This window comes from Tamandua tetradactyla, chromosome 20 (assembly GCF_023851605.1).
Source record: "Tamandua tetradactyla isolate mTamTet1 chromosome 20, mTamTet1.pri, whole genome shotgun sequence".
NCBI lineage: Eukaryota > Metazoa > Chordata > Mammalia > Pilosa > Myrmecophagidae > Tamandua > Tamandua tetradactyla.
In genome coordinates this window covers 40,522,678-40,594,766 of record NC_135346.1, presented here as the reverse complement: position 1 = coordinate 40,594,766, position 72,089 = coordinate 40,522,678, and the positions used below count along the sequence as shown (strand labels likewise).

Sequence of the window (72,089 nt, the reverse complement as noted above, 5' to 3'; positions counted from 1 at the left end):
CATTTGATTACTTTGGATATTTGCAAGGGAGAGTTTTTCTCTCTTAAAGATATTCTCCAGCTCAATCCTTTCTTCCCCTCCCCCCCGAATTGCACCCACTATAAAATGTATCAAATGTCCAAGCAGCGGAGCTCAGGACTGGGGACCATGAGACTGGGCCTTGGGCTGGAAAGAACCGATAGGTCACCATGTGGCCTTGGGCATGACAGGGACACACCCTGCTGGTGATGGCCATGATACTCATTCCCAACTTCCTTCCCCCAATCCCCTCCTCAGCAACAAGGTTAGAAAGCTAAGGAATCACTCTCCCAGCCACCCTTGCTGCCACGCAAGACCATGAGACACAGTTCTGGCCAAGGAGATATGAGAAAATTCTGTTGGGGGGGTTCCAAGAAAGTTTGGCTTTCTTGGCAAAAAAAAAAGAGAGAGCAATAGCTGGCATCGCCCTTTCCCTCCTTCTTCCTCTCCTGACCAGACAAAATTTGGGAAGCTTCAGAGGGTGAAAATAACCAGGATGAAAGCCATATTCTGAGACTGTAAAGACAGAAAGAGTCGGAATGCTGGTGACATCTCTGAGCAGCTGAACCGAACCCTGTTAACTACCTAACCCCAGATTTTTTGTTAGGTGAGAAAGATAATCCATGTTTGCTTTTAAACTAGAAAATATAAACCAAAATTTAAATAAAGACATTATTTTATCCTAACCAGACCCCCATTGAGGCAAGGCTGTTGGCCGTGTCAGCCAGGGTATAAGCCAGCAAAAGAAAGAGTCAGGGGGGTTGGCATCAGGAAGCCTAGCCCTGTCCCTGACACCTAGAGAGAACTGGGGAAGCCACAGAACACCCAGTTTCCAAAGAGGCTGGTGTAGCCCTGACTGTATCCCACTCCTGACCTCTGTGTTGTGGGGAAACAATTGAGAAAATAAACTTGAAGACCCTCTGCAATCTTCAAGAGCTGTACTGTGTAAGAATCTGTCTCTCACTCCCACATTAAAGAAGAAAGTGAAGAAACCAATGGTTTTGGTATGTTAATGCCCCCAGAATGCAATATACCAGAAATGGACTGGCTTCTATAAAGAGGATTTATTAAGTTATAAGTTACAATTCTAAGGCCATGAAAATGCCTAAATTAAGGCACCAAAAAAAGGATGCCTTCTCTCAAAGAAAAGCTAATCACGTCCAGGGTTTCTCTATCGCATGGGAAGTTACATGGCACTGTCTGCTGTCCTTCTCTCCCAGCCCCTGTGTCCTGGTATCACCTCTCTGCACTCCGTGCTGGCCCTGAATTCTCTCTCATAAAGGGCTCCATGAAAGGATTAAGACCACCTTGAATGGGCAGAGTCACGTCTCCATCTAATCGAAAGGTCTCACCCATAACTGGATGGGTCGCATCTGCATGGAAGCAATCTCATCAAACGTTCCACCCAACAAGAAGTCTGTCCCCATAGGATTGGATTAAAAGAACATGGCTTTTCTGGGGTATATAACAGCTTCAAACAAGCACACCAACAGTCTTGTGAGGCCCCAACCACCCCATGCAGAAGGGATTCTTACCGCCATTATTACAGAAGAGGAAATGGAGGCCTGGATGCCTCTCCCAGCAGCAGAGGGGGCAGGCAGTTTCCACAGGAAAGGCACCTCTGCTGCTCTATCGTTCACCCAACAGTTTCCTACTCTGTTCCTGGTACCCTTTTCAGCTCTCAGGATTCAGGGATAAACAACGTCCTGCCCTCCCATGGTGTCTAGTCTCCAAATGCTTGAAATTCTAAGCACTAGAGGCCATTTCTTAAAGGTTAGGAGCCCTATTCAATATGATCATCAGTTCGTTGTGATTCACACGGTATCTGGCACATAGGAAACACCCAGTAAATGAAAGCCATTTTCACTGACGAGCTTTATGATACTGAGCAAGGTACTTAAAGACTTTGAGCCTCAATTTTCTCATCTGGAAAATGGGAGACTAATTGTAACTACATGTAGGGTGGTTGTGAGGATTAAATGGAAAAATGATCAGAAAGTGCTGAGAAAAGTAGCTAATCCACAATAAGTACTCAATAAAAGATGATGATGATGATAGTCTTATAATCTGAAAGAAATTTAATTCTGGACCCTGTGCTTTGGGGGATGGAGGATGGAGAGGTGGTTATCAGGAGGTTCTGGTGTCTTTGAGAATGGGTTTAGGGTGGAGGGACCAGTAATTAGCCAGTGGGGCACCAAGAGATGGCTCAGTGGGTTAAGGTTAAAAAGCCTCTTCAGGGTGGTGCGAAGTGACTCACTGGCAGAATTCTCACCTGCTGTGCCAGAGACCTAGGTTCAACTCCCAGTGCCTGCCCCCCATGCAAAAAACAAACAAACAAAACCTCTTCAGTGTTGAACCCCTTTCTTATAAATAAAATTGCAGAAGCAACCTTATGTGAAGAAGACCAAGATGCAATGGACCCAGTTTCTGCGTTCAGGGATTGTACAATCTGGTGAGAGGGAAAGGAAGGGACAAACATCTGGAAAATACTAAAATAAAGCCTGGTACTCTGAATATTTCTTTTATGAAGGTTTCACGCTCCCAGAAAGAGCCCTTCCATTTCCTTTTCACCTTCCTGGATGTAATTTGACGTAAACTATCAATTCTCCTTACCTATAAATCAGACTGTAATCATCTCTTTCAATTTCATTTCAGTTGAGTCCCTCTTCCAAGGACAGCACTTGTGAGCAAAATGTTTTTGGACAAGGCTTTCTCCAGACAGTCATATTATATCAAGGAAATGAATTCCCTTTCTCCTGTTCATAAAATGCAAAAATAAAATCAGCATTCCGGCTGCCAAGAGGCGGCGACCAGGCATGCATACTGAAAACCTGCCTTCTGCAGTAAGCCCTCCTCTGCAGAGCTGATTTGCATTTACCTTCTCCAGGCCTGGGTTCCCGGAGGCGCTCGGGGCAACCTGGCTCCTCCGTGGTCTTGTGCAACTGCTCCACCCGGTGGATGCCAGTGGGGGGGGCTGCAGGGCTCTACAGCTGCTCGCTCCCCTCCCCTGTCCTTTCTCATAAGGAACACAAACCTTCGTCCCAGCCCACCTGGCACCTTCCCTGGCTGCTCGCAAAGGGGCCATCACTAACCTGGGCATCAGATTGTTCATGGAACTGAACCTTCAGCCAACAGCCCTGGGGTTTGGAGGAAAGGGAAAGTGGGGGCACAAATCATGAGCAAATCACAGTGTCCACTCAACACCTTCCTTCCCACACCCAACACACTTTTATACAGGTGAAATGGAGCTAAAATGAAGAGCACGCAATGCCTAGACGGGGTCCAGAGCCCAGAGGTTTGCATCTGGCCCTGGAGAAAGGAGACCCAGGCTCGAACCCCTGCTCCCACACTTGCAAGCTGTGTGACCTTAGGTAATTCCTTAACCTTTGGTACTTCATTTTCCTTACTTCTAAAACAAGTATGCTAATAATGCCGCTATGTCCCAAGGGTGCTGTGAAAGTTTAATGAAGTAGCCCCTCGATACCTAGAAAGGGCACAAAAAATATTAGCTGTAATTGCTTTTTCTAAAGTCAGCCCATAAAGACAGGCAATGCTATCCCCTAGCTCTTTTTCCCTTTCCATGGAGGGAAGGTCTGGTTTGGGGATGTCCACAAGCCCTCCAGTCCTAACTCAGAACACTGTGTCCTCCAGCCCTCCAGGATACACTGTTCAGCACAAAGAACTGGCATCTGTCCCAAACCATAGCACCCAAAACAGTGCCCCATTTCAGCAAACCATTTTATGATGGCTAAAATCCTTCATTTTTGCACTATGGAGGCTTTGAGACTATTCAGACCAATGTTTCCTCCACTTTTTGAGCCAGGATCCCTTTGTTCAGATGGAAATCTTAATCAGTGTATACAGGGATTGGGGAAGATAGCAGCCAAAGGAGTTTTAGATGTATCTGCAATGTTCTAATTTTTACAAGGAGATTGTATTCATGTATTTCTTGTGTGATTAAAATTAATTTTTTGTAAAGCAGATGAAAGCAGAGCTGCTGTGGCTAAAGCCTCCACCCACTGAATGCCACTTCCCTTTCTCTTCTGGGAGACACAGGGGGCCACATCTTAGTCTGCCAGGGCTGCTATGACAGATATCACACAACGGGTTGGCTTAAACAACCCATGATTTGGGGGGCTGGAAGTGCAAAATCAAGTCTCAGAGGCCATGCTTTCTCCGAGGTCTGTAGCATGCTGGTGCTGGCTTGCCGCAGTCCTTGGGGTTCCTTGGTTTGCATCTCTGCCTCTGTCAAGTGGCTTCTCTTCTGGCATCCACTTCTCCTGCTCAGTCATCTGTGTCTCTGTCAAGGTTTCTTCTCCTTATAAGGGCTTCAGCCATATGGATTAAGGCCCACCCTGATTCAATTTGGCCTCATCTAAATAGGATCTTTGAAGATCATTAAAAACTGAATCCACACTGTGACCAATAATGACATAGTCAAAGATCCTACTTACAAATAGGTTCACACCCACAGGGTTGGGGACTCAGACTTGAGCGTGTCTTTATGGGGACCTGACTGAATCCCTGGCAGTCTCCGCCACGACACACCCAACTCTGCAGAGCACAGTCTGAGAACCTCTAGTTTTACAGATGAGGAAACAGAAAGGCAGACAGACTCAGTGACTGCTGCAGGCACCCAGACCTTGATAATGCCAGAGCTCAGACTTGAACCCAGGTCACCTGACCTCTATTTTGGCCATTCCTGTTGTATTAAGTCATAATTCCCAGAAGACCGGCATTAAAATGACCAATCTTTCACCAGAGAGGGGCAGCACATTAAAGCTGAAGAGCTCCCACAAGCACTTTAGAACTAATTAGCTTCTCAGAATAGTTGCATGTTTCCTTGGAACATGGTGTCTGGAATCTGAAGCGAACCCTCTGCTCCCTATGTAGGAAAGTAGAGAGGAAAGAGCAAACAAATGCACATATCAGACTAGAAAAGTCAGAGTTGGGGCTTTCACAGTGCTGCAGCAACTTTGTGCTGATTAAAAACAAAGATGTCCCTTCATCTGGGCAAACATAGCCCCATGCCAAAGTGCATGGCTTGGTGAGTAGAGAGCAGCCTAACCGTCAGCTCCCACTGCCCTCTCAGTCAGGCACTTTTGTGCAGGACACAGTCTGCTCAACTGTCCATGGCAGCTCTGATCATAGTAGAAGTAACAGGTGTTCAGAGCAAAGAAAACTGATGGAGAGGAGGGGCTTTCATTCATTCATTCATTCATTCAGAAAACAACCACTAAGTTCTTACTGTGTCAGACACTATGAAAGAGAGAGTAGAGTAAGCAAGATGGGCAGGGCAATTGCCCTCCAAGAGTTTACAGCTTAGAAAGAGCTGAAGACAAACCCATGGTTAATAAAATGCAGGTGGAAAGTGTTAGCATAAGTGAAGCAATGGGCTCTGCAGAGTTGCCAGTTTGGATGCTTTGGACTACATGTAACAGAAACCCTACTCATAGTGCTTGAACAATAAGGAACAATAAGGGCAATGTTATAAGAAAGCTGGAAGAAAGGTGTGGCAAGATTGGTTACTTCAGTAGCTCAGTGATGTCCTCAAGAACCCATACTCTTTTCAACCTTCTTCTCCATCAACCTCAGTGCTTTTGTCCTCATCTATGCCCCTTGAGATGGCTGCTGTAGTTCCCAAAATCATGCCTCTTATAATCATGCCTGAAGGCTGGAAGGGCAACTCTCCTCTAACATTTTTTTTTAACATGGGCAGGCACCAGGAATCGAACCTGGGTTCTCTGGCATGGCAGGCAAGAATGCTTGCCTGCTGAACCACTGTGGCCTGCCCTCTAACATTTTTTAATCAGGAAATAATGTTTCTCAGAAGTCTCCTTGCAGACTTTGCCTCAGTTCCAGCACCCAGTACTGGGTCACGTGCCCATGCCCTAACTGCACATGAAGTTGGGAAAGTAAGAACGTGGTATTTTCACCCTCTAGAGTGAAAGCCAGCTCTGACAGGAGAAAAGGAGCTAGGAGTGGGAAATAGCCATTAGTTTGGCAGGAGCACAAAGGAGAGACATGTAACTCAAATTTCATGGTGGGCCTTTATGACAAGCAGAGTAGTAGCCTCCAAAGTCATCCATGCTCTAATTTTCAGAACCTGTGAATATGATGAGATTGTCCTGGATTATTCAGGTAGAAATAGTGTAATCACCTGGGCCTTTAAAAGTCAGGCAGGGGGCAGGCCACTGTGGCTCAGCAGGTAGAGTTCTTGCCTGCCATGCCGGAGACCCGGGTTCGATTTCCAGTACCTGCCCAAGCTAAAAAAAAAAAACAAAAAAATCAAGCAGATATGGCAAAAAGGAAGTCAGAGAGATTCAAAGCACGAGGAGGATTTAATACACTGTTGCTTGCTTGAAGGTGGAGCGGCCACTCATCAAAGAAACAGGGACCTAAGTCCTACAACCTCAAGGAACTGGATTCTGCCCACAACTTGAATGAATTTGGAAATGGATTCTCCACAGAGTCCCTAGAAAAGTACACAGCCCTACCAACACCTTGATTTTGACCCTGAAACCAGGAACAGAAAACCCAGCCAAGACCACCCAGACTTCTGAACTAAAAGAACTGTGAACTAATAAAGGGATGTTGTCTTAAGCTTCTAAATTTGTAGTAATTTTTTGCGGTAGCAATAGAAAAGTAAAACAGAATCCCAAATGAGAATGCATTCACACCATGTCTTTAAGAATTAAGAGGAATTACAGGGGCTGGCCAAAGTGGCTCAGCAGGCAGGAATGCTTACCTGCAATGCCAGAGGACTCAGGTTCGATTCCCGGTGTCTGCCCATGTAAAAATAAATAAATAAATAAAAAATACGCTCAGTGGTTTTGAAAAAAAGAGGAATTACAGGCAAAAGGACAACATGAGCTCAAATCTGGAAGAGAGGAAGGCATATGTTTGGAAAACTGCAAGAAGTTCCACTTGACTACAGCGTGGTAAGAGAGAAGGAAAGAGAAAGGAGAAAGATGAGAAATAAGGATAGAGAGTTAAGTAAGAATTAAATTGGGCAGGCTCTTAAACGCCAAGCTTAGGCTCTATCATGAGGGTAATGGGAGCCATTGAAGGGTTTTAAGCAGAAACGTGATGGGATCAAATTTCTTTTTTACAATAGCAAATCACTTTAGTTGTTGCAAGGAGAATAAATTGAAAGAAGGCCAAGAAAAAAAAAAAGGCAAGAACAGGATTCAGTAGGGGTCCACGTGAGAGATGATGACAGTTAGGAGTGGGAAAATGCTGATGGGAATGGAGAGAAGAGGACTAGCTTGAAGGAAATGAAGGAGCCAGAACTGACAGGACTTGGAGACTGATTAGACATGGGCAGTGAAAGTGAAGAATTACGGATGACTCCCATTCCTTCATGTATTCACTCAACACATGGTTATTGGCTCTTTCTACTGTCCATGTTCCAGGGACTGAGCTAGAACTGGGATGTTGCCTCAGCAAAAAAAAGATGCAGTCCCTAATTACGTAGCGGTTTCTGTTTTGTACAACCATTGAGCAAGTCGACCATTTACTGAGAGTAAAGGGGCAGGCTTGAGTGGGGAAAAAACAAAGATGAGGGGATAAAGATGATAGCTTTGTACATGTTGAACCTGAGGTCTCTACGGGACGACCAATGGGAGTGTCCAGTAAGCCTCTGGATATATGGGGCGAGAGTCCATGAATGAGATTCGGTCTGGAAATAGCACATCCCAGCTATAGGAAATATTGACCTTCATTTACTCAAAAGACAACGCTGATGAAGAGAAGGGTTAAGAATTGGAGCATGGGATTTTGCCTCCAAAAATGTTCACCTCCACCTTTTTGCCTCAGGACTGCCCTGAATCATAGGCAAACTGAAAACTAGGTCTGTCTCCTTCAAGTTATGCTTCATGAGCCTAGTGCCAAGAAGCCCAGGGGTGCTCAATAAATGGTAACTGAATGAAAGAATGACTCAAAAAGGCAAACAGGATGAAACCCAGCAGGCAATTCTCTCTCAGACTACTTGCTACAAAATAAAGGAAGGGTTTGCGCTCTGCTTTTCTTAAGTAGCCCCACTGCCCCAGAATACAGTTGCCTATGATTTGGAAGTCTGAACTTAATTCTAAATGTTCATTTATAGTTAGTTGCTCACTTGCAAAGTGGAATTTCTCCTTGCATGACTAACACTCCTTTCCTGGGAGGGCTAAGAGGTTCACACATTCAGAATTTCCAAATAAGCAGATATGTGATTGCACCAAGTTGGGGGTGGTTGTGGAGGAAAGGACAGTAAGGAAAGCAGGACATGGAATACACATGTGCACTTGATTATTTTTCATCACTGGAATTTAAATAACAGGTATAGGGAGAAATTCGTCAAAGGCAGCCATTTCACATTCCGTAAGGCATGTTTGCGACTGGAAACCAGGAGAAGTAATCAGTATGTGTAGTGGTTAGAAAAGTGCTAGTGTCAGACTGTAGAGGTTTTAATTCACTCTGCCATTTGATCACTGTGTGACCTGGGGCAAGTTACTTACCCTTTCTATGCACCAACTTTGCTAAAATGTGGAAGCACTAATAGCACCTATTGCATAGAGCTGGGGTTAAGATTAAATAAAATAATGCATGGGGTGGGGGGTGCAAGGGTAGTTTAGTTGTAGAATTCTCACCTTCCATGCAGGAGATCGGGTTTGATTCCTGGCCCATGAACTTCCCAAAACAAATAAACAAGCAAACAAACAAACAAAACAAAAATTCAACAAATGGTGATGCAATAACAGGATATTCACATGGAAAAAGAATGAAATGTGATCCCACCATACAAAAATAATAATAATGATAATAATGCATGGGAAGAACTCAACAGAGTCTCACACACTGTGCATGCACCATAAATATTAGTATTATTACTGTTAATGTGATTATTATGCTCGCATCAGATTTCCAAGTCAATATACCCATCATTTAAATTTTTCATTTGGAACTCAATTCAAACTGACAAAAAAAATGCAAAATTCCTACAGTTTCCATATAATCCTCACCCAGCTTCCCCTAATGTCAACATCTTCCATAACCATAGTACAGTAATCTAAGCCAGGATCTTAACATTGAGACAATACCATTAACTAGCACAGGGACCTTATTTGAATTTTACTAATTAATCCCACTCATGTCCTTGTCTGGTCCAGGATCCAAATCAGGATTTGGCACTGCATGTAGCTGCCATTCCCCATAGTTGCCTCAAATCTTACAGAGTTCCTCAGTCTTCCTTAATCATTCATGACCTTTCAAAGGGCAGTGGTCAATTATTTTGTAAAACATCCCTCCTGTGGGTTTGCTGCTGTTTCCTCGTGGTTAAATTCAGGTTATGCACTCTTGTTGAGAACCCCGCACGAGTCATCCAGTGTCCCTCTCCACGCACCGTCTCAGGAGGTGCCTGAAGGCCGTGTCGCTCAGTGGACTTTGATCAGTTGGTTACGGTGGTGTCTGCCAGGTTTCTCCACTGCGGAGTTACTATTTTTTCCCTTTGGAGTTAATATGTCTTGTGTGGAGATACTTTGAGACTACGTTAATATCTGTTTCTCACCATAATTTTACCCACTAATTTTAGCATCACTGATGATACTTGCCTGAATAATTATTTTGCCTAATGGTGATTTTCTATTTCCATTATTCCTTCTACATTTATTCATTTGAATTCCACTGTAAAGACTGTCTCTTCTCTCCCTCCCCCATTCCTCTCGCTCTTTCTCTCTCTCTCTCTCTCTCTAGGTAAATATATATATATATGTTTTTTTAAATAAAATATCCCTAACTTTTAAGGTTTTCAGAGACCATCATGTTAACTCCCCAGGATCCTTAGTTTCTGATTCTTGGGCATGCCGAATTCGGAGGTATTCACTTACATGCCTGCATAAAGAAAAGAAAAACAAAACTCCTTTATTTTGCATTCAAACTTCATGATTTCAGTTTCCATTCATAGAATTGTTGAGGGAAGAGTGTGCTAAATGCTTTTCAGGGTGAAGAAGGATGTTTAAATTAGTCAAGAATACCATTTTTATACAATTTGGATGTACCCATTTATACATAAAATTAATGCTAATTACATAAAATTTCCATCTGTTTGTCAAAACAAATCCCAAAGCATTCCAGAAATCCTTTCTTAGCCTAATGTTATTCTAGGCACTTGAAAACAAAACTGCATTTCTTAAAAAATAAAAAAAAACCACACACCTACTTGCAGTAACGGTGCACCTCTTTTCCAACTACCCTCCTTGTTGCCTACGTCCCACCAATCAGTCATTCACTCAACAGCCATTAACTGAGAGTCTACTATGTGCCCAGATGTGCTTTCAGGGCTGAGGGCAAGGCAGCAACTACAACAGACCCAAACTCCTGCTCTGGTCTAGTTTTCATTTTAATGGGAGCAGACAGACAACAAAGAAAGTGGGAGATGCTTTGAAGAAACATCAAAAAAGATAAGGAGATAGAAAACAGAAGCAGGGGAAACCCCTAATATAGACAGAGTGAAGAGCAAAGACCCTCAGAGGAGGTAGATAAGGTAAGATGTGAACAGAGAGCTGGAAAACGTAAAGGAAAAGTCATGTGGATTTCCGAGGTGAAGCATTACAGGAAAAGGAGTAGCAAGTGTTAAGTCCTATTTTAGGACCACCACATTTGCTAGTGGGAGGTGTAATTTTGTCTTTTCCAAAATGGGTCCACTCTTGCTGTGGACCTCTTTGGCCAACTCTCCTTTTGCTAAGTGTTAGGCTTTTAGTGCCTTCCAATCTACCGCCACATCTCCACTTAAATTTTTTTAACAGGTAGCTTTGAATATTTCTCCTCCTTTGGAAGGATACAAGCACATACACATATAAAGAATCTGGCTCTTTTTTTTTTTTTTTAACATTTGACTGCTGACAGCCTTTAAAGTTCACCCATCCCTTGTACTCTTCTGCCCCACACCCACTTTGGTCAACTGATAAGAAAGCCTGGGTGCTCCATCTGAGCTAAACATTGGGTGGAGGTGCACTCTATATATCTCAGCACCATCCAGTTTGGTAGATAGTACCCACATGTGGTTGAATGCTTGACATGTGGCTTGTCCAAACTGAGAAGTGCTGCACAAGTAAAATACATACTGGGTTTCAAAGACCGTATAAAAAAATGTAAAATGTCTCAGTAATAAATGTTAAATTGATTATATGTTGAGATACTATTTTGGATATATTATGCTAAATTAAAATATATTTAAATTTATTTCAACTGTTTCTTTTGACCATTTTTAATGTAGCCACTAGAACAGTTTAAATCATATATGTGACTTATATTCATGGCACTCCTATTTCTCTCGGACAGCTTTGATGTATATACCAATGGCTGTACTTAGAGTTCTTCATTTTCTTCTCTGGGCTTCTCTGTATTTTTCAAGCATGTGTTTAAAAGTAAAAAGATACTTGACCGTGGGGTTGTTGAAGGTGGGGGAACTTGGAGAAGAGAGAGCTGCCTGTTCAAAAAGTCCAAAAAGTGAAAATATGTTCCAGTCAATCATTCCAATACTGGTGTCTACTCCAAATCTGCACACACCCTGTGAGGGACTGACAGCCTTTCTGCAAACTTTGGGGGAAACGACCTTGTGATGGTGACTCTGGAGGTTACAAATGCACTGATGTGCCCTGACCTGCAAGGCCTGGTTCCACAGGTGTAGAACCTGCTAGATCTGATGTGTGGCTGGTGAAAGAACCATGAGGCTGGCCGGCTCCCACTCTCCTGTGTGCATCTCTGGGGTGGCCATTTGTGTTGGCCCCAATACAGGGTGCATTGAAGATGCAAGCCTGCAGTATTTCAGATCCTTGTTCACAAACCCTGAGGACCAAATTTGGATGGCTGTCCAGATACAGATCAGCCTGCTTTGCAGGGTAATGTTTTGGAACAAATTGTGCAGGCTTAATCACACAATAATTTTATTATATTGAAGAGGTCAGAATTCAGAATATACTTGGGTGATCCAGCAACTGAGTTTTTTTAGTACTGACTCTGATAAGCAGAGAACAATCCAGCCAGTTGCATTTATGCAACCAGCTCTCTACCAAATAAAATGAGAGGTGGGGTAGGGAGAAGCAGATAGATCTAACTGGGTTATCATACAAAAATTGCAAAGATTCTATCACTTTCAGAAAAATTCACTGTCTGGTTTCCAATTATTTTACTATATATCGTTTCTTTACATAAATAAATTAAAAATTAAATTGGAGTAATTTCAATTCTATAAATTTCAAAGTATCATTCCCTAACCTACTGATCTTCCAAAGGCAAATATATACAAATATGCCACTAGTGATTTACGTTAGGCCCCATATCCACAAAAAGGGGAAAGTTGCACTTAAAAAATGAAAAAAAAAATCTCAAAATATACAAATAAACTCTCATATTTGGCTTTATTTTTCTAACTCTACACAAGTAAGCCATCATTACCTACTAACATTTGAATACGTAAGTGTAACTTTTAAATAGTTTTTAATATTATACAAATCACCCATTTAAAGTATACAATTGAATCGCTTTTAGTATATTCACAGAGTAGTGTATCTATCACTACAATCAATTTTGGAACATTTTCATTACTCCAAAAAAAAAAGAAACCCTGCACCCCTTAGTCATCACCCCCATCCCCCTCTCTCCCCAGTCCTGGGCAACCACTAATCTACTTTCTATACAGAGAGATTTGTCTATTCTGGACATTTAACATAAAGAGGATCATAAAATATGTGGTCCTTTGTGACTGGCTTCTTTCACTTAGCGCAATGTTTTCAAGGTTCATTCGTGTTTTCCCATATATCAGTATTTCATTCCTTCTTATTTCTTCCCAGTGAAATTGCACAGGGACATGCTTAATGCTTCCACAACCTACACGTGACAAAATATACAAATAAATTGCCAACAGGCAATTTCAGGTGGGGAAGCTCACCTGAACCTTGGTGTCTAGAGTTTTTACTGGGGACATGCACATAAGCATCCAGTGACCATGTGACCAACCTTTGCCACTCGAGTCTCTTGACTCACAGAGGGTAGACAAGGGCCTCAGACATACAAAAAGAGCCATTTGATGTAAGTCACACTGTTAGCATAAACTATCTAGCCAAACTGGCCAAGGCCTCAAGGTGTATGAAAACACTCTTATTAAGCAGGATCTTCCATGAGTTCATATGTTATCTCCCAGGAGATGGTCAAGGGTGAATCCTCCTGCAGATAAGCCTTTCTTTGGAACATACTGGGCTTACCATGCAGGCCTGTTGAGCTAAAACTTTACTGTACAGGATTGTTTGTATATGGGGCTATTATGAATAATGCTTCTATGAACCTTTGTGTTCTTAGATAACTTAAGTGCAATTATTCTTTAGAGGTGGCCTAATTCTTCTCATTTGACTCCCAGAACTTTGCTTATCTTCCTGTCCTTGTGTCTGACCTCACCTCCCCATCTGCCCTACTATGTTAGCCCTTTTATACCGTACATCCATACTTGGAGTTATTTGCTTAATACCTACAAACTTTAATGGATTGAAAGCTCCATCAGAGAAGGGACCATATCTGCATTGTTCACCCAGCACTTAATACAATATGCGATATGTAATAAGCCTCCAATAAATAGCTGAATAACTTTTTCCTAAAGAAAAACACAAGTACACAAGATATATGTAGAAGGATTTAATTGCAGCATTATTAGTAATTGTTAAAACTAGGTTTAAGCTAAATGCCCATCAATGGGGAAGGAGTCAGATAAATTAGAATATCCCTGTAATATGGAAAAATATGCCTGAACAAAACAATTGAGGAAGGAAAAAACCTTACAGTTTATTTCAAAGTCAAGGTAGGTATTATTGCTGGATTATGTCCTGCCTTGGATAATCTAGTCTTATCTGTTAATAGCTATCCTTGGAGAGGCTTAAATTCAAAACATGAAGTTCACTACACTCTGGAGAATTCTTTCAAGGGATCTGATGTGGATTGAATTGTGCACCCCAGTTTGAACATGGCGTTGGTCTTGGTCCTCATTCTGGTGGGTATGGACCTATTGTATATAAGATCTCTTCAAGATGTTACTCAGTTAAGGTGTGGCCCAACTAAATCAGATGGTCTTTAATCTGGATTATCAGTGTCCTTTAAAAGCAGAATGAAAGTCAGATGGAGAAAGAAGTCATGGGAAGTAACCAGAAGCTAGAAGACAATGGAACCAGGAAGAGAAGGGAGAAGATGCCTCCATGTGCATTGCCATGTGATGAAAGAGCCAAGGAACCCCAAAGATTGCCAGCCAACTAGAAGATACCGACCATGGGAACAACCAAACCCTTTAGCCTCTGAAACCACGAGCCAAAAAATTCTTATTGTTAAGGCATCCCATTGTATGACATTTGCTTTAGCAGCTTAAATCAACAGAACCCATGATTTAAGAAGATGGTAGGAATTAACCACATATCCATTGGCCATCATCGCTTATGGCCATCATCATCATCATCCCCACTGATATTTATTGAATGCTTACTAAGTGTCACACACCATTCAAACACTTGCCATAAGTTATTTTACTTTGAATCCATACAACTACCCTATAAGGTAGGGTTTTTTTAAATAATTTTTTAATTTTATTTTTTTAATACCAAAAAAACACCAAATAAATGCAAACATTCCTATTTTGATCATTCCATTCTACATATATAATCAGTAATTCACAATATCATCACATAGTTGCATATTCATCATCATTATCATTTCTTGGAACATTTTGCATCTATTCAGAAAAAAGAAATAAAACAAAAACAGAAAAAAAAATTATACCTACCATATCCCTTACCCGTCCCTTTCATTGATCACTAGCATTTCAAACTAAATCTATTTTAACATTTGTTCCCCCTATTATTTATTTGTATTCCATATGTTTTACTTGTCTGCTGATAAGGTAGATGAAAGGAGCATCAGACACAAGATTTTCACAATCACACAGTCATATTGTGAAATCTATATCATTATACAATCATATTCAAGAAACATGGCTACTAGAACACAGCTGTACATTTTCAGGCAGTTCCCTCCAGCTTCTCCATTACATCTTGAATAACAAGATGATATCTATTTAATGTGTAAGAATAACCTCCAGGATAACCTCTTGACTCTGTTTGAAATCTCTCAGCCATTGACACTTTGTCTCATTTCACTCTTCCCCCTTTTGGTCGAGAAGGTTTTCTCGATCCCTTGATGCTGAGTCTCAGCTCATTCTAGGATTTCTGTCCCATGTTGCCAGGAAGGTCCACACCCCTGGGAGTCATGTCCCACCCAGATAGTTGGAGGGTGGTGAGTTTGCTTGTTGTGTTGGCTGGAGAGAGAGGTTCTCTTGGGTGTGACTCTTAGGCCTAATTTTAAGTACGTTTGACCTATCCTTTGTGGGATTAAGTTTCATATGAACAAGCCCCAAGACTGGGGGCTTAGCCTATAGCTTTGGTTGTCCACACTGCTTGTGAGAATATCAAGAATTCAACTTGGAGAAGTTGAATTTTCCCCCGTTCTCACCATTCCCCGAAGGGGACCTTGCAAATACTTTTTTATTCACTGATAAATCACTCTGGGATTTATCGGGGCATCACTCTGGACAAACCAACAAAATCTCATGTCCTATTCAAGGTTCCATGTTTTTATGGTGTTCAATTAAGCTGTCTACATAAGTTATATTAGGAAATGCACTAGTCAAAATATAAATTTTGTATAAGGTAGGTATTTTTGTACCAATTCTACAGACTAAGCTTAGGGGATGTGGCAGACAGACCCTAAGACAACCCTCAGTGATTCCCAATTCCTAATGTTTATGTGTTTGTGTAATCTACCTTCCCTGAGTGATTGGGACCTATAACTTGCTTCTAACATAATTGAATATTGTAAAACTGATAGGATGCACTCCCACAATTGCATTATATAAGGTAATTTCATCTTAACAGAGATGAAACTCTAATCTCTGCTAGAGACTCTCCATGAGGATTTAATGAAGTAAGTAGCTATGTTGGAGAAGCTCACATGATAGGGGATTGCAAGAAGCCTCTAACCTGAGAACAGCCAGCAGCCCACAAAAAGTGGGGGGCATCTGTTATACAATCTCAAGGAAATGAATTCTGCCAACAACATGAAGGAACTTGGAAGCAGAGTCTTCTCCAATCAATATTCCAGAAGAAAACCAGCCTAATTGACACCTAGATTGCAACCTTATGAGACCCTGAAGAGGACCTAGGTAAACAGTGCCTAGACACCTGAAACTGTAAGTTCCTTAGGGAGGAGTGGAGCAAGATGGTGGCATAGTGAGGTGTGCATTTTAGCTAGTCCTCTAGGGCAAATAGTAAATAGCCAGGAACTGTCAGGAACAACTGTTAGGGGGTCTTCAGAGACCAAACATACATCATATACCAGTCTGGAATGGGTGGAACAACTGCTATCTTACATAGAACTGTAAATTTCCCCAAGCCATGGAGGCTGGCACCCCTCCCTCACTGGCTGTCTTGGACTTGGTTCCCCAAGGGAAAAAGAAGCTCTCTCTACTAGGAACAAGGAAGGTAGTTCAACCAACTTCCAATTATGGAGTTATTTAACACATTGGGACTTCTGAATACAAGTTCCAAGCATCAATAAACCTGGAACAAGCACAAAAGGAGCCTTGAGGTTTTGCCCTGACAGAGAAGGGGAGGGACTGACAAAACAAAAAACAGAGCCTTTTTTAGTTGGATGAGCTCAAAATCCTGGAAAAGAGTCACATAAAGCCTACCTTTCACCTCAGCATCTGTCTCAATCACATCCCTGGCAAGGAGAGTCTACCAACAATTAAAACCCCCACATCACTTTATGCCAGCAGGGAACTGTGCCACCTACTGGGCAGGAAAGGAAAAGCACAGAATCAAAAGGGTTCCTAGGAAAGTCTGACAACCTGCTGGTCTCACCCTCAGGGAAACTTGATACTGATTACACTCTCTTCCTGATACCTGGGCCTGTCTTGTCTGGGAAAATGTGATTGTTATCTACGATATCTGGGGAGAAACTCCTCTTTTAAAAAAAAGGTTCCATATAGGGAGGAAAAGAACCAAAAAACAAGAGCTGAAAAATTCTGATCAAACAGAAGCTATGCTAGAGGTTTGGAATAAGTTGAACTGAACACCAAAGAACAGATAGAGAACAATCAACAAGAAAACCCTAAATAAATGAGTGAAAATGACCTCGAGAATAAACTATCAAAGAAATTAGATGCCTAGGCCCTGGCAAAAAAAATATGAGAAAAAATTAAGATATTGGCCAGTCAAAGGAACAAATTAACATTTCAAACAAGATACAGGAGTGGAAACAACCAATTAAGGATGTTTGAATAGACCTGCAAAATCACATCAAAAATCAAATCAATGAGTTGAGGAAAGATATGGCCAGAGACATGAAGGATAAAAAGAAGATATTGGGAGAGGCTCCAGGAAGATGGCCGGATATGGTAGATGGATTTCAGCCCTGCTCCAAGGAAAAGTTAAAGAAGGAACAGCGATTGAGATGGCAATTCAAGAGTGCAACTGACCTAGGAGAGCCTTGTGCACCATATAGGGTGGCCCTGGTTCCAAAAGCTGAAGAACTGAGAAGTAGAAAACTGGAGTCTGGTGGGGAAGCTCAGAGCCCACAGGATGCATGGATGGGAGCCAGTGACTAGGAACTAAGCCATGTCACCTTCCTTGACTGCACTACCCTCACCAGCACAGCCCCATAACAGGCGACTCACCCTCCACCCCACGCACCTGAACCCCATCATCTGCCCCCACTCCCTGCGCTCCAAGTGCCCTCACCCCACCAACACTGACGCACGTACCCGCCCCATACCCTCACCCCAAATGCAGCCCAACCTACCTCTCCTACATCCATCCCCAGCACTACCTCCCCCTCCCTGTTCCCTGCAGGCTGTCACCAGCTCATAAAGACTGCAGGCACTAACCTCCATACCCAGGATACACACGCTTGCCCCCACCTCACCTATAGTGTCTCACAGCCTCACCCTACCTGCTCTGAGCGCTGGGCATCAGTTTACAGCACTCCTAGACCTGTGCATGCGCACGGCCCTCAGGCACACCTCCCAGCTCTGAGAAAGTACAGACCTGAGCAGCCGGGTCACATCCACCCCCAGCCCGTGAAGGCATAACACCAACCCACTGCCATAGCTCTCCGCATATGCACATAGGGCTCCGCGCCCTAGACCAGCGCACACCAGGGTTATGCCTCCCAGACCAATGCACCCACACAGCTACATCCTCCCTGGCCACTGGGCACCCAAGCTCACAAGCACCAGCATAACATCCCCAACCTGTGTCAGCACCTGTGCTGCAATGCATCACCGCTCTGTTGTGCCCGGCCCCATACCCTGCATCCTGCTGAAGGAAATCAACTCCCAAAGTAAATCAATCAAGATGTTTACAAAAACAACAGAAGATCACTAAGCATATCACAATGCAGACAGATATAGCCCTGCCTAACAACCAAATTAAAATACCAGAGGAGACACAGATGTTGAACAACTAATCAAAGATGTTCATATAACTCTACTTAATAAAATAAGTGGGATGGCTAATGGCATAAAGGAGATCAAGAAGACAGCAGAAGAGCTTAAAGAGGAATTTGAAACAATAAATAGAAAAATAGCAGGTATCACAGAGATTGAAGACTCTGTTGACCAAATAAAAAACATACTAGAGGCACACCACCAGATCTGAAGAGACAGAAGAAAGAATAAGTGATATAGACTACAGGAAAACTGATGTTCACAGCTGCAGTATTCGCAATCACCAAAAGATGTAAATAAACCAAATACCTATCAACAGACAAGTGGATTAACAAATGTGGTACATACATATGATGGAATTTTATGCAGCAGTAAGACAAAATGAAGTCCTGAAGCACATGACAAGATGGATGAGCCTGGAGGACATAATGCTGAGTGAAATAAGCCAGACACAAAAGGCTCCAATATCTTAGAAGCATTAGAAATAAAAACCTAAAATTGTGGAATTGCAACCCAGGTCAAATTCTGAATTATGTTTTACAACTAATTGTGCCACTGTGCTTTGAAATGTATTGCTTTTTTGTATATATGCTATTTTTCACACAAAAAAAGAAAGAAAGAAAATGTCCATCATGATGGCAAAAAAAATACTTACGCCTTCTAGCCTATATTCTGTAGCAGCTAGAAGGAAAAATCTGAGAATCGTATGGTAGTCCATGACAAACTCTGCTGCACTCTAAGAAGTGCAGCGTACCCCAAACAGAATAAATTCACATACACCAAATCCAAGACACTAATCAGAATTGTCAAATGTCAAAAACAAAAAGAGAATTCTGAAAGCAGCAAGAGAAAAACAATCCCTCACACGCAAGGGAAGCTTGATATTACTATGTGCGGATTTCTCAGCTGAAACCCTGGAAGCAAGAAAGCAGTGGTATGATATAGTCAAGATTCTAAAAGAGAAAAAACGCCAACCACGAATTCTATATCTGGCAAAATTATCCTTCATTAATGAAGGAGAGTTTAAGATATTTTCAGAAAAACAGACACTGAAGGAGTTTGATCTACAAGAAATACTAAAGGAGCACTATAGGCAGATAGGGGAAGACAGAGAAAGAGGTCTGCAGAAAAGTATAAAAATTAAGACTGTTAGTAAGGGTAAAAAGAGAAAAAATAAAAAATATGATATATCAGAATAAAGTTATGACACATGCAACAACATGGATGAATCTTGAGGACATTATATCGAGTGAAATTAGCCAGCAATGAAAGGACAAATACTATATGGTCTCACTAATTATGAACTACATTAATGAGTGAAGTTTGAGAGTTAAAATTGAGAATGCAGGTTATAAGGAGATAGAAAGAAGGTAGAGATTGGGCATTTGATGCTGAAGGAGTACAGAACGTTCAACAGGACTGAATGTAAAGATCCAGAAATGGATAGCACAATATTACCTGATGGTAGCGCAATATTGTAAGTACACTGAACAAAGCTGACTGCGAGTATGATTGAAAGAGGAAGGCTAGGGGCATGTGCGACACCAGAAGGAAAGGTGGAAGATAAAGACTGGAACTGTATAACTTAGCGAAACCTAGAGTGAACAGTGACAGCGATTAAATGTGCAAATATAAGAATGTTTTTTATATGAAGGAGAAAAAATGAATGTCAACAGTGCAAGGTGATGAAAGTAGGATGGTATATAGGAAAAAAAAACAATCGATGCAAACTAGTCTATAGTAATATTTCAATATGCTTCCATTACATGTAGTGAAGGCAATATATCAAAGCTAAATGTCAATAGCAGGAGGGATATAAGGGTGGGGTATGGGATTCTTGGTATTTTTGCTGTTTCTTCTTTTTATTTTATTTCATTTTTTTTATTCTTCTATTTTTTTCCTCTTCTCTCTTTGTGGAAGAAATAAAAATGACCTCATATAGATTGTAGTAGTGAATGCATAACTGTATGATTATACTGGGAACCATTGTTTGTTTACTTAGGATGGATTATATGGTATGTGAATAAAACTGTTTAAAAATAAATAGAAAGTTACAAGTGCTAGAGAAAATGTGGAGAGAGTGATGCACCTATTCACTGTTGGTAGGGCAGCAGAGAGGGGCAGCCCCTCCAGAGGGCAGTGTGGTGGTTCCACAGGGAGCTCAGCATAGGGCCACCGTATAATCCTGCAACCCTGTTATTAGGTGTATACTTGGAAGGACTGAAAGCAGGCACATGGATGGACATTTGCACACTGGTGTTTATGGTGGTATTAGTCACGATTTGTAATGAAACGGTAACTGGGACGTATACATACAATGCAATATTGAGCCACCGCAAGAAGGAAGGAAGTTGTAAGGCATGTAAATAGCTGAACGAATCTTGGGGACAGTATATTGAGTGAAATAAGCCAGAAACAAAAAGACAGATATTATAATGCCTCACTAATATGGACTAACTATAATGTGCAATCTCTGAGAATTGAATTTGAGAACATAGGTCATTGGGAGAGGCTTATTGTAAAGGTCCCTAGATTGTAAGCTCTTACAGGAGTCACATCTATTCCAGAGTTGTAAGTGTTATTTCTAATTCTGAGATGTTGAGCTACTTGTGTATAACCTGGTTGTTTACCTGGAACTTCAGGCAGTGTGTGACACCTGAGACACAGAGCTAGAGTTTTGCAGCTATGAAAGTCAGCATCACCCCTTATAGCAACTGTTTAAAAAGCTGAAAAAGACATCACAATTAGATATGAATGCGGCTGATGTGGTTAGGACTAATGTAAATCAGACCAAAGGGTAAAGGATGATATTGACTTTATTTTAAAACTTCAACTTCTGGGTGAGACCAAAGAAAGAAATGGTTATTTGGTGCAAAATTTATATTCTCTGTAACACACTATCTAATTTAACTTGTATGGTCAGTTTATTCGAACACCATAATTTCATGGAACTTTAAATAGGGAATGAGATCTTGTTGGTTTGTATGGATTAGTGTGATACCCTGATACATCCCTGAGTAATGTGAGCAGAAGATAAAAAGCATTTGCAAAGTCCTCTTGAGGGACTGGGGAAAAGGTGGAAATATTAAACCTCCCTATCTGTTGAAGACCTGATATTCTCACAGGCATTGGGGACAACCAATTTAATAGGCCAAGCCCTTGTTCGTGTGGCTTGCCCTCATGAAAGTTATGCCTGCAAAGAAGAAACTAAGCCAACTGATAATTATGCCTAAGAGTCACCTTTAAAGAAGCTCTTTTGTTGCTCAGATGTGGCCTCTCTCTCTAAGCCAACTCTGCAGACAAGCTCACTGCCCTCCCACCTACATGGGACATGATACCTATGAGAATAAATCTCCCCGGCAATGTGGGACCTGATTTCCAGGGATGAGCTGGCTCTGGCTTGTGGGATTGAGAAAGACTTCTTGACCAAAAAGGGGAAGAGAAATGAAACAAAATAAAGTTTCAGTGGCTGAGAGATTTCAAATAGAGTTGAGAGGTCATTCTGGACATTATTCTTACATAGATATCCCTTTTCAGTTATATAGCTGTCTTTTTTCAGCTTTTGGTGTATTGGAGTAGCTAGAGGGAGATGCCTGAAACCATTGAACTGTAATCCAGTAATCTTCATGCTTGAAGATAATCGTATAGCTATACAACTTTTCGGTGTGACCACGTGATGGTGAAAACCTTGTGACTGACATTCCCTTTATCCAGTGTATGGGCAGATGAGTAAGAAAATAAAGACAATAAATAAATAAATAATAGGGGGTATGGGAGAATGGGATGTTTTGGTATTTTTTTTACTTTTATTTTTAATCTTATTTTTATTGTTTTTGGAGTAATGAAAATGTTCAAAAATCGATGGTGATGAATACACAGCTATACGATGATACTGTACATCGTTGATTGTGCACTTTGGATGATTATATGGTATGTGAATCTATCTCAATAAAATTGCATTAAAAAATAAATTGTTAGTTCCTAAATACGTGTTATTTTAAGCTGCTAAATTTAAAGTAATTTGTTATGCGGCAATAGAAAACTAATACAGGAAGGCTAAGTTTCTAACCCGAGGTCCCACAGAAGTCAATTGTAGGACTGACTCTCCAAGTTTGCTGACTCCAAAGTCCATATTCATTGAGGCCATGCCCTGTCTGACTGCTCCCAAATAGTACTTGCAGGATTGTTTTAGGTCCAAGCCTGCACTCCAAAACATGACTCAGCTGAGTCTCTCTAATCACTCTCAAAGCCTCTTTACTGAACGGGGTCACCAGATTTCACCCAATTTCACTACCTTTTCATCCTGAGGCTGCGTGATAAACTAACTATAATATGAGCCCATCTTGGGTCCTACTTAAGAAGTTTCCGTCACCAGTAGCCTTGGAAAGACCTCGTTAAAGAGGAGTGATTCACACACACCTTCACGATGCCCCCTTAGTAGGTTTGATGTGTGGATTCTTAGTTACTCAGTGAACTGGATGGCAACAGAAAATTAAGGCACTTTCCTTTAGATGATTTGCAGCTTGGTGGTATCAGTATAACATCTACTGGCATTCTATTAATCAGAATGAACAATCATGTAGTCTCAGGCTCCCAGAATTTCCTGAGAATATCACTTTATGAGAAATAATTATGGCATTTAGATACAGTGCTGTGCCCATCTATGGCTCTCTTGTGAAGGCATTTATAAACTACACAGATCAACTCATTATTACACCGAAGGCAGAATGTATTTAAGAGACAGATGAATACCTCTGTTATACATCATGAAGGCATAAAACTATGGTGGTTCACTATCCAACAGCACATCAGAAAGCAGGATTGACACATTTCTTCTTTTACGATAAGAATCATGAAAATATTTTCCTTACTTCTTTATGCCGTTCCATAAACATGAATTGAAAATTCAATAAGCCAGGATGCAAATAGAAAAAGGAAATAAATACATGTGTTATATTCTGTTCTTCGTCTCATTAAATTGAGAACATTTAAAGAAGCAAAAGTTAAAAAACAACAACATTAAATCAGCATCTACTTTATGGCTTATTTGTAAATACTTTCTTTCATTTGCCAATTCAACTTACATTTTTCTTATGTCTACCAAGTCCAGAAGTTTTCTAGGTACCTGGGAAGAGTATAAAAGAAATAAAATATGGTTTCTGGTTCCACAGGCTTTCAGCAAAACTGATCTAACAATGACCATGTGGGCTGAGGTATAGAGAACTAATGAGCAGTGTTTATGTATTCTTGCACATATATTTCATCAACTGTATTAGTTAGGGTTCTCTAGAGAAACAGAATCAACAGGGAACACTTGCAAATATAAAATTTATGAAAGTGTCTCACGTGACCGCAGGAACACTGAGTCCAAATTCACAGGGCAGGCTGTGAAGCCAACGACTCAGATGGAGGGTCTGGATGAACTCTGCAGGAGAGGCTCACCAGCTGAAGCAGGAATGGAACCTGTCTCCTCTGAGTTCTCCTTAAAAGGCTTCCTGTGATTAGATTTAGCATCACTAATTGTAGAAGACACTCCCCTTTGGCTGATTACAAATGGAATCAGCTGTGGATGCAGCTGACGCGATCATGACCTAATCCTATGAAATGTCCTCATTGCAACAGGCAGGCCAGTACTTGCCCAATCAGATAAACAGCTACCACAACTTGGCCGAGTTGGCACATGTCCCTAACCATGACATCAACACACATGTGGCATTGAAAAACCCTGGAAGGATGTGCATCACAATGTAAACTGTGGCTACATCTGGGTGTGTGCGTGTGTAATTATATGTAATTTTAAACATTATTTGGATTGCTAAATAGAAATAGCCCTTAACAATGAAAACAGTAATGTATATCAGTTAAAGATATTTTAAGCCATTGGATCCAACGTTAACTAAGCAGACCAAGAGAACAGTAAGTCCATCAAAACAATGTTCCACGTAGTTCTTTGAGCAAAGACCCAATTAAGGGAAAATAAAGGACATCTATAGCCCACCTTCTTTCAAAAGAATTATGTCTTCTTAAAACTGAACAATATCTACAATGGTTCTTAAGTATTCCTGCATTATTTTCCTCTCAGTGGAAGTTTTAGTTTGTTTTTCTTTTGTCTTTGTTTTTGTTTCGATCACAATTTCAAAACTTTATAGCAATGTGTATTCTGAAAGATCTGATTGTAAGGCAGCACCTCTGAATCAATTTACCAGAGATGAGCCCCAGGAATGCCGGAGGAAGGGTTCAGGAAACTGGGAGCTGAGGGGACATTTAACTCCAGAAATCAGCCACACGCTTAAGGCACACATTGTAGTCCCTTAGATACTGTCAGAAGAAGTGGAAGTATAATGTGGGTGGGAGCAGGAATGCAAAATGCTCTGTAAATGAATGACTTCCTTTTTCGGCTGTCTATGGATAAAACAGCTAGAAGGGGAATTCTCGCTGCAACTGTCTCCAGAGAAGAAACGGAAGCGGGCTTTGGTCTATCTTCTTGACTGTGCAGATGTCTAGCTCTCCCACTCACTATTACAGGCCATGAGCACTCAGTCTGGATGCTTCCGCCTTGGTCGAGCCTTTTGGCCAGGAGAGTTGGCTGGAATAAGCTCATCCACAGGTTTTACATTGTGGGCTTACCTGAGTGAGAAAGGCTATTTATATGTTGGCTTTGATGTAATAAGCTCTCTATCCTCTAAATTAAATCTCTTTAATTGGTGAAGCAGGGAGGGCTCATATGTCAAACACAGTCACCAAACTGCATGCTACATAGAATAGGAACCGTGTCTGTCTTAGTCACCGCTGAAGACTTTCATAGTCTTTGTATGAAAGACTTTGTATATCATAGGGGCTCAATAGGCAGTTGGAAAAAAGATGCAAAAGGAAAGGAATGCAAATTCTTCTTTGGTCACTTTGCAAATCTCTCTCTTGGATAAAATCAATAGTGTCCTAACTGGTCTTTGCCCCTTGTGATGATTTGAAGCTGTATGTACTGCAGAAAAACATGTTCTTGAAGCTAACCCATTCGTGTGGACGTGGACACACTGTAAATAGGGAATAAGAGCTAAAGCTGAGATGTGACCCACCTCATTCAGGGTGGGTCTTAATCCTCTTATTAGAGTCACTTGCAAGAGGACAAAAGGCTGAGAAGACACGGTAAGAAGCCCCAGAGAAGTTCAGAGATGAAACTGAGAGAAACAAACAGAGAAGTTGAAAGAGAAGAGCCAGAGTACCTGAGAGATAAGGACATACACATAAGCTCAGAAAGGAAACCACTGAAGCTAGAAGCTGGAAGCAACAAAACTCATGGGGGAATGGAGAGGAAGGCATACATCACCATGTGCCTGGCCATGTGATGGAGGAGTTGAGGATCACCAGTAGTCAGTCCTCTGGAAGAAAGTACCTTCCTATTGATACCTTAATGTGGACATTTTCATGACCTCAGAACTGTAAATTTGTAAGCTAATAAATCCCCATTGTAAAAGCCAACCCATTTCAAGTATATTGCATTTCATCAGTGTTAGCAAACTAAAACATTCTTGTACAATCCATTCTCCAAACAAAAGCCCAATTGATCTTTCTAAAAACAAACCAACTTCTAGAGCACGGTGATGTTTGCATAAGTCCAAAATATGCTAAAAATCATTCAACTGCACACTTCAAATTATTGTGGTATGCAATTATGTCTCAGTAAAGCTGTTAAAAAAAGCACAACAAATAGATTGTCACTCCCCTGTCCACTGGTTCCCCCATTTCACTTAGAATTTGCCAGACTTATTGTAACCTGCAAAAGCCCTCCTGCTGCATTCAGATTTCAGTTCAGATGTCATCTTCTCACTTTAGCAATGTTATTGTGAATCACCACTCTACAACTCCACCACCCCACAACCCTACCACCCCAATTGCTTTCTATCACATTATTATAATTTTATAGTACTCCTCACTATTGGAAACTACCTTATTGGTTTAATTATTTACTGGATCCCTCACTCAAATTGAACTCCAGGGGGACAGGAATCTTGCTGTTTATCTATAAATCCTTAGACCTGGAATGCTACCTCAGGCATAGCAGGTACTAACAAATATATGTTAAATGCCAACTGCCTGGTGCCTGCATAAAGAGCTTATTCTGCCAAGCTTGTCAAGAAAAAAATAACATTTGTCTCAATGTTAATCTTTACAAAAAAATAAGTCTAAGAAAACCTCTTATTCCTTTTAAATGATTTTTCAATTTTCACATAGCATTCAAATATAGTAAGCTCCTAGCCCTGAGAACCTGGTTTCCACAGCTGGGAAATTAAAATAACGCTAATATTCTACTGTATGAGACCTACTGTAATGCTGCTAATGTTTCAATCGTGCCCACTTTTGGTGGGGAAACTGGGGGGCTGATCTTCTAGTGCAGACCGTTACTAAATGGTACTTACAAAATTATAAGCATTTGAATACTTGTAAAAGCATCTGGGCCAGAAAAGATGTTTCCCCATTCTACTTTCCTTGATTGTTCAGAACTCTTAGAAGACCATGGTAATATTTCTAAAATGTGTATTTAATCAAGATGTTTACCATTTATTGCCACACCTTAGGTAATTATAATTGCAACAATGATATATCTCAATTGTAGCCACCTGCTCTGAACCATTTTTCATAGCATCTAATATTGACATAAGCCTTTGCTACTTCAAAGTCCTTCCCTAAGAACTGTCTCATGTGACCTGCACAATAGCATATGGGAAAGGGGTGTTACTATTAGTACTATTTCAGGGAGGAGGAAGCAGAAGTTCAGAGTTGAAGTGACTTGCCTAAGGTCCCACCACTATTAAGGAAGGACTACCAGGTATTTCTGACAAATTACTTGCTCTTTCTTCTTAATGCCTTATTTGGGAAACCATTGATGCCAGTTTGAAAGGACATATGTACCCTAGAAAAGCCATGTTTTAATCCTAATCCCATTTTGTAAAGGCAGCTGTTTCTTCTAATCCCTATTCAGTACTGTATATTTGAAACTGTAATTAGATCATCTCCCTGGAGATGCAATTCAATTAACAGTGGTTGTTAAACTAGATTGGGGGAAGTGGGTCTTGACTGGTTTACTGGAGTCCTATAAAAGAGGAAACATTTCGGAGAATGAAGGAGATTCTGAGAAAGTAGAGAATGACATAGCCATGAGAAGCAGAATCTACCAGCCAGCGACCTTTGGAGATGAAGAAGGAAAATGCCTCCCAGGAATCTTCATGAAACAGGAAGCCAGGGGAGAAAGCTAGCAGATGATGCCATGTTCGCCATGTGCTCTCCCAGCTGAGAGAGATACCCTGACTGTGTTTGCCATATGCCTTCTCACTTGAGAGACAGACCCTGAACTTCATCAGCCTTCTTGAACCAAGGTGCCTTTCTCTGGATGCCTTAGATTGGACATTTCTACAGACTTGTTTTAATTGGGACATTATCTCATCCTTAGAACTGTAAACTAGCAACTTATTAAATTCCCTTTTTTAAAAGCCATTCTGTTTCTGGTATATTGCATTCCGGCAGCTAGCAAACTAGAACACCATCCCTTTTCTTACTGATCACGCAATAAGAAGTGATAGCAATCAAAAGTGCTGCAGGGAATTAAGAACCAGAAATAGGATCGAGAGCTTTGTGTTTATTTAAATATAGTTGATCTCATTTTAATAAGCTATATATTCCTGAGATCATCAGTGTGGCCTTTAGTATAATATGTATAGTAATACATATACCCAATCTGACGTATTTCTTGTTGACTTATGGAAACATCACTAATGCTTAGCAGAAATTGATTTGTTGCTGATATTTCTAAGATTTATATTCTTATAAATAGTCTTACAAGTCATCAGTTCAACTTTTAAAGCTTTTCAGAAGGAAATCAGTGTTTTAATATGCAACATTTTACATCAGGAAAAATATCTTTACACTAGCATTTAAACAGTGCTTGCCTACTTCCAAAGACTGAATAAAATATATTAATATGTTTTTTTTAATTTAACAATTTAGATGGATCCTCTTTGACATTAAATAGTCGCAGCTTATTCTAGGCCCACAGGAGGCTTGATGGCAACTTCTGTTCTAGTTCTTGTAATACACTTTAATTTCTCAGAAGTCTTTGATAAATCTATGAAACTAATCTCCATGAATTTCTTTCCCTTTTTTAAAATATGTTAAGTTAGGTTTATTGAAGTATAATTTGCGTGTAGTAAGATTCACTTTTTAGGTGTATATTTATATGAATTTTAACAAATATATAACTACCATCAAAATCAAAATATGGAATATTTTCATCACCCCCCAAAATTTCCTTCTACCCTTTTTTTAACATTTATTTACTGTGAAACATATATACAAAAAAGCAATAAATTTCCAAGTACATTTTAACAAGTAGTTATAGAACAGATTTTAAAGTTTGTCCTTCTACACTTTTTTAAACATTTTTAATTGTAAAATCTAACATATGCAGAAAAGTGATAAATTTCAAGGTGTAGTTTAATAAGTAGTCACAGAGAAAATTTCAAAGTACCATATGGGTTACAGTTCCACAGTTTCAGATATTTCCTTCTAGCTGTTTTAATACAATAGAGACTAATAAGAAATATCAAAATAGTGTTTCAGTAGTCACAATCATTTGTTAAATCCTATCTTCTGTCTTACAACTCCTCCCTCTCATTTGATCCTTCTCTTCATTTTTGGGGAGAGTTGGGCAATAACTACTCTAACTTCTTCATGTTGAAAAGGGGTGTTGACATTAAGGGATACGGGAATTCAACTAGTTGTTGTTCTTAAAGAGATTGAGTTTCAGAGCTTATCTGGCATAGGAACAATCGGGAAGTTTTAAGTTTCTGAAAAATTTGGTCTCAGATAGAGCCCTAGCTATTTTTTAGGATTTTCAGGAATACTGTTGGATGGGGCTTGGCATACTGTGACAATTAGTAGTATCTAGTAGAAACTTGCAGGAGAATAACCTTCAGAATAGCCTCTCAATTCTATTTGAAATTTTTCGCCACTGATGCCTTATTTTGTTACATTTCTTTCCCCCCTTTTGGTCAGGAAGACATTGTCAACCCCACAGTGCCAGGGCCAGGTTCATCCCTGAGAGTGATGTTCCACTTTGCTGGAGAAACTCACAGCCCTAGAAGTCATGACCCACCTACTGGGGGCAGGATGGGGGGAGGGCAGTGAGTTCACCTGCCGATTTGGGCTTAGGGAGAAATGCCACATCTGAGCAACAAAAGAGGTTCTCTGGAAGTGACCTCTTCCAGAGAAATAAATTTCATAAGAGCAAACCTCAAGATCGAGGGCTTGGCCTATTAACTTAGGAGTCCCTAATGCTTGAGAGAGTGTCAAGAATTTCCCAGGTGGGGAAGTTTAATAATTCACATTTTTCCTCCAGTCCCTCAAGGGATTTTGCCAATACTTTTTTTATTATCTGCCCAATATGCTCTGGAATATATTAGAGTATTCCATGAAGCCATACAGAATGACAAGGTCTCATTCCCCATTCCAGGCTCCATGTGTTTAGACTTTAAATGAACTGGCCAGCCAGTTAAGTTAGATTGTGTGCTACAGAAAATTTAAGTTCTGGATGTAATAAGCATCTCTTCCTTTTAAAAGGTGAAGTTTTAAAATACAGACAATATCATCCTTTACACTGTATTCTGTTTACCTTAGACCCAACCAGATCAGCTTCATTCTTATTTCTAACGGAAGTCTAATCTATTTTTTTTTTTTTTACTTCTTTAACAGTTGCTGTATGGAGTGATGCTGACTTTCAGAGCTGCAGAACTCTAAGCCTTAGGTATCACACAGGTACCCAAAGCTCCAGGGAAATGCCAGGTTATACACAAAGAACACAGCATCTCAGAATTTAGAAATAACACTTAAAGCTCAGGAATAAATGTGACTGCTGTAAATGATTACAATCTAGGCACTGATTTTCTTATAAGTATCTTCTAAATGAAACATGCAGTATTTGTCCTTTTGTTTCTGGCTTATTTTGCTCAATATAATGTCCTCATGCTTGATTCACCTCTTTGCATGCCTCATGACTTCATTTCTTTCTGTAACCATGTAATATTCCATCATATGTATACACCACAGTTTGCCCTTCTGCTTCGCAGTCAATGTATCCTTCGGCCACCTCCATCCATTGTCTATCTGAATAATGCTGCCAAAAACATCAGTGTGAAAATTATTCAAGTCTATTTGAATCCCTGCATTCAGTTCTTCTGAATATATTCATAGTAAGATTGGTTAATCATATGGCGACCCTGTATTTAGCCTCCTGTGGATTCACTACGTTATTCTCCAGAGGGGTTGTGCCATTCTCCTACCCTACCAACACTGAACAGGTGCATCTCTCTCTCCACATTTTCTCTAGCACTTAAATTTTTATGTTTATGTTTTTTATTTATGTTGAATCTGCAGATTTTGTTGAGATATACTCACATAGCATATATTCTATCCAAAACAAACACAGTATCCTCATTTAAGTTGTGCAATCATCATCACTCTCAATCTTAGATAATTTACATTGCTCTAGAGAGAAAAGTGACAAATAAAAATACTCACACCAAAGACAAAACCCCAAATTCCCCTTTACTCTTATCACTCTCCCCAATTATTTTACCCCTATTTTGTTGTGGTATTAGTGAGGTATTTCTGCTAACTATAGTCCACCGCGTGTAATAGGTAGCTTTTCCCATATACAACTCTATTATTAACTTTTTGTACTAGTGTCATACTTTGAAGTAGTTCATGCAAGAAGTTATTTACATTTGCAGTACTCACTAATCGGTGAGTACATGACTTTAAACAAACCTTTTCAGTCATATTCACTTTCAATCTGGCACTGATTATGTATCATCCCACTAAAGCACTACCATCACATCTATCCATTCCCATACATTTGAGTTTAACTTCGTTAGATCAGTCTGTACATATTAGGTAATCATTCCCCCTTCACTAGCTTGGTTCCCCTATTATATTCTACATTCTGAGAATTTGAGTTTACATTTTCTAGGGGGTCCATATTAGTGAAATCATACCATATCTATCCTTTTGTGTCCAGCTTAGTTCACTCAGCATAATGTCCTCAAGGTTCATATATGTTGTCATGTGCTTCAGGACCTCATTTCTTCTTACTGCAGCATAATAGTCCATCATATGTATATATATACTACATTTTGTTTATCCACTTGTCTGTTGATGGACTGTTGGATTGTTTCCATCTATCGGCAATTGTGAGTAATGCTGTTATGAACATCAGTGTGCATATGTCTTTTTGTGTCACTGCTTTCAGATCTTCTGGGTATATACCAAGTAGTGGTATTGCTAGGTGGTAGGGTAATTCAATATTTAGTTTTCTGAGGAACATCCAAATCGTCTTTCACAGTGGCTATACCATTACACATGCCCACCAACAGTACATAGTGTTCCCGTTTCTCCACATCCTCTCCAACATTTGTAGTTTCCTGTTTATTCAATGGCAGCCATTATGTAGGTGTTGATATCTCATTGTCGTTTTGATTTGCATTTCCCTTAAAGCTAATGAAGATGAACATCTCTTCATGTGCTTTTCAGCCATTTATTTTTCCTCTTCAGAAAAATGTCTATTCATATCATTTGCCTATTTTATAATTGGATTGTTTGTTATGTTTTTGAATTGTATGATTTATTTATATATACTAATATCAAACTCTTATCAGATATGTAGTTTCAAAATATTTTCTCTGATAGAGTTGGCTGCCTCTTCATCTTTTTTACAAAGTTCTCTGAGATGCAAAAGCATTTGATTTTGAGGAGTTCCTATTTATTTATTTTTTCTTTGATTCCTCATGCTTTGTGTGTAAGGTCCAACAAGCTACCTACTAATACTAGGTCTTGAAGATGTTTCCCGTTATTTTCTTCTAGGAGTTTTATGGTATTGGCTCTTATATTTAGGTCTTTGACCCACTTTGTGTTCATTTTTGTATAAGGAGTGAGGTAGGGGTCATCTTTCATTCCTTTGGCTGCAGATATCAAGTTCTCCTAGTCCCATTTATTGAAGAAATTATTCTGTTCCAATTCACTGGATTTGGGGTCCTTGTTGAAGATCAATTGACCATAGATCTGGGGGTCTATTTCTGCACTCTCAGTTCAATTCCATTGATCAATAGTCTATCACTGTGCTAAAACCATGCTGTTTTGACCACTGTGGCTTTATAATAGGCTTTAAACAGGAAGTGTAAGTCTTCCCACTTTGTTCTTCTTTTTTAGGATAATTTTGACAAAACAAAGCCCTTTTCCTTGCAAAATATCTTTTGCAGGTCTGCAAATAAGGTTGATGGAATTTTGATTGGTATCGCATTGAATCTGTAGATTAACTTGGGTAGAATTAACATCTTAGTGACATTTAGCTTTCCTATCCATGTACATCTATTTAGATTTCCTCTTATTTCTTTTAGCAAAGTTTTGTAGTTCTCTGTGTAGAGGACCTTTATATCCTTGGTTAAGTTTATTCCTAGACACTTGATTCTTTTAGTTATCATAGTGAATGCAATTTTTTTCTTAATCACCTCCTCAGTTTGGAGACATATACTCATGTATAGAAACATTACTGATAGTTATGCATTGGTCTGGCATCCCATCACTTTACTCAATTTTTTAATTAGTTCAAGTAGCTTTATCATGAATTTCTTAGGATTTTCCAAATATAGGATCATGTCATCTGCAAATAATGAAAATTTTATTACTTCCTTTTCAATTTGGATGCCTTTCATTTCTTTTACTTGCCTAATTGCTCTCACTAGAACTTTTAGCACAATGTCGACTAATAGTGGTGGCAAAGGGCATCCTTGTCTCATCCTTGATCTTAGGGGAAAAGATTTCAGTCTCTCACCATTGAGTATGATGCTGGCTGTTGGTTTTTCGTATATGTGGTTTATCATATTGATGAAGTTTCCTTTGATTTCTACCTTTTGAAGTTTTTTCTTTAGTCAGAAAGGGATGCTGAATTTTGTTGAATAATTTTCTCAGCTTCAATTGAGATGATCATGTGATCTTTTTCCCTTTCAATTTGTTAATGTGTTGCATTACATTGATTGATTGATTTTCTTATGTTGAACCATCCTTGCATGCCTGGAATGTACCCCACTTGGTTATGGTGTATATTTCTTTTATTATAACTTTGGATTGAATTTGCAAGTTGTTTTTTTTTTTTTTTTTTAAGAATTTTTGCCTTATATACATTGGGAAGATTTCCTGTAGCTTTCCTTTCTTGTAGTATCTTTATCTGGTTTTGGTATTAGATGATGTTTGCTTCATAAAATGAGTTAGGTAGTGTTCCTTTTTCCTCTTTTTTTTTTTTTGGAAGAGTTTGAATGGGAATGGTGTTAGTTCTTTTTTGGAATATTTGGTAAAATTCCCCTGTGACTTTTCTTTTTAGGAAGGTTTTTGATAACTGATTGAATCTCTTTACTTGTGATTGGTTTGTTGAGGTCCTCTATGTCTTCTCAAGTTAGTAAAGGTTGTTCAAGTGTTTCTAGGAAATTGTCCATTTCCTCTAAGTTGTCTAGCTTATTGGCATGCAGTTATTCACAGTATCCTCTTAAGATTTTTTAATTTCTTCAGGATCCGTAGTAATGATCCCCATCTCATTTCTAATTTTGTTTATTTGCCTCATCTCTCTTTTTCACTTTGTCAGTTTAACTAACAGTTTGTCAATCTTGTTGATCTTTTCAAAGAACCAACCAACCTTTGGTTTTATTAATTCTATTTTATTTGTTTTGTTTTGTCCTCCAGTTCATTTATCTTTGCTTTAGTCTTTGTTATGTCTTTTCTTCTACTTGCTTTAGGATTACTTTTTGTTCTTTCTCTAATTTCTCAATTGTTCAGTTAAGATTTTGGATTTAAGTCTTTGTTCCTTTTAAATGTATGCATATACAGCTATAAATTTCCCCTCAATACCACCTTCACTGCATCCATAGGTTTTGATACATTGTATTCTTGTTTTCATTCATCTCCAGATACTTGCCAATTTCTTTTGCTATTTCTTCTTTGACCCACTGGTTGTGTTGTTTGACTTCCATTGTTTTTATGGAAATTCTGTTTCTTTGGTGGTTACTGATTTCTCACTTCATTCCATCATGGACAGAGAAAGTGCTTCAAATAATTTCAATCGTTTTAAATTTATTGAGATCTCTTTGGGCCCCAGCATATGATCTATCCTGGAAAATATTCCATGAGCACTAGGGAAGAATGTATATCCTTGTGTTTTGGTGATGCAACTATATATATATACTTCCAATTCATTTATCACATTGTTTAGGTTCTCCATTTCCTCACTGAGCCTCTGTCTGGTTGTTTTATCTATACAGAAAAGTGGTGTTTTGAAGCCCCCCACTATCATTGTAGAAACTCTATTGCTCCCTTCAGTTTTGCCAATGTTTGCCTCATGTGCTTTGGAATTTCTTGATTGGATACATAAACATTTATGATTGTTATTTCTTCTTGGTGAATTGTTCCTTTTATTAGTATGTAATGTCCTTCCTTGTCTCTTATGATATCTTTGCAATTAAAGTCTGTTTTGTCTGATACTAGTGTAGTTACCCCCTGCTTTCTTTTGGTTACAGCTTATGTGGAATTTTTTTTTCATCCTTTCACTTTCAATCTATTTGTATTCTTGCATCTAAGATGAGTCTCTTGTAAACAGCATATATATCTGTATACATACTTTTAAACCCATTCTGCCAATCTGTATCTTTTAGTTCAGGAGTTTAATCCATTCACATTCAAAGTTATTACTGTAAAGGCATCCTATCTTATTTTTTGCTTTTACTTGTCAGATCTATTTTCCCCCTTTCTCTTTTTATCCTTTAAGTTACACTTACTAATACTCTTCAATTCTGTGCCCTTCTACAGACTTCTTTTTCTTTCTTTCTTTTTTTTTTTTTTTTTGGCTGAAAGCATTCCCTTTACTATTTCTTATAGAGCAGGTCTCTTGTTAACAAATTCTCTTAGCATTTGTTTGTGAAAATTTTAATCTCTCCCTCGCTTTTTTTCTTATTTGCATCAGCAGGCACCAGTAATTGAACCCGGGTCTGTGGCTGGCAGGCAAGAATTCTGCCACTGAGCCACCATCATACTGCCCTCTCCCTCACTTTTGAAGGACAACTTTGTTTGATAAAGAATTCTTAGCTGACAATTTAACTCTTTCAGAGTCTTAAATATGTCATACCACTGCTTCTCACCTCCATGTAGCCTGTTGAGTAGTTAGTCTTACATGGTTTCCCTTGTATAGAGAGAATTGCTTTTCTCTAGTTGCTTTCAGAACTTTGTCCTTCTCTTCTGCTTTTGACCATCTGATTAGTATGTGTCTTGGAGTGGTTCTATTTGCATTTATTCTCTTTGGAGTTCATTGGCATTCTTTGGTTTGCATTGACTTTTATAAGGGTTGGGAAGTATTTTAGTCTGTTAAATACTCCGGGAATGCAATATATCAGAAATGGAACAGCTGTTTAAAAGGGAATTTATTAATTTACAAGTTTACAGTTCTAAGGCCATAAATATATCTAAACTAAGGCATCCAGATAAAGATACCTTGACTCAAGAAAGGCCAGTCTGGGAGGGCACATGGCTGGCATTTGCTGATCTGTTGGCTTCCAGTTTCACACAGTTTTCCCTGAGATGCGTTTTCTTTCTGCATCTCCAAATGTCTCTCAGTGTCAGCTCTGAAGCTTTTTCCAAAATGGTTCCCTCCCAAAGGACTCCAGTAAGGGACCTGACTTGAATGGGTGGGACACGTTTCCAGGGAAACAACTTAATAAAAAAAGATCCCACCCAACAATATTGAATCAGATTAATGAACATGGCTCTCTGGGAGACACAGCAGTTTCAAACTGGCACAGTAAGTTTCCCCAATTATCTCTTCAAATACTCTTCCTAGTCCTTTACTCTCCTCTTCTCCTTCTGGATAGCAATGATTCTTATATTCGTGTGCTTCATGTTATCTATCATTTCCCTGAGATCCAATTCAAATTTTTCCGTCTTTTTCACCATTTGTTCTTTTGTGCATTTACAGTCAAGTGCCCTGTCCTCTAGTTCATTTATTCATTCTTCTCCCTCTTCAAATTGCTGTTTTGTTGTCTCTAGCATATTTTTTACTTGATCTACATTATTTTTCATTTCCATAATATTTATTTTTCTATTTACTCTTCAAATTCTTCTTTATGCTCTTCTAGTGTCTTCTTGATATCCTTTATGTTTTTAGCCAATTCATCGAAGTTATTTTGGAGATTTCTACATACTCAGATTAGTTGTTCCAAATTCTGTTTCCTCTGACTTTTTCGGTTTGGCCGTATCTTCTTGCGTCTTCATGTGCTTTGTTATTTTCTGATTGCTTCACATTTGATTATCTTGATAAAGTTGTCTAAAAGTTGCTTTCACTCACTCACCTAAGATTTTACAGTTGCTTGGGTTTGCATTGAAGGTTTCTTTTGGCATTTGGTTTATCAGTAATTCCAAGTCAGACTAAGATCAAGGTCTTCTGCATAAGATGCAAGTCTATTTGAACATTTGTAGAAGATTTGGCAAAGTGCACTTTCCCTTTCCTCACAGCAGATGGTGATCTTGGGCCACATTTCCCCCTCATTGCTGCTTTTCTCTGACTGGGGCAGCTGTCTGGAGTCCAAAACAGGTGAAGGTCTAGACAATGCAGCAGTTCTCCATGCATGCTAGAGACCTCCTGACCCAGGGGTGGGTGTGGGCACTGTGTACTTTTATGATGGGTCTGGTAATTCTGAGGCTTCCAAGTGGAAAAACCTAAGGCTGTGGGGCTGAAAGTTTCATCTCCCCCTGCTCCCAGCCAGCTTTGGAAGTGCATTGCTATTCGGCAGCCTGCAAGATCCTTGCCCACCATGCACCCATGGGCCACTGGGGTGGGGGAGGAGCTCTTGGTGTTTCTGTGTGGTTCTCTCCCTGTCGCCGCCTCTTCACCCATGTACACTATGAGGCTTTGGGGGAGAACAGATACAGGCAGCAGAACATGCTTTCTTGTCTGCTAGTTGTCAGATTGGCTCAGCTCTTTCTGCTCTGCATCCCCTCTCTTTCCAAGGGGAGGACCCCGCATTCTTCCCCCAAACTAGGCACCTGCAGTGGCCTGCCTCAGGTTTGAGGAGAAGCCACTACACACCACAGCAAGGTCTCGTATGTGGCTAAAGTAAGTCTGTTGACTCCCAAATTCCCAAATAGAAGCTTCTGTCTGCGGGGCTGAGACCCGATTCCCCAGTTGGTTGCAAAGTTAGGAATGTGGTAGCGCCCAGCTCATCCCTCACCTGCTCTGACCAACAGGTAGCAGCATCACAGAGACCAAGTGAAAAGTACAAGTAAAAAATATACTAGAGACAACAAAACAGCAAAATAAACTCATCCCATCCTTTCAGTTGTAATTTCTCCACTTTTTCATCCAAGTCCTCCTTTTATAATGTAGAAGCCCCACTAGCTGCTCATACCCAGGAACCACTGTCCCAGTCATTTTCTGCCTTTCTCTAGTTATTTCATGGTGGGGAAGTCAGCTCTGCCTCTCCTGTTTTGCCATCTCCCCAGAAGTCAGAATTTATCGCCAGCACTCCCCTTAACCCACACAGCTCCTTAAAGCAATTCTGAAAACTGTCTATTCCTACAAAGATTAATCTTTAGACACATCTTTTGGGCTGCTATTGCAGCTAATATAGGTTTTATGTATAAATATTTCACTAGAAACGGTAACAATTTGTCCCTTGAGAGTTCTATTGAATACCTGGAATGAGAAAAACCCTCAACTGGTTTATTCACTAGTCATATTTTATTCCTATTCTAATCTTGGCAATTGCCATTTAGGAGCCAAGCAATAAATTATGTGCATTTTCCCACCCTTTGTACATCCTTCTTTCCTAGTCCCTATCCCTGCAGTTCCATCCCCCACTTCCCCACCGCCCCCCAAAACAGCTATTTTATTTTACAGGAATGATGACCGTTTCAGTCGTTTATTATAATAACCAGTTTTATCTGTTCTATGCCTCTTAAACTGTAGAGCTGCTACAGGTATCATTGGCATTTTCCTAACAAGAATTGAAGAGGCTACCAGATCTCAAACTGCCCTCTGAATCAAAGATTTAATGATGATCTGTGGAGTTTTTAGGTTAAATATACTTTATTCGGTTCTAATTGTTTAAAAGTTTGGAACATGTATCATAAAAATCATGTGCTAATTCACCAGAATAGATGTCTTCATTTAGTCATCTCCTGGCTAGGCTGTATGTGCCATTTTTAGACATATAGCTGTTGAATAAACCATGAGATGCAGGAGACAGACTAAAAACACCCATACTTTATGAAAGCATTAATCACACCACATGTGATACTAAGCTGACAATGACTACATTCTCCCAGAATTGTTTAATTATAAGCATACCAGCCAATCAACTTTGGATTGGGCACCACCTAATGGCAGAAAATGTTTTGCTTGTTTTTAATCTGACTTTGCTTCTTGGTGCTTGCTAATTTTTGTATTTTAGCTTACACTGATGTTGTATTTTACAGTAGGAAAATATACAAACAAAATGAATTCTCTAAAAAAATCTATTTTATCCCTAATTATTTAAATTTAACCTTACAATTAAGTAACACATTTTAATTTATTAAAGGTTCTCAAACTCTTCTGCACTGTATGTTCCTGTAATAAACTGTCACAAAGAAAATACTGTATTTTCCTGTAAACATGGTACTTGTTTAGAAATGTGCAATTTAACATACCTAATTATAAACAGTGACATACTCACTTTTAAAATCATACAAATTTAATTATTTTCAAGAGGTCTTTGCCTGAACCTAAAGTTCGTTTTGTGATTCAACATAGAGGCAAATATTTGGGAAAATGCAGAACAGACAACCAATGTTTTAAGAAAAGGTATTTATTATTTACACCACTGAAATAGTCCCATAAGAACAATATATGTTTATATATTGTTTATCTGAAAAGATCAGCTTCCTTTCAAGTACAAGAACTGTATAAAGCAACACTGTAAACATAAACAGTGGTCACATCACATATCTATAGTGCAGGCTTAAGGACCGCAAATATATATTTTTAATCTTATGGCTAGATATTTTCACTGAAACACAGTGTTTGCACGTAGACAAGGTATAGCTGGAACAGAAGAACTTTTGTTCAGGCTTTTTTAGGAATGAATCAGTATCATGTTCCACTGAAACATTTAGTGGGTTTATCTGCTTTTATGACAATGGTTTAGGCAGAAGTGCTTCTATTTAGCCACTAAAAAGAGACACACTCTTGTTCTTTAGTTTTATTCTTCAGTCTTATGGTTTCTATTTCCCATACTAATCTGTATCACAGTTGACATTTTCCAGTTTTACTCAAAGAACACTGACACACATACAGACCAAATTGAGACAGCTCAGAATTCAGAGATCTAAATAGTAGAGTACAGAGGAGAAATTGTGTGTATGACAGTGGGCTAAAAAAAAATCATGGTAATTTCAAGCATAAAAGTTTCCCTACTCAAAAGTTCTTTTATTCTTTTGGTTTTAAAGGGGAAAACACTAGTTTTCAAGATGGGTTTGATCTCAGATTTAGTGAGACAAAAACACGAGACAAAACACATGATATAACTTGTTTCCTAGATCACAAAATGACAGTGAGTATGCATTTTTCTCCTTTTTTTCTTTTTTTTTGTGGAAAAAAACTCAGTAATCAATACTGGAGAAAATACTTTTCAAGAGTAACAGTATATACACAGAGAGAAAAAAATGGATTTTTTCTTAGCATATTGCTATGATCTTCAAAAAATATAAAATTAAATTTACAAAAAACTGGAAGACCAAGATAAGCAGTGTGGCGTTTGCTTCAGTGTCCGGCACTATCATAATGATTTCTAGCATAAAAGCAAGAAGTTCATGGACCTCAAGTATCTTCAATAACTACCAGTATAATTTACTACTGTCCTTGCTTCTTTGAGAGATACCTGCAAGAAATGAAGTAATGATATTAAGGCTGTATCATGCTAAAACATAACAATCTAACTCTCCTCTCAAAGGAAAATAGTTTATCTTAAGGGTATAACCAAAGTTTTCAAGATGAGTAATAACTGTTAATGATCACTAACGCCTGCTGTTTGCTTGCGTGCCAAGCACTGATCTACATACATGTTTGAATTCATTTAGTCCTCACAACAGCTCTATGAGGAGTCCACTATTATAGATTATTCACATTTTCTATTATAAATTATTCATAACTTACTGGCACAAAGAGGTTAAGTAATTTGCTCAAGTTCATACAGCCAGAAAGTGGCAAAACTGAGATTCCACACAAGGCACTGTGGCTCTAGAGACTGTATGTTAGAACTATCTCTCCATACTGTCTTACTTGCAAATGTGGAAGAACATATTAGGTTAAGCACTATAATTCCTAAAAAACCTCACAATCCGTTCAAAGATCTTATTTTTCATGCATGACTTTTTTACTTTACTGAGGATAAGCAGAGATAAGATTGTGGGTCCAAGATGCTAAAAGACCATGAATAAGACTGCAAAAGATGAAATTTACTATGCAAACTTTTCTTTGTATTAGTTAATAGGAATCTAGCACTAAATTAAAACTTTATATCTCTATTGTTCACATTTATAAACTACTATTATCAGTGATGTGGAGTTCTTCATGTCAGGGACCTTGATAGTTCTGACGGTGCAACTTGCTCACTTTGTGGCATTGCATTAACAGGGATAAAATGAGATGGGGATAAAAATGCCTGCCTTAGCTTCCGAACAGGATTATTATGAAATTCATGTAAGAAGCTATATGTCAAAGAGATCTGAAAAGCCAAAAGCAGAATTTGAAAAGTCAAGGTATTATTACAAGAACAGTTTCTTTTGTGCTATACAAATAGAACTAGATTAAAATAAAACATTTCCAACTTTAATGAGCTAATTTCAACAAGTACCTGCAGTATATAATAATCCCTTTCACTTCTCCAGAGATTTACCTCATCTCAAAATCTTAACGTTTTATTTGCAATCTGAATATAGATTTGTGCACTGAGTTTGTGCATAGATTTCTGTTTAGAAAAAAGCATGGAAGATGGTAACAGTGGTTCTTTTTGAATAGGAAAACAATAAGTAACTATTTCCCTAGCAGAATAAAATTTTCTAGTTGTTCTGTCACCAAAATAAGATAGAGTAATTTTGAAAAATTTTCAGGTAATTTTTTAATGTATTTTATTTTATCCTGACATTGTTTTTCAGTTTATGAAACAAGAGACTGTATTCCCATAAGATGCATAAAAGAGTGACCTATGTAATGTCACAAAATAATATGTAGTGAAACAAATGTGTACCAGTCTTGAAAGTATTTTCTATTAAGAGTATAAAAGAGCATAAGAGATGTGGGTTAATGTACAAGCTAGAGGTTAAGACAAAAGGCAATAATGCTTTTAAGGGGGATGTCACTGGACTGAAAAATACTTTCAGAATTTATCCATTTAAATAAAAACTTAGAAGTTATGTGTATACTGGGGACATCAATTTTTTAAATATATTAAACTAGTTTAAGGAGGAAATCGATAAGTTACTTAGGACTTACCTTTCCCAATATTTGTGATTTAGCTCCAAGAAGTCATCTAATTTTGCTATTTCCTTGAGGTACTGAGTTAATTTTAAAAGTTCTTTGTCTTTATCTCGATTTAGGTGAGCTTTCATAAAAGGCCTTATCTATTAGGAGACAAACATCATTCAACGCATCACATTGCAATAAGGAAAACCTGACCAAATCTACAATAGCATTTAAATTAGAGCTAATGAGGTTAAACTATCAGCAAAGTGGTCAATACTAAAAATTACTTTTACATTAGCCTCTGTTTAATAAATTAACAATCATGGTATTATGTTTACAGAACAAATTAAAAGTTCTTCCACCATTTTTTACCTTTCATTACTCTTTTGAGTCTGAACTTTACAACACCAACTTACTTTCTCATAGCATGTGACCCCCTACGTGGCTACTCTACTTTGCAAAACTGCTTATCTGTTCCTCTGCTATCATTCCAGTCAATTCTTACTAATTAAATAATTTCATACACACCACTCCATTTGTAAAAAACTAATCCAAATTCAAGATGGGTCTTATGAGTGAAATAAATATTTACACTCATGAATTTCATTTCAGTATTTTTCTATGAAATTTTTATATAGCTGAGATATCATTATATAGCTGAGTTACGTAATATTTTCCTCACAACATTTTATTGTATTTTTCTTTACTATTGTTTCCATAAAAAATTGTTTTTTAATTATGCAAGTTTTCCCATAAAAAGAAGCAGTATTTCCAAAATTTTGAGGTTGCTATATATTTCATAATGAAAAGCATTAACTCAAAGTATAAATGTCAGGAAAGAGGGCTCAGGGATTGTAATCGGAAAAAGGCATCATTTCTTGACTTGGGATGAGGGATGTAGTTATATGTGTTATAGTTTTACACAAGTGTGACAGCAACCTCCACAGCTGTTAGTCAGCAGGGCTCTCAGGCTGGATTTTTTTTTTTCTGATGATGTTTTAGGAGAAACAGTAAAAGTCCTCAAAGTGAGCATGCAGAAGTTTGAGCAAGCACATTGTCCAACTGACTGAGGTTCCATTTTTAAACAGGTAAGCAGAGGCAGTGTTATTTCATAACAGCAGTTTTGAGAGTAGGGGATCAAGAAGATACTCTACAAGGCCTTGATTGCACCCTGGGGGTGGGAGTAAACAGACATCACCATTTAGTGAAATGAGTTTCTGCATCATCCTGGGCAATACTGCAATGTTTTGAAGTATTCCTTCTTCCAACTCCTAACGATTTTAAAGTTAACATTATAATTTTTAAATAATTACTATACGTATTCCTATATGTGATTCCATGTTTAAACAGCAGGAATCACATCAGAACTGAAAGGGAAAGTGCAGTTTCAATGACTGGTAAATAAGGTTTTCAGTCTAAAGTCTCACTAAATTACCTTTACATATAACCATTTTGGCTGTAAGCACTATTAGACAACAAAAAGTAAAATACTACAGTGATTCTGGAACTAAAAGTTAAACTAAACTCATCTAGGAAAAAAATCTGTTATTCATCTAATTGACTCCATTTGTATCAGTACAAATATTGCTTACAGTATGGCATGCAACATATATGATCATTACCTTGTTGTTCCATATCAAAGAAACACATTTTTTAGGAACTTAAAATAGTCTAGATTAGCTGAATTCCCCTATATCATTATCTCCTTAAATACGCAATAAAAATGAAGCTTTCAGAATATCAATTGATTTATCCAGGACACTCAAGTTCTTTTAGTTCAATACTACATTCATAACTCAGTGTCTTTCATATTATATTTCATCCTTAAGACTGGCAAACTTATTTTTATCAGAAATTAACTATTTTGAACTCTCTGTGAAATCTTTTATGAGATTTCTACTAAGTGCATTGTTAAACATGATAACAAAACCCAAAAGTATTTAAGAATATTTTTCAGTTTCATAACTGTTCTATGCCACTGTGGGCAGATCATTAATAAGTAGCTAAAAGGTTTTCAAAAGGAGACATGCAAGTGAATCACCTGCAGAACGCTGAGTTAGAATTTCTGGAGGTGAAAGCATATGTATTTTTAGAAATTCCTTTGATGACTGTACTAAGTACCCCTGGTTTAAAAAATCCCTGCTCTAAAGTAACTTGAAGAGCTACAAATTCATATGATCTTTCTCTGCATTGAAAGATGAGTAGGATCCAGATGTTAGCCGGGAAAATAAAGTGTCTTTTAAAAACACATGATTATATATCTGTTTAAAAAAAAAAAAGCTAAAGCTCTCCTCAAAAATTATTCCTTGACTAACATGACTTCATCTCTTTACCAGAACAGGTAATAACCATTAGTTTCATAGAAAATCATTTCACATCAATCACATTTTTTTCTCTAGGCTGAAGAATACATTTTGTACCTTATACCTGGGTGAACTATCTACTACAAAAGCACTTCTCCAAAGCCTCAAACAGAAACCATGTTCTGAAGAGGACCATGACCATCAGTCTATTCCGAGTACTCTTCTTTCAAGTCATACAGCTTTTATACTTGTGGCAATTGCCTATCTAAGTTAGCATTCTGCCCCTAAACTATCCTCATTCAACACCAAAGACCACCACATTAACAGTTTGCAAGGAAAGCCTCAAAAACGTACTTTCTTCAAGTTTTCTCCTAACCTTTTACAATTACCAAGAACCCCAGCTTGCTGGGAAAAGTTCAGGACTAAGAATAAAAAGATCTTAGTGTCAGGATTTCCAGTTCAAATGGAGACTCCTTTCCATTAGCACCATAATAAAGGGTGACCTTTTCTATCTCAATATTATGCCAATACGTAAGCAACAACCGGTATAAGAAATTTTAAGTTAAAAATTTCTCCCTTATGGGAGGGTGGGGCAGGATGGTGGGGCAGGATGGTGGGATAGGGATGTGTGGTATTTAGTTCATCCTTTAGAGTAGCCATAAATAGAGAGGAACTGTCTGGAACAATTGACTGGGGGACATCCGTGACCAGACACACACAGTATATCAGTGCCAAATGGGTAGAAGGGCCAAGATCACACCACAGAACTGTGAATAAAGCCTCCAAAACCCAGAGGCTGGGGCCCCTCCCCCATTGGCATGGCTGGCTCAGCTGGAAACACTTCCCCATGAGGAAAAAGAAGTGGTCTCTTCTGGCAGCAAGGGAGGGCAGCCCAGCCAAGCTCCAACTGCAGGTTTAATGAATAAATTTGGGCCTCTGAATACAAGCTTCAAACACAGATAAACCAAGAGCAAGTAGGAAAGGAATGCTGAGGTTTTTCCAGGCAGACAACACAGCAGGCAGGGTTGATGGGGGAAAAAAAATAAAACAAAGCAAAAAAAGAGAAGAAAAAAAAACAAGGCTTTTAGAGCTGCCCAGCTCAGAAAAGAACTAGGCCCCATGGCACAGAGAACCAGGTAGGTACCAACTCCAGCTCTTGACAGGGAAACCTTGAGAGCTGGGAACTGACTCTGAAAAGGGACTTTATTTTATTTTATTTTAACTCTTCTAAGTAGCTCATTAGAGAAAGCCTTGGCATTTTCAACTGTCAACCCTGATCCAGGCAAGGGTGGAATTAAAATTGATCTGAGAGACAAAGAAACAGGCAAGAGGAATAATGCCCGAAAGGGCTTATCTTCCCTAGGAAAAGGGGGCCGGGCCCAGCTCCAGTGGCAGCCCTCAACCAGAGAATACAGACCCCAGGGGCTAAGCCGTAAACCCACCTTCTACCTCAGTCTCTGTCTCAGCCATCCCCTGACAGCTGTAGGGTCAGCTCAGAATTAAAGTCACCTTACCACTTTATACCAATGAGGAGCTGCAGGCTGACAAGCACCACCTGCTGGGAATGATAGGAAAAGCACAAAGTAGAGAATTCTTCATAGGAATCTCTTACAACCTGCTGGGTCTCAGTCCCAGGGAAACTTGATAATAATTACACCTTCCTCCTTAGACTTGGGCCTGTCTTGTCTGGGAAAATCTGACTGGGGTAAATGATATCTGGAGAGCGCATTCTAAAAAAAAAAAAGATTCCATTTAGATAGAAAAGTAACTAGAAAAACAAGAGCTGAAAATTCTAAACAATTAAAAAGAAGCTTATGCTAGAGGTCTAGAATTAAGTTGAACTGAACACCAAAGAATGGATAGAGAAGGAAGCCGATCAACAAGAAAACCTTTGGTAAAAGAGTTAAAAAGACTTCCAAATAAACTAATCAAGGAAATCAGATACCAAAGCACCAACAAAAAACCAAGTCATACTAAGAAAAAGGAAGATAGGACCCAAAGAAACAAACACTTCAAATGAGATACAGGAGTTCAAACAACTAAGGTTTAATCAAACATGCTAAATCAAGTCAAAATTCAAATCAGTTAGCAAGTAAATGTACAAATTTTAAAAATGTTTTTGCATGAGAAAGAACAAATGAATGTCATTACTGCAGGGTACTGAAAAAGATAGATGGTAATTAATATTTTTAAATTTTACCTTATATGTTAGACTAAAGCAAAAAATGTTAGGTTAGTACAAAATTTATATTGTGACTAGTGCATTTCCTAATATAACTTATGTTTTTTGTTTTTTTTTTCAGTTTTGGAAAAATTTTATTGCATTTTGTTTCCATGTGGAAGCACTGACAGAACTGAAACGATGCAGCACGTTCACTTACTTTTCTGAAAAATCACACATGTCTAGATTAGCTTTCTCCCTTCCCAGGATTGGATTTAATAAACATTATCCCCTACCCCCACCCCCAAGCAAAAGCTAAAAAAAGGATGTTTGTGGCAACTGCTTAAAAAATAAAAACCAAATCAAGGTGTAAGAATTCACAGGCAGCTTAACCGAATACCATAAGTATATGGAACCTTGAGTAGGGCATGAGATTTTGTTGGTTTTTCCAGAGTGATGCCCCGATAAATCCCAGAGTGATTTGAACAGTGAATAAAAAAGTATTTGCAAAGTCCCCTTCAGGGAATGGTGAGAATGGGGGAAAATTCAACTTCCCCAAGTTGAATTCTTGATATTCTCACAAGCAGTGTGGACAATCAAAGCTATAGGCTGAGCCCCCAACCTCGGGGTTTGTTCATATGAAACTTAACCCCCCAAAGGATAGGTCAAGTCTACTTAAAATTAGGCCTAAGAGTCACTCCCAAGAGAACCTCTTTTGTTGTTCAGATGTGGTCTTTCTCTCCAGCCAACACAACAAAAAAAACTCACCACTCTCCCCATCTATGTGGGACAAGACTCTCAGGGGTGTGGACCTTCCTGGCAACATGGGACAGAAATCCTAGAATGAACTCAGACTCAGCATCAAGACACTGAGAAAAACCCTAGAATGAGCTGAGATTCAGCATCAAGGGATTGAGAGAACCTTCTCGACCAAAAGGGGGAAGACTGAAATGAGACAAATTAAGTATCAATGGCTGAGAGATTCCAGAGTCGAGAGGTTATCCTGGAGGTTATTCTTATGCATTAAATAGATATCACCTTGTTAGTCAAGATGTAGTGGAGAGGCTGGAGGGAACTGCCTGAAAATGTGGAGCTGTGTCCCAGTAGCCATGTTTCTTGAAGATGATTGTATAATGACATAGCTTTCACAATATGACTGTGTGATTATGAAAACCTTGTGCCTGATGCTTTTATCTACCTTATTAACAGACAAGTAAAACATATGGAATAAAGATGAATAATAGGGGGAACAAATGTTAAAATAAATTTAGAGTGAAATGTTGGTGATCAGTGAGGGGGAGGGGAAGGAGTAATGGTATGCATGAATTTTTATCTGTTTTCTTTTTATTTCTTTTTCTGAATAGATGCAAATGTTTCAAGAAATGATCATGATGAAAAAAAATTCAAATCAGTGAGTTGAGGGAATATACGGTGAAAGAGATAAAGGATATAAAGAAGACACTGTATTATAAAAGATTATATAAGATTCTACAAAGGCTCCATGCACTATGGTAACTTCCAGAAACCTATAACCTCCAGATGGGTTCCTGGACCAGGTAAGTCCTGAAATGCAGAGGGGCCAGCCTTTCTAGAACATCAACTAGTTCCATCCCCCTATCCAATATTACTGATAGCCCCTTCCAATATGAAAAAGTTAGAATGGCCATAGTCCAAATTCCCCCAAAGAGTGAGAGAAAGATCAAAGGTGATGTGGAATTCTACAGAGAAGGTAGTATTTAACAAATGACCATAAGTGCTGAATCAGTATATTGATACTTCTTTTAGTGTCCAGTACCTTAGAGCAGCTAGAAATAAAAACCTAAAATTGTGGAACTGTAACCCATACCAGTTGTATGGTATGAAATCTGTTCTACAACTAATTGTTACAATGTACTTTGGAATTTATTGCTTTTTCATATAGATATTATTTTTCACAAAAAAGAAAAAAGAGAGAAGGAAGAGTACAATAGAGAACATGAGATTTAACAAATGACTATAACTACTGCTGAATCAATATACTGATATTTCTTTGGTTCTCCAATGTTTTGGAGCAGCTAGAAGAAAAAAAATGAAAAAATCGTGGAACTGTAACACATACCAGACTTTAAAATCTGTTGTATACAACTACTTGTTAAAATGTACTTAGAAATTGTTGCTTTCTTGTATATGTTATTTTTCACAATTAAAAAAAAAATGACACTGGGCTACCATAAAGAAGAAATCGAAAGCTTGAAAACACAAATGGGAGAACTTATGGGAATGAAAGAAGACATGAAAACCAACAGATTTGAAGAGGGAGGCAGAAGAAAAGATTAGTGAACTAGAAGACAGGGCATCTGAACTCCTATACATAGAAGAAGAAATAGGGAAAAGAAAGGAAAAATATGAGCATGGTCTCAAGTAATTAAATGACAGAATAAAGCATGTGAATATATGTGTTATGGGTGTCCCAGAAGAAGACAAGAAGGGAAAGGGGACAGAAAGAAAAATTAAGGAAATAATCATTGAAAATTTCCCAACTCTTATGAAAGACATAAAATTACCGATCCAAAAAGCACAGCATCCCAAATAGAATAGGTACACATAGACCAACTTGAAGATACTTACTAATCAGACTGTCAAATGTCAAAGACAAAAAGAGAATTCTGAAAGCAGCAGGAGAAATGTGATCCGTCATATACACGGGAAGCTTCATAAGACTATATATGGATTTCTCAGGAGAAACTACATAGGCAAGAAGGCAGTGGTATAAGATTCTGAGAGAAAAAAAAAATCTGCTAACCAAGGACTCTATATCTGGCAAAACTGTTCTTCAAAACTGAGAGGGAGAGTTCAAAATAGTCTCAGAAACAGACATTGAGACAATTTGTGACTAAGAGATCAGCTCTACAAGAAATACAAGAGGGAGCATTACATGGAGATAGGAATAGAGAGGAGAGAGAGGTTTGGAGAAGAGTGTAGCAATGAGGACCATTCATAAGCATTAAAAGAAATAATAATAATAATAATAATAATAATAAGATAAGACATATAAAATCCAAAAGACAAACTGGTAGAAGAAAGTACTGCTTTTTCAGTAACATTAAATGCTAATGGGTTAAACTCCCCAATCAAAAAGAACACACTGGCAGAACAGATTTAAAAACCATCTATATGTTGTCTACAAGAGACCCACTGTAGACACAAGGACAAAAACAGATTGAAAGTGAAAGGTTGGAAAAAGATATTTCACACAAACAATCAAAACAGAGCGGGGTAGCATACCAATATCTGACAAATCAGACTTCAAATGTGAAACAATTAAAAGAGACAAAGGACACTATGTATTGATAAAAGGAACAATTCATCAAGAAGACAGAACAATCATAAACACTTATGTACCAAACTACTTGAGACACACACGGAAAACATTGAAGGGAGAGGAAGACACCGTACAATAAAAGTTGGAGACATTTCAATACAACACTCTCCTCAATGGATAGACCATCTAGACAGACAATCAATAAGGAAACAGAGATTTTGAATAATATGATAAATGAACTAGACTAAATAGACATTTACAGAACATTAATTCTAGAATAGCAGGACATACATTTTTCTCAAGTGCTCCTGGATCATTTTCTAAGACAGATCATATGTTAGGTCACAATGTAAGTATCAGCAAATTTAAAAAGATTAAAATTTTACAAAACACTATCTCAGATCACAATGGAATGAAGTTGGAAGTCAGTAACAGGCAGAAGTCTGGAAAAGTCATAAATAAATGGAAGCTAAGCAACACACTCTTAAACAACTAGTGGGTCAAGGAAGAAATTACAAGAGAAATCAGTAAATATCTCAAGGAAAATGAAAACACAACATACCAAAATTATGGGAAGCAACAAAGGTGGCGTGTGAGGAAAATTAATTGCCCTAAATCCCTACATTTAAAAAGAGAAAGGGCAAAAATTGAGGAATTAACTTTTCACCTGGAGGAACTAGACAAAGAATAGCAAACTACCCCAAACCCCACAGCAAACAAAAGTAAAGAAAAAACAAAGATTAGAGTAGAAATAAATGAAACTGAGAACATAAAAGCAACAAAGAAAATCAACAAAACCAGAAAATTCTTATAGAAAATCAATAAAATCAATGGACCCTTAGCTAGGCTGACAAAACAAAAAAAAGAAAGAAAAAAGAAAAAAAGGATGCAAATAAATAAAATCAGAAATATGAGAGGGGACATAACTACTGACCCCACAGAAACAAAGGAAATAATGAAAGGATACTATGAGCAACTACATGCTAATACACTAGACAACACAGACAAAATGGACAACACTCAAGAAAAGATAAATAATAACACTGACTCAAGAAGAAATAGACAATCTCAAAAAAACAATTACAAATAGAGAGAGTGAATCAGTCATCAAGAAGCTCCCAAAAAAGAAAAGTCCAGGACCAAATGGCTATACATGTGAATTCAACCAGCATTCAAGAAAGAGTTAGTACCAATTCCACTCAAACTCTTCAAAAAGTTGAAGGGGGAAAGCTACCTAACTGAAACCAACATCACCCTAATAACAAACCCAGACAAAGACACAAGAAAATTACAGAACAATCTCTTTAATGAATACAGATGTAAAAATCCTCAACAAAACACTCACAAATCAAATCCAGCAGCACGTTTTAAGAATTATACACCACGACAAGTAGGATTTATTCCAGGTATGCAAGGCTACGTCAACCAAGAAAATCAATTAATGTAATACACCACATAGTAAATCAAAGCAGAAAAATCATATAATCACCTCAACTGATGCAGGAAAGACTTTTGACAAAATTCAACATGCTTTCTTGATGAAAATACCTCAAAGGATAGGAATAGAAGGGAAATTCCTCAACATCATAAAGAGAATATATGAAAAACATACAGCTGACATCATCCTCAATCGGGAAAGACTGAAACCTTTCCCTCTGATATCAGGAGCAGGATAAGGATACCCACTGTCACCACTGTTATCTCAATATTGTGCTGGAAGTTCTACCCAGAGCAATTAGACATGAAAAAAAAAAGGCATTCAATTTGGGAAGGAATAAGTAAACTTTCACTGCTTGCTGATGACATAATAGCATATATCAAAAATCCTATTAACTACAGCACAGTTACTAAAGCTAATAAACGACTACAGCAAGGTGGTAAGGTACAGGATCAATATCCAAAAATCAGTAGTGTTTCTATGCACTAATAATGAGCAATCTGAGGAGGACAGCAAGAAAAAAATTCCATTTACAATAGCAACAAAAATAATCAAATATTCTGGAAATTTAACCTATACCACAAAAGACTTACAAGAAACTTCTAAAAGAAATCAAAGAAGACCTAAACAAATGGAAGGACATACTGTGTGCATGGATTAGAAGACTAAATACAGTTAAGATGTCAATTCTATCCAAATTGATTTATAGATTCAATGCAACACTAATTAAAATCCCAACAACCTACTTTGCAGAAACAGAAAAATAAATAACCAAATTTATTTGCAAGGCCAGGGTTCCCTGAATAGTTAAAAAATATCTTAAGAAAAATGAAGTGGGAAGTCTCACATTACCTGCCTTTAAAGCATATTACAAAGCTACAATGGTCAAAAAAGCCTGGTACTGGCATAAAATTAGATATACTGACCAATGGAATTGAATCAAGTATTCAGAAATAGACTCTCTCATCTATGGACAATTGATCTTTGATAAGGGAGTCAAGCCAACTCAACTGGGACAGTGCAGCCTCTTCAATAAATGGTGTTTAAGAGAACTGGACATTCATATCCAAAAGAATGAAAAAGGACCTGTATCTCACACCTTATATAAAAATTAACTCAAAATAGATCAAAGGCCAAAACATTAGTACTAAGACCATAAAATTTTTAGATGAAAATGTAGGAAAATATCTTTATAGATCTTGTTGATAGGAGGTGGCTTCTTAGACATTAAACCCAAAACACAACAATGAAAAAAGAAAGAGAAAAATAAGATCTCCTCCAAATTAAACTTTGTGCATCAAAGGATTTTGTCAGGAAAGCGAAAAGGTAGCCTACACAATGGGAGACAATATTTGGAAACCATATTTCAGATAAGGGTTTAATTGTGCTGAATATATAAAGAGATTATACAACTCAACAAGAAAAAGACAAACAACCCAATTAAAGAATGGGCAAAAGACATGGACAGACGTCTTTCAAAAGAGGAAACAGAAATGGCTCAAAAACATTTGAAAAGATGCTCAACCTCACTGGCTATTAAGGAAATGCAAATCAAAACCACACCCTCTAGAATGGCCATTACCAAAAAAAGACAGAAAACTACAAATGCTGGAAAGAGGCGCACTTTTGGTGGGAATGCAGAATGCTGCAACCACTCTGGAAGGCAGTTTGTCAGTTCCTCAGGAAGCTAAGTACAGAACTGCCATATGGTCCAGCAATCCCATGACTAGGTATATATTCAGAGGAATTGAAGGCAAGGACACAAGTTGACATCTGCACACTGATGTTTATAGCAGCTTTATTCACAACTACTAAGAGATGGAAACAATCCAAATGTTCATTAACGGACAAGTGGCTAAACATGCTGTGGTATATACTACAACGGAATATTACACAGCTGTAAGACAGAATAAAGTCATGAAGCATATAACAACGTGGTTGAGTCCTGAGGATATTACACTGTGAAATTAGCCAGAAATAAAAGGGTAAGTACTATAAGGTCTCAGTAATATGAACTAATATTAATGAGGTGAACTTTGAAAATTAAAGTTAAGAACATAGGTTATCAGGAGATACTAAGAGGATATAGATTGGGCATTTGATGCTGAAGGAGTTTAGAATGCTCAACAGGACTGATTATAAGATCCAGAATAGGTTAGCACAATACTATCTGATGGTAGCACAGTATTTAAAGTGTACTGACTGAAGCTGAGCATGAGTATGATTGAGGAAAGAGGGATGGGGGCATGTCTGACGTCAGAAGGAAACAGGATACAGACTGGGACAATGTAACTTAGTGATGTCTAGAGTGGACAATGACGGTGACTCAATGTACCAATATAAGAACGTTTTTGCATGAGGAAGAACAAATGAATATCAAGGGTGCAAGGTGTTGAAAATGAGATGGTATATGGGGAAAAAATTCAATCAATGCAAACAAAGGTCTCTAGTTACCAGCAACATTGTAATATGCTTCCACTGAATATGACAAAGGCAATAATATGCCAAAGCTAAATGTCAAGAAACAGAATAACGGGGAAGGGTATGGGATTCTCTGTGCAAGAAATGGAAATGCCCTCATATAGATTGTGGTGGTGAAGACATGGCTATGTGATTATACTGGGAACCATTGATTTTTCACTTAGGTTGGATTGCATGATGTTTGAATAAAACTTTAAAATGGAAAGAAAAACCCTTATTTATTTTATATTATAACCAGGATTAAATGTCACTATCATGTCTATGCACGTGACTCCATACTAAGATCGTTACTGGTCTAGGAACCAAGACACTTAGATTTGAACCCAAATTCTGTTATTAATCAATTACACACCTGATCCTAGACAAGTCATGAAGTTTCTGATTCTCAGATTGTTTCTATAGAGATAAGAAAGTAGACAAGAAGACTGAGTTTCTTTCTAAGTCTAGCATTTTATGATTCTAAATTCTCTGTTGCCCCGCATGAATTTTCAAAAACGTCTTCTTGGTTTCAGTTAAAAAAGAAAAGAAAAAAAAAGTACCTATAACTTACTGCCAGCTCTCCAGATAGCCAAAGCATCAGAAATTCCAAGATTTGTATCTCTAATAATATATATGATGATTTCACTTTTGATGCTAAAGTTCAGTAAGCCCATGTTGCTCCTCAGAACTAATTAAAAATAAAACACTTGGATGAGTTGGCTAATCAAAGACATTATCAACACAAAGAGGAGAGTGTTCAATTTTATTTGAGTTTTTCTAACACTAAAGCTTTTCTTGCCAGTTACCATAAGAATATGTTAGTTTCAAAGTTTTATGAAACTCCATCGGTCCTTAAGGTTCCATCACATCTTTCAGATTGCATAAGCATACAGAAAGCAAATTGTCTTACCTTTAGTCCATTCTGTGGGTTCATTAGAAAATTTCTTCCTATGTCATCAAACATAATGGTGTTTTTTTTGCTGTAAAACTCTGAAAACTTTCCCCATATTACACCAAGAGGTTTTACCTTAGAATAAAATGTAGGTTTAATTCAAAATTTATCAACAGTTCATCCTTTCTTAAAAAGGCAGAAATACTGCAAAACTATGTTAGTATGGTTTTTCCTATAAGACGGTGATAGCTGGCAGGTGCTGTGTGAACCTATTATAAATGATTTGCAATAAATACACTTTAAACAACTATACATCTCATGAGGTTAACTCTGGAAGGGTTTGCTCATATTTAAATGAATAAGATTTCCCGTAATTTTACATGAAGATTCCAGGTCAAATGAAGAGTAACTAATTTTAAAAGTAAGGATTGAAAGTAAATTTTTAAATGGTTGCTATGTAGTCCATGACTTCCTGTGCTAAAACATACACCCACAGAGCTTTTAACAGTCACACGGGGTCTGTTTTCAAAACTAGAAAGCCCGAAGGGACGGACAATGTACTTGGCTCTTTTACTTTAAATATTTTGCATAGGAAAGACGACTTTGTCTTTAATTCAGTTGCACAGAGGTATACTTTCTAGGGCAACTGACTGCTTAATTTGTAAATTAACTAAATCCTTAAACTGCTGCTTCAAAAATTTAATTTTGAAAATATTCATATTTCTTGGTATTTGCATCAAATTTCTGGAAGACCATAAAAGAAATAACAGTGATTGCCCATAAGGAAGAGAATAAGTGAATGTATTATATATATTCAAAATATTTTTAAAATAAACTAATTTTTAGAAGAAAATGAGTTTTTAGAAGGTGGGACTTTCATTTATTAAATGATAATAAATAAATGGTGACAAAGCCTTCTTTATGAATTTCTACTGGCTTCCTTAAAAAAATGTTAAGTTTTCTTTTTCTTCTTTAGTGACTTAATATGGAGAATCTCTTTTTACCCCCTAGTTTCCTATGCACTGCAAAGAATACAATTGAAAAATTTTAATTTTGCTAAAATGTTATTTACCTGAATTTGTTTTCACTATTTATTTACTATTGAAACAAACCCCCCAAACACCTGAAGATAAATTCTATGTTCTCTTAAATAGTGCTGCAATGCTGTAAGTAGGACAAGCACCATTTCTTCCCCCATACATGAACTACCTTGTTCTTAGTATAAAAATAATACTACTAACTACAGAAAAAGGTGAAAATATAGAGAAGCCCAAATGAAAATTTTATATCACCTATAATCTAGAACACCAAGGATAGCAACTAGATATTCTGATATATTCATCTCCAGTCTTTCATAAACAGCAGCAGCCTCATGTATGTCCTTTGTTAAGCTAAGAAGACTGAATCAAATAAACTTTAAGAATTATTTTCTAACATTTCAAATGCTGCCGTCTAAGATTCTTTCACTTTAATCATATTATCATTAAAAAATTCAGTATCATTATATCTTCTACCACATCAAAAGATAAGATGATTTGCCATTACATGTAATTCCTTATTACTGGATATTAAGGATTATTTTTATTCCTCTAATTTTTCTATTATAAACACTGCAATATTAAGATTTTCTAAACCTACTTTTATCATTTAGTTTGTTAATGGACCACTTAAAAAAAAATTGTACTAAAAAAAATCATTTTCCCATGGTTTACATGGTATTTCCTTTACTGAACAAGTACCCACGCATTTAAACCACTCAATTTATGACCATTTAATACTCTCTCCCATAAGTTTTCCTATCTATACTACGTTCTCTCTAATTTCTATTAATTTGTGTGCTTTCAGAAGACCTGGAACACATCCGATTCGTTTATTCTCAACAGTGCCCATGACAGGGCCATGCAGATATTAGATGCTCAGTAATATGACTAGTTGCCTAATAAGTAAATAAAGAGAAGAACCCTCATCGTTTAAGGCCAACCCTTTTGACTGATGGTTCTTACTGCTCTTATCTAGGGCTATCCGAACAGCACTAAAAGGACGTAGATCAAGTTTTGTTTTTATTAGTTTCATTTAAGTCAGGGTTAGTACATATTGATTTGCTTTTACCACATTCCTTGAAGATATTTGGAATTTTTCTCACCTGCTGCATCTTTAGCAACACAGTGCTACCATCATTATGAAAAAATTGTCTGTGACCACTAATTCTTTTCTTGACATCCTGACTCAAGGGCCTTAGTTTTATCATTAAAATTTGGATCTTTTACCCTTAAATACATTTTCCTATGTCACAGCTCAACTGCCACATTACAATCCAAACAGTTAATTTCTAAGCTTTTTCTGTAGTTTCTTCCATCAGTGTTTATACACAGTAAAGTTATATAAAAAGTACAGTAGAACAAAAGCCTTGAAACAGAAGTAAAGTGATTTCTTACGTCTATTAATCCTCTCCTTGGAGTATGCACTGTTATCATAGCAGCACTGTCCAACATGAAAGTAATCTTATAGTTTGCATTTGTGCTTACTCCCAGTTCCTATAAACACAAATATGCATGTGGTTAAAATACTATGGAAAACCCTAGGTTTTCTTAAGAATTTAGCTGCCATTTCCCATAATGCCAACTTTCTATCCTATCAGCTACATCTTTCTAAATATCTAGCAAGTATTTTAGTCTCACTTAGCAAAGCCAATGAATGTCAGTCCAAGGAAAATAAACTAGAAAGAGGTTGCTTCCTACTTTACATCATCCCTCTAAGTATTACACATCAGATCAAAAGAAAAAAACAGTATTGCTGTAAAATGGGGGAAAAGGGGAAAAGGAGAAGCTTTCTAGCACTTTTAACTGAAAAGACTTAAGTATTCAAAACAAATACATTAAGCAATCTTTAAATACACCTCTACTCCTGATATTGGGATTTATTTATCTCCTAACAGCCCTCCGAATGAGAATGAAATTAATTCAATTCTTAGAACTTCTAACAAAGACAAATGTAAAATCATAATATTTTAAAATTATTTTTTAATACTTACTTTCATTTTGGCTTCAATCCACTTCATATTTGTTGCAGCTAAAACAGAATAATACAATACATACGAAAAACTTGAATATCATGTAAAAAATCTTTGCTTTGTATAAATAATTTAATTTTCTAAGCAAGACTAAAAATTTCAATGGACAAATAACATTCCCTAGCATACTAGTGGTAATTTTCTTTAAAATATTTATAAAAATACATTTATTTTAGTGTCTTTAAGAAAGAATAAAATTTAAGCTTTTGTCTGTAAGATATTGATAACCAATGCTCAATAGAACTTTGAACCTAGGAAATTTATAAATCAAGACTCAAATTCCCTTTTTGAAATAGTCTTGCCACTATTCTTATCAATTCCAAACTTAAACTTAAATTTAGGATGCCTGGATCTCAACTTTCTTCCATATTTTTGCTTCTAGGTACTGAATGCCCAGATACTTATAGTATGACAATATAAGCATATTAATGTTATACATCAAAAGTTAATGTTGAAACAGAAAGTACATTAAATGTTACTGGGGACTAAGGGAAGGGGAACTAGAGAGTTACAGCTTACTGAGTAAAGAGTTTTTGCTTTGCAAGATGAAAATGTTTCAGCAATGGAAGCGGTGATGATTTAAAAGGAATTAATGCCACTGAATTGTACACTTAAAAATAGTCAAAATAGCAAATTTTATATTTTATATATATGTTACCACAATTAAAAAAAATTAAGCATCTAAAAACAGTTAATGTTGAAAACTAGCTAGGTCAAAAGGAAATTAACACTGTGAGGCTCAACAAACTCAGTGCTCATTGAGTCAAGATTTCTTTAACAAGAAGTCTGAGACAACTAAATTCATAAACTGTATGTATGTTAAGTTTCTGCTCATTGTCAGACATTAACTAATTTTGGGATCACTGATAGCTCTCCTCAGCTTTCTGCACTCCCCTAGTCCCAGGTTACTGCATTAACCATACATAGGTATATTACCAAGCAAACTGTTTTAAAAAGGATGTAGAAGCTCAATTACTTAAAATATGCATTTTTTTTACCACAAAAGATGTACCTGAGTTCTCAAAATAAAAATCATCAATACATACACATAAAAAACAAAAGAACCACACCTTACATGCGAAAATGGTCATGCTACAATTTTAAGAGATTGGTATATGCACAATGAAAAATTCATGATAGGGAAAAACAATTTTTTTTAAAACTCAGTGTCTATTTTTTGTTTATAATTCCCAGATGAAAACCAAAAACACACCCAGCTAAAAAAAAAAAAAGCAGTTTCTAATTATTAAGTAACTAAATTATTATATTTCAGACATGGAACTAGGTGCTGTACTGATATTGATACTTAGAACTCCTCTGAAATATAGGCTTAATTACCTTCATTTCTCAGATGAAAAAACTAAGATTCAGAGCGATTAGGAGACCTGTGCAGTGTCACATATTATTAAAACCCTAGGTCCAAAGTGAAGTGCCCTTTTTAATATACTACCATGAAATAATACAATACATAAAAATAAAATTTTAAATATATTTTAGAAAGATGTCTAGATTTCAAAATCTACTTTAATGGCATTTAGAGGATAAAGTTTAGCTCAAATGTCATCTCAGATGTCAAAGTTGCTGAACAAAACTTTGCTTCCCAAGAAGCTTTGTCCCCTATCTTACTAAGTCCAGAAACTGTCATATTTTAACCCTATGTCTTTAATATTAAAGGTAATAGGTTTAAACTAATATTGACACTGAACAATGGAATTACTCGGATTATAAGGAAAAGTACACAGGAAATTTACATATTGCAATAACAACTATGTGGCTTTCTCATTAAAGACCTAATACAATTAAATACAATGTCCCTTAATTGATGGGATTTTATTTATTACACAATAAGGTTAGCAGTCCTCTGCTTATGACATTGCCAAAGGACAACTTATAATATTTGAGGGAAGGATGTAAATCCACACACTGCTTCTTTTTTCAAAAAAGTCATGCTACCAAAAAATGTCAGTTGAACTAAACATAAACAGTCTGTTTAATAATGCTCCAATTTACTTTCTGAAGCAAACTCAGTATTTTATCACAGACTTGTAAGTTCTTAGACTAGCCGAGTGACTGCAACTCGAGTAATACAGCTTTAATCTATATATTAATTTTTTCTTAAGTAAATTCATAATGCCTTTATTTCTGAAAAACTACAACACTGATTTTTTTAAACATATCCTTCTCCAAGTGTTTTGAAATTGGAGTGAGGAAGAAAAGAAAAGGCAATGATATCCTGAAGTGTCGAGAATTCTACAGTAAAGACCCAAAAGAAAAATTCCTAATCAGTGTAAGGTGAAAATAAAGCCATTTTTATTCAGACACCATAAACTACTCTCTTTTTATACTTAATTATCTTAGTGCTATATGGCAAATTGTATATGTTTATATTGTGATTCAAGAAAAAGAAATGTTTCATCAGAAATTTGCTAAAGCACAAAAAAATGAAGAATGTATCATCTTAAACAAAGGTTATTTTAAGACATGTTTCATAAAGCAAATAATATAAGGAACAACCTTACTTCCAAAGAAATCTAAACAAAAAAACTAGAGCTTACACCAAATAACAATGTCATAATCCTCATATGCAGATGTTAGGAATTCATGAAGATATGGCCGCATTAATTCTACCCCAGTCTCTGCACAAGACCTATGGTCTAAAAGAAAGTCAATCAAATAAATGATCATTAGTTTATTATCCCAGAGAAGTACCTAATTATCAATGAACCTTATGAAATGTAACATAAATACTCAATTGCAAAGTACTTCAGATTACATTGGTTGACAAAGAGATAGCTTTCAATGCACACAATTTAATATCCTTGAGATCTAATTTTAATTGATTAGTTTTGTTCAATTTACAAACAGCAATACCTAGAAACAGGCTTATAGAGTAACTCAGACTTTTTTTCTCATCAAATCAATAAAGTATAGATGTTATTTTATGATCATGAAAAATAAATCAGGGCCAACTGTATGCATTTTTTTACCATTCCCTTCCTAAGTGTAAAAACACCTCACCGAAATGACAGGCTCAATTAATTTAATAATTAAATTTTAAAAAGTAAGTGTACATTAACATATGACTTATGTTCAAAGTTTATGATTATAGGTAAGTAAGCTCATTCTAAATTCAGGACTTAACCAGTCATTACTTGGAAATTTTATAGCATGAAATAAACAACTTTCTTTTTGAGTGACATGAGAAATTTTAAATTCAAGAACTTGCCTTGAATATAATTCAACAGAAAACCCAGGATAAAATACCTAAAATTATTTTTAAACATTTCCCTTGGAAATTTAAGTGTTAATCAATAGGGAATTACTTAGTTAAATTATAATGCTTCTATAACCTACAACACTGTGTTGTCAAAAGTATATATATATATATATATATACACACACACACACACACACTGCTGAAGAATACTTAATGACTGAGAAGATGTTCAATATAGCATTAAACAAAAGGAAAAAAAAACAGACACATTCAAACACATTCTGGAAGATACACATCCAAATAATTGAGATTAGATGGCTTCTTTTGTTGCTTATCTGTATTTTCTACAATGCATGATTTACTTTTTTTTTCACATGGGCAGGCAACGAGACTCAAATCTGGGTCTCTTGCATGGCAAGCAAGAACTCTGCCTGCTAAGCCACTGTGGCCTGCCCCATGACTTACTTTTGTAATAATAAGAAAAGATGTCACAATATTTCATGTGAATTCTGAGTTCCTGGGAAAAAAGTAAACAAAAGAAAAAAAAAGGTTGTTTTGGGGAACAGAAGATGAAGAGCATTATCAGCAGACCTACCAAATAATGTATAATCAACATCTAAAACCAAAAGCTTTTTCCCTTCCCTGGGAGGATTCAAAATTTCCACTTTGTATTCCTTAACTCTGCGTGAAATCTTCAGAAGGTTTTCTTCCCTAATGGAAAAAAGTAAAATCAGATGAAACATTCACCTTTTGTCACATTAAAACATATTTCCTTCAAAAGCAGAGAGCACTCACCTATTTTCAACTTCAACTACTTCATCTTCAATATCAAAGTCGTTGACAACATCATCATTGTCAGGTGGTGGACCTAAGACATCTTCCTATTAAGGCGAAAAAAAAGTTTTGTTTTATCGTATTATATTAAACATAAATATATGCATAGCATAAAAATCAAGCGAGAGGTACAATCTGAGCACAAGACTCTTTCAAGCACATACTGTGGAAAATTTTCCACAATTACTAATTTGTTACATGTCCACTGGGCAGATTTACCATGTTAAATTTGACCATTTGAGCTACTTTTCTTCTTACAGCTGACTATTTACTACAAAGTTCCCAATATTTGTTTTCTAAGACTTAATACCACATTCACTCTGCTGCTTTTATTTTTCATTGACTACTAGACTGACAATCTGACCATAATTAAACTATGATACAACAGTGTATAAATCATAATCTCTTCAAAGTGACAAATGGTATGGTAACAAAAGTAAACATTTACCAAGCTCTCCTCACGAGTTCCCATCATCATGATTTTAGTATTTGGTTTCAGTTTGAGAGCTCCAAGCTTAACATCATTTTCTGCAGGTTTGCCTACAATACAAGCAAATGACTGTTTTCTCACTAAAGTTCAGATGCTAGTTTCACTATTCCATTATACAAAACCCTAACATTAAAATGCTTGGTACAGATTCCATAGCAATTCTTTTTTTCTCCTTATATTAACAAATTATTACTGCTGAATTAGTCATATCTAAGACAGCGAAAAGTAACAACTAATACAAGGGTTATCCGCTCCCCGACTCCATCCTAGAGGAACACCTTTAATCAACTAACTAAACAAAATAAATTCATGTTTTTTTGTTGTTCTTCAAGATGAAGATAGCCCGTTTCCAAAAGCCCTGAAAACTGAGTCCCTAAGAAAAAAACTGAGGATTTACTGTTACTGAAAACTCACCCTTCAAGAATATGACAAATAAAATATCATGAAAGTCTCTTTTAGACTGGATTTGAACACTGCTTATCGTTTGTAAATATCATCATTACTTTCACACAGAAAAGATAATTTAGGAAGAGTAAAAGCTCATGCTGTAATGAAAAGGCTATGCTAGATGGTAAATATAAGAAAATAAAATTGCACTCAATTTCATCTGAGACTTGTCAAAGGCTTAACAAGTGAACACCAACTATCAGAGGAGTCAAACGTAACCTTAATACTAACGATATTTTCAAGGAATATTAATATTCTTATGCTTATTTAATATTCTCATAAAATATTCTTAATTTTAATATTATATATTCTTAGCTTTAATATTCTTAGTCCTATTTAATATTCTTTTTATTGCTAAAACAATTTTAGGAATAGACCTCTCAAAGAAATCTCCAGGGGAAGGATTTATTAAAGGAAACAAGAAATTATAGCAAATATAAATATTCATGAATATATCAGTGAAAAAACTGGGAAGTGGGACGAGAATTACCTTTAACTTTGAGTCCAAGTAACTTTTGGCGTTCTGGCAGCACTCCCGTAAGGGTCTTGAGAAACTGTTTAAGATCTAGCACAGTATCGTCTTCTGAAAGCGTAGTCACTGAATATTCCTGACCACCCCATTTTATGATGAGAGGAAGAGCCATACTTTAACATATGATGAGAGAGCTCTCAATCAGGAAGAAACCTAAAAAGGAAGGCATATACAAATAAATACATCAAATGCAAAACCTTAAATTTCACCAGCACCTGCCACCTGAGTTGAATTTTACAATTTTATGTAGAGAAACAGGATTTTCTCTTTACAGGAGTGCTACTAGAATGCCAAAAGTCATCAGGACTCAAAGTTAAAGGCATTCCCCAACTTCCCAATATGTGGACGAAAGTTACTTCCTAATACTCTATCAGATTCTCTCTGTTCTACTGGAAAGGTGCAATAAGCCACCAATTTCTCAGTTCTATTAGATCAGCTATACGCTACAGGAAAGTTCAAAAACAGTGTTCATTTGGCACTTGAGAGATAGTGCAGAAAGGTCTTTAAGTGCACAGACTCTGAAGCTAGTCTACCTGGGCTCAGATCCCCGCTCTCCCATTAATTAGCTATTGGATCTAGGGAAGTTACTTGACACCCTAGTGCTGTTTCCTTGTCTACAAAAAAAAATTTTTCTTAGGAGAATTAAATTAATTGGTATTTATAAATCACATAGTAACTGGCACATAGTAAACACTATAAAATACTGGTTCAATTTTTTTGCTGTTTTTTTTTATTTAAGAAAACAAACAATACACTTAGAACCACAAACAATGGATATTTTAACTTAACCATAGGCATATTTAAACAAAGTACTCTGGTTAAATTTAAAAAAATAAAATTAAAAGAAAACTAATTATGTTCTGTGGTTAACAGTAAATAGCCATCATTTGTTTCATATTTTATGAATTGCATAGCTTTTACACAACCTCATTTAATCCTCTCAATAAATCTGTGAGATAAGTTTTCCCTTTTACAATTAAAGAAATGAGTTCAGAGAGGCTATGTAATCTGCTCATGGGCACACAGCTAGTAAAAGAAACAGGTCTTCTAACTAAATCTCATGTTTCTTCACCCACACCACAACTATCTCTCTTGGATTGGACCTACAGGAATTAAGGCATCAAAGGTTAGTAAATACAAAACTCACAGTCCTACAGATTTAAGCATACAAAGATTATATAGCAACTGCTCCTCTTAGCAATACAATGGAGGTCTCTTCCTCCAAAAAGTTTTCTACCAATTTCCATAAGCTTGTTCTCTCTCAGGTTGGAGAAATGGATTTTCTAATCTCGAAGTATTGGCATTTCCAAATGCTTTAATTTAGTTAATGAAGCACTCTTCACGTATTATAACCATTTGCAAAAGAGCAAATTTTGACTCTCAATATGCAAAAATATTTGGCAATTTATCTTCAACGTGTCCCTTTAGAAGAAGGCACACAAATTCATTTATATTAACTCACTTATGTTTAAAATCTGCTATGGAAATTCAAAGGAATTGTGGTAATTTAGAGCAATGTATTCCATTTCACAGAATACACAGAATACACTGCTCTAGCAAATGTTATGATCTTCAATAACAAGCCATATGAACCTTCTGAGTCAGAGTGGAATATGGTTTACTTTTTTTTTTTTAAGAGGTAGGAATAAAAATGATAATTTCTAGGAGCTAGGAATGCAGCACTAATACAGCATATTGTGCGATGAGTACAACAGAGTTTAAAGAGCACCTAAGTCATTTCACCTCTAGGCCAGCAATTCTCAAAATGTGGGCCACGTGGGCAGGCCACGGTGGCTCAGCAGGTAAGAATGCTTGCCTGCCAAGCCCGAGTACCCGGGTTCGATTCCCGGTGCCTGCCCACATAAAGAAAAAAAAAAAAGTGGACCAGGAGCATTGATGTGACCTGGGAACTTGCTAAAAATATAACTGGGGATGGGGGGACAGGACCTATAATTTGTATTTTAACAAGCCCTATAGATGATTCTGATGCATGTTCAAGTTTGAGAGATATGACTCTAGGCTCTTCAGTTTTCTCAGCATTATAAAAGAAAAGGTGCCAGATGGCATGGAATCTATATGCTTGGTTAAGCAGTATACAAATATTATAAATCATTTATACCACAAGTGGACATTTTAAACCGGTAACTGATTGCAAGGACCAATCATAACAAAACAAACCTTTTAAATGCCTTTTTCAAAAAGTCACTGACCTCATTTCTTCAATAGTCGGACCATTTACACCAACGGAGCAGCACAAGACAAATGTTATGTCATTTTATGTTGTCTTCACATTTAACGTTCTTCCTCACTATTCTAGTATTTTGTGTCATTTTGAACATCAGACTTACAAACTTAAAAAAAATGATTTGCAAGGTGGGGGCAACCAAACTTAAATAAGTAAACCACCCAGGCTTACTTCTTACGGGAGCACATCTTTATGGTAAAGCTAGAGTCAAGAAACAGCCGTTTACGTTCCAGTTCCTCTTCAAAGTCACACGTAACGACTTTGCCTAGTCAATTCCTACCTCTTCTCATCCCCAAGATGAGGATATTAATATTTACTTGACAAGAACTAGTGGGAGGCTTGAAATAACAGGTTTGACAGCCCTTTATAAACTGTAAAGAGCTATACGAATGGAGGTGGTAGAATGAGAGCATGCTAAACAACTTAATTTTCAGAATCCTAAATTAACAACCATTGTTCTCATTTTACAGACCAGAAAACTGAAAAGGAAGTTAAATAAGATGCCCAAGATCACAGAAATAGAACGTAGCAGAGGAAGAAATTTGACCGTAATAGCAGAAAAAGGAACATCTTAGGAAACGACGGGAAGGAGTCTCCTTTTCCAAAAGCCTAGTAAAAGCTAACTGTAAAGTACTGTCAACTCCTGGCCAGGAGAGCACAGAAGCAGCAACTGCGGGGTGGTACAGTCGCAAGAGTTGTGCAAACTGAGGAGGAGCACGAGGAAGCGTCAGAAGGCAGGTAGAGACCCCAGGAGTACAGAGAGCATGGATACCTCCAACAGGGTGAAGAGATGGAGAAACCCGAGAAGTGAAAGAAATAAAGTCTTGTGACACAGAATCTATGGGAGGGCGGGAAGCCCCCGACACAAGCGAGAAGCCCGGATGCGAGGGCGGCAGCCCCACGACGAGCTGGCCGTGCCAGCCGTCTGGGTGACGGACTAAAGCAAACGCGGCCCGGGGCACCCAGAATCGGACCCCAGTCTGCCGGGACACGCCACAGCTGGGGCCACACAGCGAAAGGAGTAGCTCCCCAGCCCCAACAGCGCCTCAAGAGCAGCGCGCCGGGGTACCTCGGTCCCCTCACCTGGAGCGCGGCAGAATCGGCCGCAGAGGACGCAGGAACCGGCCGCAGCGGAATTGAAGGCGACCGGAAGTGAAGAACGGGGACCGGAACCGGCTAAGACGAACCGGAAGTTAGTGGTTGGAGAGAGAAACCGCTGGACCGTGGAATGCAAGGGCGGTTCCCTTGTTTTTGTTTGGGTGCTAATCCAAGATAGTTTCTGCTTCTGGGATCTCCACGACGATAAATAGGAAGCCAGACTTTTCCAGGATGTGACCGCTGTGTAGCTGCCGGCAATACCGGAGGGACCGTTGGACCGCGCCGACTCGGCGCCTGCGCCTGCTATTCTTCGGGGGCTGAGAGAGGCGGGTGCTTGGTGGTAGTGACGTTTTATGTATTGTTTCGCCGAAATTCGAGCCGTTTCAGGCGTGGTCCGTTGGCTTCTCCAGGTGTTCTGAGATCTTCGTGGGACGCCGGACTAGGACTCGTGTGGCTGGCTGTATCGTGTTCCAAATGTGACACGATACAGGTGACTTTTGAGCACTGGAGACTTTAAGTTCCCTCACTGGCCTCAGGGCCCGCCAATACTAGTAATTTCAGGTGTTTTGGGTTCTACCAGTTTTACAAAGGGAAACTCTAGAGCGTGGGGCAAGGGAACCGGCAAGCTTAAGTGACTCAGAGTCAAAGAAGCAGATTCAATATGAGAGGTGCGCTCGAATTACTATAATACAATATTGTATTGTATCTCCACCCTCCTATCCCTGTTTCCATTCCATCTTCTCTCTGAATTCAAGAAAAACCAATTAGAGACCCTGGCAAAAGAACTTCAGACTATAATGGAAATTCGGAGCAGTCTCCAGTAGGTCCATAAGCAAATTCCCAAAGTGTACCACTTGCTGCTAAGCAAAACAAACAAAAAAACTATTTTCCATTAGATTGGTGTATATGGCACCAAATAAAACAGGTTTTAAAAAGGAAATGAAGAGGAAACCTAAAGTAATATAGTTTGTGCAAAAATCACGTTAGCAATCTGGCCAAAGAGACTGTCAAAACACGAGAGACTTGTGTTCGGAATGAATCATGGCTTTCTTTAGCCCAATCTCTTTTCCTTGCTTTGTTCGTCTGCTAAGTAATTGTTTTGGCTACTTTGTATTTTTACACTTGTGATTAGGGAAGCTTAATCACGAGATCAACTAAAACTTGGTAAAGCATCACTAAGAATTTTTTAGCTAATAAAATAGCCATGTTACAAGGGATCTGATATTTTAGGCATTAGTAGAGTTGCCAAGTGCTTAAGAGTAGTATTTCTCTGAGATGAAGGAGTAGTATAGTATTTTGGACAAATATCTAACAGGTGACTTCAAGTTATTTTATGCCCATGTCTCAGTTCCTTCAAATCCATTGCCATTTAGCTGAACATTCAAAAAATAAAAAAAACATTGTTTATGTTTCAAAACCTTTGTTATACTGTTGTGCATTGTGACTTTCTAAGATAAGAATAAAGTGTGCCATGTTTTCCTAACTGCTAGAACCTAGAACCCCCTGAAAAAACATACACACAGCGTCTTGGCAGGACCAGTGTCTCAAGATATACCTTGGGAAATATTGCCTCGGTTGAGACGTCAATTGTGTCTGAAATTAGTATACCTAATAATCAAACTAGTTTTGCCAGGAGTCTCATTTGAGGGTATTATTCATCTATCTAATTAGGTTTTCAAAAGCTAGCTTTATGTTGTTTCTACCTGGGCCTTGAATAGATTTTCATTTTGAAGTACATTTAGACTTTGTGTATGTTTTATGGAGAAAAACATCAAATACTGTTAAATCAGATTTACATTTTATCTACTTAAATCATGTTCTAATTTTTAAATGTTTTGATCTTTCTTAACATATTAAAATGAGTCAAGCATCCATGTTTCCAGGTTTTTTCTACCATCTCAGGCCCTTTCCTATAAAGGGGAAGTGTTTATTTTCCTTAGTGCATATTCCAAGTAAGTAAAATTGGACTACCAGTATCTGTTAAATTTGTCTTAGGGCCATAATAATCAAGATGTAGTTCTTGGCAGTTTTTTATATTGTTTTTGAAAAGAAGGAGGAAACGTTCACTTTTCAAAATGCAGAATTTGGCTATGTGACAGTGGATTTTTGGAAACATTAATTGTTAACATGTATTGAGTGCTTATTTGGAACTAGGCACCAGCCAACCTGAACTGGCCATAATCCTTACAGCCACTCTACAGCAGGGCCAGAGAATAAAGATTTTAGGATTTGTGGGTCACATAGTCATCTTTGTTTTTAAAAATCTAAAAACCATTCTTAGCCATAGTCTGATACCTGCTGAGGCGTAGGCACGCTTATCCCTCCATTGTACAGATGGGGAAATCAGGGTCACACTGCTTGTCAGTGGGGAAGGCAGGATTTGAACCCAAGGAGTCTGGCCCCTGAGCTCCAGTTTTTCATAGCTGCACTCTTGACAATATAACCAACTATCTTTAGGTGTTTTAATCCTATGCCTTGCAGCAACTTTAGCTTTTCAGTGTTTCAGTTAAAATGTTTCAATTCTGAAAATTGAGGATCTTGAGGGTAAAAGACATTCCTTCAGTAAATAAAATTATGTGCAATTATAGGATAAATATATTATTACTATTTAGCAATGATTGTATTAGTGTAATGCCAATTCTGTAATAAATAGACCCAAAATAAAAATAAAGTTAAAAATTTTTTAAAAGCATTAAGTAAGGAAACATTTGCTGTGGATTGCCAGGTATTTGTTTGAACAAGGAAATTGGACACTTAGTGAAACTGGTTATAAATGCAATCTGGACCTAGGGAAAGACTCAGAGGAACTGGAAATTGCCAGTAAGAAAACTAAGCTTCTGCTTCCTTGCTTCTGTTGCTCCCTTGTAAGAAAATTAAGCTTCTGCTTCCTTGCTTTTGTTGCTCCCTTGAGCCTCTCTTCTAATACATGGAGGAAAATACACCATACCTCATTCATATACCTCCTCAGCAGCTAAAGATGCCTGGAAAATCATCCCTCAAGTTTAGATAAATTGTCAGGTCCTAGAGACTATATAGAACTAATCACAAAATCAGACGATAATCTGCTAATATCACAATGATTATGTTTGGTTAGGAAGACAAAAGGACATGTTTGCACCTGGGCCAGAAATCTACTTCTACCCCAGTTTTATCTCTATTTCCCTCAGACTGGTTTTCTTAACCTTTTCTTTCCAAGGTCATTTTCTTCCTCTGGCCACTGCCCACCCTTGAGCAAAGCAGATCTATTTCCCTCATAAACATTTCCCTCTCTTCCCAGTTGTAAGACAAAACCTCCCCCTCTTCAGTATAGCACTTAGTTTCTCTCTTTAATACCTCCTTTCTTGCTTTGGCCTTGCCTGCAGTAAGGGAGCTGAGGATGGTTGAAAAGAATGTGCCCAGCAAAACAGATCTCTTCAGGCCCTTAACTCACTTTGGCAATTTCACTGCCTTTCTCTATCCCACTTGTTTTTCCAAAATGGCTACTCAAAACCTCCACTCTCTTCATACCTCAGACCTTCTAGTTTACATTTTTGCTCCTAGCAGATAACATTGCCCCCTGTTTTGCTAAGAAAATAGAAGACTTCAAATAGTAACTGCCTCAACTTCAACCTCTAAATCTACAAACCAACCTATATCTGTACTCATCCTTGCTTCTTTTGCATCTGTTACAATTGAGGCAGTTTGCTTCTACTTGAATCCAACCCCTATACTTATGCTCTGACATCCTCCTCCAAACCTTTCTGTGAATTCAGTATCCCCTTTCTTGTTCTTTTTTACTTCCTTTCTCTTTACTGGCTCATTCCCATCAATAATAAACATGCCATGGTATCTCCCCACCCTAGCTGTCACCCTATCCTTGCACAGTTGAGTATTTCAGAATATTGTTTATAGTTGTCTAAACTTGATGTAATCTGTAATTGTGTATTTCTTTGAGAGATTCATTCTTTAATTACCCTGTTCCCCATTATACTGTAAGTTTTGTGAGGAAACTGCCCATATCTGATTAAGTCAGGATTTTAATCTCAGAGCCGAATATGAGGCTGGCTAAGGTAGGTAATAAATAAGTGATGAATAAGGGAATTAAAAAAATGTTTTTAAATAATGAAAGCAAATTATATAATAGTACATAAAGTTAATTAATTATTCCTTTACAAATGTGGATATGATTGGATACATAGAAAAGGTCTGAAATCACATATACCGAGATGCCCATAGTTGATGTCATCACAGGACACCTTCAATAAATATTTGTTGAAGGAATGAAGTTTACCTCTGGATAGCATCATTTAACAGGTGATTTTTACCTTCTTTATATCTTCTATATTTGAGTTTTTACAATGATTTCGCACTACTTTTTTACTTTTGAATTATATAAGAAATCCATGAAGTATTATTTTTGAGGAATTGAAATAATATACTCATATCCTTACTACTGATAGCTTTTATCCTTGAAAATTTTTTCTATGCTTTATATGTATATATAGTTTATATGGGGTTTTCTTAAAACTTTATTTTAAAATAATTTTAGACTCACAGGAGGGTTTCCCCTCTGTACCCTTTACCCACTTTTTCCCATTGATTACATCTTATATAACTATAGTACAGTATCAAATGAAGGAACTGATTTTGGTATGATGTGCATGTGTGTGTAGTTCTATGCCATTTTTACACTGTAGATTTGTGTCACTACCACTAGAATCAAGACAAGAGTGTTCCATCTCCATAAAGAGATCCTTTGTGATGTCCCATTATATTTACGCCATGCCCCCTTCCTCCCACCAGAAATTCATCTCTAACCCATGGCCACCAGTACTGTTTTCCTAATATAATTTTTTAATTTCTAGGATTTTTTATAAATGGAATCATACAATATGTGCCTTTTAAGATTGACAATTTTCACTCAGTTTAGGGACTTGAGGTCCATTTAAGCTATTGTGTATATCTATAGTTCATTCCCTTTTATGCTGAGTAGGATTTCATAGTATGGATGTACAACAATTTGTCTAACCATTCTCTCTTGGGGAACATTTTGGTTGTTTCCAGTTTGGGCCTTTTCTAAAAAAAATAGAGTATTTACATATAATGTAATAATTGACATGCTAAGGCTTAAGTCTGCCACTTTATTTTTTGTTTTCTGTATATTCCCTTTATTTTTGGTTTCTCTGTTTTCTTTGCCTGACTTCCTGTTGATTAGTTGAACATGTTTTTAGAATTCCATTTTGATTTATCAATAGTGTTTTTTAATATACCTCTTTGAAAAATTTTTTAGTGGTTCCTGTCGTTATTATATTATATATACATAATATAGTGTACCGGTGACATTTTACCTCTTCCAGTGAAGTATAGAAACTTTACCTCCCTTCTTTAAGTCCCTTTGTTCTCCCCAGTGTTTATAATATAATTGTCTTAAATATTTCTTCTATATACATTGAGAACCACATCAAACTGTGTTATAATTTTTGCTTCAATCATCAAACACAATTTA

General features: G+C 37.5%; 1 protein-coding gene across 1 annotated transcript; it reads right to left on the bottom strand.

The window, feature by feature from the left end:
• Nucleotides 1-39,446: 39,446 nt before the first annotated feature.
• On the bottom strand, nt 39,447-66,948 carry UBLCP1 (ubiquitin like domain containing CTD phosphatase 1). The gene is made up of 11 exons (XM_077137559.1): nt 66,590-66,948; nt 63,220-63,414; nt 62,241-62,332; nt 61,754-61,839; nt 61,554-61,669; nt 60,297-60,395; nt 57,703-57,740; nt 57,107-57,205; nt 54,690-54,806; nt 42,147-42,274; nt 39,447-40,533 (listed from the first exon to the last, which is right to left on the bottom strand). The coding sequence occupies exons 2-11, from the start codon at nt 63,371-63,373 to the stop codon at nt 40,506-40,508; spliced, it is 957 nt and encodes a 318-aa protein (XP_076993674.1). The 5' UTR covers nt 63,374-63,414; nt 66,590-66,948; the 3' UTR covers nt 39,447-40,505.
• Between the last annotated feature and the right edge of the window lie 5,141 nt (nt 66,949-72,089).

Excerpts from the sequence above, each read along its gene's own strand:
- UBLCP1 (XM_077137559.1), bottom strand. The coding sequence starts at position 63,373 with ATGGCTCTTCCTCTCATCATAAAATGGGGTGGTCAGGAATATTCAGTG. Across the intron at positions 62,333-63,219 it reads ACTTGGACTCAAAGTTAAAG|GCAAACCTGCAGAAAATGAT; the intron begins GTAATTCTCGTC and ends CTTGTATTGTAG. Across the intron at positions 57,741-60,296 it reads TTATGACATTGTTATTTGGT|CTGCAACAAATATGAAGTGG; the intron begins GTAAGCTCTAGT and ends ATTCTGTTTTAG.